The sequence below is a fragment of the Thamnophis sirtalis genome, unplaced genomic scaffold, assembly GCF_051295495.1.
Source record: "Thamnophis sirtalis isolate CommonGarterSnake01/CBP01778 unplaced genomic scaffold, rThaSir2_p1.2 scaffold_11, whole genome shotgun sequence".
NCBI lineage: Eukaryota > Metazoa > Chordata > Lepidosauria > Squamata > Natricidae > Thamnophis > Thamnophis sirtalis.
The window spans coordinates 3239771-3310852 of record NW_028261391.1 but is presented as its reverse complement, the minus strand read 5'-3'; the positions used below and the strand labels follow the sequence as shown (position 1 = coordinate 3310852).

General features: G+C 45.6%; 2 protein-coding genes and 2 non-coding genes across 4 annotated transcripts; 3 read left to right on the top strand and 1 right to left on the bottom strand.

Annotated features, from left to right (window-relative positions):
• Positions 1-33723: 33723 nt before the first annotated feature.
• Positions 33724-52995, top strand: LOC148043432 (nucleolin-like). Its single transcript, XM_087725067.1, is given in 16 exon segments — positions 33724-33866; positions 36213-36323; positions 37572-37821; positions 38832-38969; positions 40472-40663; positions 40914-40991; positions 42602-42731; positions 44777-44913; positions 45557-45680; positions 46895-47046; positions 48289-48415; positions 48524-48627; positions 48630-48659; positions 49726-49852; positions 51035-51261; positions 52499-52995. Coding segments are annotated over 16 exon segments (2028 nt in total). The 5' UTR covers positions 33724-33848; the 3' UTR covers positions 52582-52995.
• Positions 39340-39405, top strand: LOC148043434 (small nucleolar RNA SNORD82). Its single transcript, XR_015698109.1, has one exon. It is a non-coding gene; the product is annotated as a small nucleolar RNA SNORD82 (small nucleolar RNA).
• LOC148043433 (small nucleolar RNA SNORD20) lies at positions 40737-40819 on the top strand. Its single transcript, XR_015698111.1, has one exon. It is a non-coding gene; the product is annotated as a small nucleolar RNA SNORD20 (small nucleolar RNA).
• A 12891-nt stretch (positions 52996-65886) lies between the features above and the next one.
• On the bottom strand, positions 65887-67384 carry LOC148043431 (UDP-GlcNAc:betaGal beta-1,3-N-acetylglucosaminyltransferase 7-like). Its single transcript, XM_087725065.1, has one exon. It carries the CDS (start codon positions 67102-67104, stop codon positions 66052-66054), a length of 1053 nt encoding a protein of 350 aa, XP_087581191.1. The 5' UTR covers positions 67105-67384; the 3' UTR covers positions 65887-66051.
• Positions 67385-71082: the final 3698 nt, after the last annotated feature.

Genomic DNA, 71082 nt, shown 5'->3' with positions numbered 1-71082 from the left:
TGAAGCGTTAATACCACTTTATAAGGCCACACTTGGAATACGGCATCCAGTTTTGGTCACCACAATGTAGAAAAGATGTGGAGACTCTAGAAAGAGTGCAGAGAAGAGCAACAAAGAGGATTAGGGGACTGGAGGATAAAACACATGAAGAACGGTTGCAGGAACTGGGTATGTCTAGTTGAATGAAAAGAAGGACCAGGGGAGACATGATAGCAGTCTTCCAATATCTCAGGGGTTGCCACAAAGAAGAGGGAGTCAAGCTATTCCCCAAGGCACCTGAGGGTAGGACAAGGAGCAATGGGTGGAAACTAATCAAGGGGGGAAGCAACTTAAAAATGAGGAGAAATTTCCTGACAGTTAGAACAATTAATCAGTGGAACAGAAATTGCCTCCAGAAGTTGTGAATGCTCCAACACTGGAAGTCTTTAAGAAGATGCTGGATAGCCATTTGTCTATCCAGAATGCGGCCGCGCGAGTGATAGTGGGCGCACCTCGGTTCGCCCACATAACACCTATCCTCCGCGAGCTGCACTGGCTACCTGTTGATCTCCGGGTGCGCTTCAAGGTGCTACTTACCATCCATAAAGCCCTCCATGGTAGTGGATCTGAGTACTTGAGAGACCGCCTTCTGCCGATTACCTCCCTTCGTCCCATCAGATCGCACAGAGTGGGCCTCCTCCGAGTTCCATCCGCCAGTCAGTGCCGACTGGCGACTACACGGAGGAGAGCCTTTTCAGTAGCAGCTCCGACCCTTTGGAACGATCTCCCCGTAGAGATTCGCACCCTCACCACCGTCCAGACCTTCCGCACAGCCCTTAAGATCTGGCTATCCCGGCAGGCCTGGGGATAAGATTTTCATCCGCCCCACCCGAATGCTGAATGAATGTTGTGTTTTATCGTTTTATTTTTATTCACATATTATTTCATGTTCTGTCTTGCACTCCCTTCCCACGAAGTGTAAGCCGCCCTGAGTCCCCTTAGGGAAAAGGGCGGCCTATAAATGACAATAAAATCAAATCAAAAATCAAATGTCTGAAACGGTATAGGTTTTCCTGCCTAGGCAGTGGGTTGGACTAGAAGACCTCCAAGGTCCCTTCCAACTCTGCTATTGTATTGTATTGTACATAGGTTTCGAACATTTGGAAATAGAATGTATATAAGGTATACACACAAATATTGATTCTAGTTGTATGAATAATGCCACAGATCTGTTAAATGTGTGATAGAGAACTTGCAAAGAAAAAAAAAGTGCAATAAAAATAAATATTAAAAAACAAACAAAGAAAGAAGGGTAAAGAACATGTTAAACTCAACTCCCGGAGAAAACCCTCCAAAATGAGAAATATATTTCTCACAGAGGCTTCAGTTCAAATGCAAATTTTGGGCAACATGAAAAAAAATAAAAAATAAAGGCGTTACGTCAGTTGGAAAAGGCCCCAGAACTGATGACAGTTTCCTGGCTGGTTGGTTGGGGAAGGGTCATTCATCTTGAATTGAATTGAATTGAATTGAATTTATTAAAATTTATAGGCCGCCCTTTTCCCTGAGGGGACTCAGGGCGGCTCACAATCACAAGGGAGGGAAGTGCAACATCAAAAACAAAACAAAATGTGAACAAAGAAAAAATAGTAAAACACAACTTTCGTTCAACAATCAAACACTCGGGCGGGTGAATTAGGAACCTATCCCCAGGCCTGCTGGGAGAGCCAGATCTTGAGGGCTGCGCGGAAGGTCTGGACGGTGGTGAGGGTACGGATCTCAGCGGGGAGATCGTTCCACAGGGTCGGAGCTGCAACAGAAAAGGCTCTCCTCCGTGTGGTCGCCAGTCGGCATTGACTGGCAGATGGGATTCGGAGGAGGCCCAGTCTGTGCGATCGAATTGGTCGAAGGGAGGTAATCGGCAGGAGGCGGTCTCTCAAGTACCCAGATCCACTACCATGGAGTGCTTTAAAGGTGGTCATCAGTACCCTGAAGCGCACCCGGAGACCAACAGGTAGCCAGTGCAGCTCGCGGAGGACAGGTGTAACGTGGGCGAACCGCGGTGCGCCCACTATCACTCGCGCGGCTGCATTCTGGACTAACTGTAGTCGCCGGATGCACTTCAAGGGCAACCCCATGTAGAGCCCATTGCAGTATTCCAGCCTAGAGATCACAAGGGCTCGAGTGACTGTTGTGAGAGCCTCCCGGTCTAGGTAGGGCCGCAACTGGCGGACCAGGCGAACCTGGGCAAATGCCCCCCTGGTCACAGCTGACAGCTGGTGGTCAAAAGTCAGCTGTGGGTCCAGGAGGACTCCTAAGTTGCGGACCCTATCTGAGGGGTGTAAAATTTGACCCCCCAGCCTAAGTGTTGGTACATTCGCCAAATTATTGGGAGGGAAGCACAACAGCCACTCGGTCTTGTCCGGGTTGAGTACCAGTTTGTTAGCGCTCATCCAGTTCCTAACGGCCTCTAGACCCTGGTTCATCACGTCCACCGCTTCATTGAGTTGGCACGGGGCGGACAGATACAGTTGCGTATCGTCCGCATATTGATGGTATTTTATCCCGTGCCTCCGAATGATCTCGCCCAGCGGTTTCATGTAAATGTTAAATAGTAGGGGGGATAAGACCGAACCCTGTGGCACCCCACATGTTAGGGGCCTCAGGGACGATCTCTGCCCCCCGACCAACACCGACTGCGACCTGTCCGAGAGGTAGGAGGAGAACCACTGTAAAACAGTGCCTCCCACTCCCACCTCCCGCAGTCGTCGCAGAAGGATACCATGGTCAAGCCCCCGTCCAATCTTCACAAGCCCCCGTCCAACTCTCTCCATCTTCTCCGCTTGAATTTCGCCAACCAATTTTGGACACTCCTAAGGTCTTGGCCCAAGTTGGAGACCTCAACTTGACGTTCTCGGGACATTGTTTTTCCAAGCGGATTAAAAATGGAGACGTTTCTTCATCCCTTGTAAGGTCCTGTTTTGGATCTTTCCTTTTTTATTTTTTTTTTCCTTGCAGTTAGTGTTTTCCCTACTATACATTTCTAATTTTCCTTCATAATCTCCTTATTCGTTATCCATTTTTATCTACATTTCTTTATTTATTTAAACTTAGCTACTTATGACCAGATATTATTTACCTATATTGTGCTTTATATTTTTACTGTCATTTATTCTCTTACATACAGATTATAGATATACATTCACATAATTATTCTTTTTGCCATTCTTATATTATTATTATTCAATTTGGAAGGTTATAAGGTATAGTTTGGAATGCTTTGTTTACCATCCTTCGCACCTGCTAAGACACCACCTCGTTTTCTCTTTCTTTTCTTTTCTCCCTCCCTTCCTTCTCTACTTCCTTCCTTCCTCGTCTCCGTCCCCTTCTTCCTTCCCTTACCTCTTCCCTACTCCTACCCCTTTTCTTCTCCTTCCTACCTTCTCTCCTTCTCTTTCTTTCTCTTCCTCCCTCCTCTTCTTCTTTTTCTCCCCCTTCTACCCACCTTCCCTTACCTCTTTCTTCTTCCCTTACCTCTCCTCCACATTTCTTCTTCCACTCCTACTTTCTCTCCTTCTCTTCCTCTCTCTTCTACCCTCCACTCCTTTCCTTTCCTTCGTCCCTCCATTCTCTACTTCCTTCCTCCCCTCCTTTCCTTCCTTCTTCCCTTCCTTTCTTTTTCTATTGTTATAGGTGTCTCTTTCAGATCCCAGTTCATGTTTTCTTGGGGATGGTATTTCCACACACCCAACTTTGTTTCATATATTTTTTTTTCCTTTTCTTTCACGCTGGAGAGCAACATGTGGTGATTCCACTCCATGGATGACATCAATGCAAAATTGGACTCCAACTGACATTGCTTCTCGTTGGGACATTCGAAGATGGATTGGTTTTATCCTATGCAGCAAGAAGCTGTTGAGATAAATGGTCATGCCTTGGGGTATTTTTCACTCTGTGAAGAGAAAATCCAGAGGTTGAGAGAGGTTGTATGGTAGTGTTGGAAGAAATATCCTTCTGGGTTCAGCTCCAAGTGGGGGGGAAAACACTGGAAACAGACTTATGAGCCAGGAAAACTCCCTAGTTTGGTTCCTTTATCCATGGGGCCTGATATTCCTGTGTAACAATTTATTCTATGTTTTCAAGAATGTGCCTTTATACCTTGTATTGGTTCTGGGAAGTCAGGTGGGGAGGAAGGTTGGGGAGAGTTAGGGGTGGAGGGTGGGAGGGAGCAGAGTTTACTAAGTTGGAGGAGGGGTGTTGGACTTTAAGGTATTATGATTGTACATGTATACTGCTATTTTTTCTTTTTTATGTATATTGAAATGGAATTATAAATACCATCAACACAAAAGGGAGTTTGCTCAGAAGCGGAAATACACCAATGAGTGGAAGAGTGGGAAGCAGAGGAGAGAAGAAAGATAGGAAGAGAGGGACAGGAGAGAGGGTGAAGGGGGAAGATGAGGTGTACAAGGAGGAGTGGTAAGGGGAGAGAGGAGAAGGAGAGAAAGGAAGGGGAAGTAGAGTAGAAAATGATGGAGGGAAGACAGGATGTAGAAAGGGGGAGGAGAGAGGGGGAAGAAAGTGTCATATAAGGTATAAATATGATGTATGGAGAGCAGAAGAGCCAATAACTGTTTTTTTTTCCTTTGGTAGTTGATGGTAAGATGAATTGATGTAATTACTTAATAATACAACATGATATTGACTATGTAATAGTATACATGTGATTATATGCTATGAAAATGGAAAATAAGCAAATTTTCTATCCGGGAAAAAAAAAAAGAATGTGCCTAGCTTTGAAGCCAAGAATGGAAGCGAGACGCAGCACTGAGATAACATTTGCAGTAACGCCATCCAGTATTAAGGTAGAAAACCACCAATTTCTGACAGTGTATGCAATAATATCAGCAGAAACCAATAACAAAGCTTCATTCTTAATACATGATTTCTAGCAGGATATCATATCAGAAGCCAACAGCAAATGTTGGTTTAATCAGTAACAATTATACAGTAACATTAGCAATTCATAACAAAAGCAAATCGCCAATATTGACTCATGTTGGTTCATATACTCCTTCAACAAGGAGTGCCCGAAATATAACACGTACAAACGAACCGAAATTCATCCCAGCCCAAAGGAAAAACAGCAACATGTTTCTATCCCTCTGCATTTCATAATACGTGGATAGGGCCCACAGGTAGCGCAACTATCATGCTGCCAGGAACAGAAACCCTGCAAATCAGCTAATTGCCACATGTTGCTTTGAATGACCAAATCTTTGCAATTATTAAACAGGGCACGCTGCGCATGGAGACCGAGCCAGCTCAGGGCGCCGTGCCCCAGTAAAATATGCAAGAGAGAAATAATTCCAAATGCACCATATATGTTACTGGCAGCCCAATTCTCCCGACACAATTCTCCAGCAGCTGCTCCATCCATCCCCAAAAGTCTTTTGTAAATAATTTCTCGGCCCAGTGTGGATATTTCTGACGGTTAAAAAAACCTCCATGGAGGGAATCAGCCTCTATCTTCCTTTCCCAAAAAACTTGCTCTCAGTCAGGGTTTACACCAACTCGGGTGTAAAACAAAGATGATTAGGGGACTGGAGGCCAAAACATAGAAAGAACGGTTGCTGGAACTGGGTATGTCTAGTGTAACGAAAAAGTAGAAAAAACTAAATGAAAAAATAGGAAACTAGTTGTAAATGCTCCAACCCTCTTGATGAAAGAAATGTCCTTCTGGGTTCAGCTCCAAGTGGGGAAAAAAGACACTGGAGACATGGAGGCTGCTTGGAAAGATGGTTTATTGTTGGACAGGGCCACATGGCTTGAGTCCTGAACAGAAAAGGTGATCACATGCTTCAATGTAGGTGGAGAAGAAGAGAAGGGCCGAGAGAGGGGCTTGCTAGGCTTTTTATAACCTGTTCAGCCCCACCTCTCTGTTTCCTGTTCCTGTGTAAGCAATGTGTTCTGATTGGTTGTCAGACTCCCATGGGGCCATGCAGGGGAAACTCTCTAGGCTGCATTTTGGATCCAGGTTTGGTTGAGTTCTCAGATGCCATGTGGTCAGTTGGGGCCAATATTATCATGCTTTCCTGTAGCTGAAGTGGAGAAGTCTTTATTATGTAAAGTGGACTAGCTTGGTCTTCTTAATGGCCCATTAACAAAGTGGGGATGGGGCAGGAAGATACAGGCTGTCTGTATTCTGTCTTTTAAAACATGTTTCTTTCTTTTCACATCCAGAGAAATATTCTGCCTTTTCAATATTTCCTAGGATATTTCATTTTTCTGGGAGAGGGCTGGGGTGATAACTTCCTACACTGTGTTGGAAGAAACGTCCTTCTGGGTTTAGTTCCAAGCGGGGGGGAAAAGACCCTGGAAACACGGAGGATGCTTGGAAATATGGTTTAATGGTGGGCAGGACCACACGGCTTGAGCTCCTGAACAGAAAAGGGGGGATCCCCTGCTTCCAGATGTTGGGTGAAGAAGAAAAAAGAGAAAAGAAGGGGCTTGGTGGGGTTTTTAATACTCTGTTCGGCCCCACCTCTCTGTTTCCTGTTCCTGTGGAAGAAATGTATTCTGATTGGTTGTCAGACACCCATGGGGCCATGCAGGGGCAATTCTCTAGGCTGTGTTTTGAGTCCCAAGTTTGGTTGAGTTCCCAGATGCCATGCGGTGGGTTTCTGTAGAAGGCTAATCCCACCTTTATTATGTAAAGTAGACACGCTCAGGCTTTAATGGCTCCTTGACAAGGGGGGTGGGGGGGGCGGGGGGGGCGGGGGGGGCGGGGGGCGGGGGGTGGGGGGGCGGAAGCTGCAGGGAGCTACTTTGTCTTTAAAAAACATGTTTCTCCCTTTTCATATCCAGGGAAATATCATATTCTGCCTTCTTAATATTTCCCAGGATATTTCAGTTTTCTAGCAGAGGGGTGGGTTTTAACTTCCTACAACTGGAAGCTTTTAAGAAAGAGATTGGATATCCATTTGTCTGAAGTGGTGTAGGGTTTCCTGCCTAAGCAGGGGGTTGGACTAGAGGACCTCCAAGGTCCCTTCCAGCTCTATTCTGAATCGAAATACATTAGACAATGACACGGGGTGATTGACTTATTAACAACAGATCCCACCATCTCCCCTCGCATCGTATTCCCTCGCCCACCCCTCTTTTTGGCTAGGTTGATTTTATAGTATTTATAGTATTGTATTTATCTATGTATATACGCTGGTCTTGTTGTATTCGGGTCTTTTCCCATGTAAGATTGAGATTGTCTTGGCAACGTTTCGGTGAGGTCTCACTCGCCGTCTTCAGGCTGGGTTTTGGGCTTAAAACGTGGTCAGAGCTGCCGTCTTTCTATAAATCTTGGTGGTGGGGGGGTGGAGCGCTGGCTTTGTTTCAGTAGGTGGAATGATTGGTTGTGTGGTTGTATCATGATTGGTAGATTGGTGCTGGCTGTGCATCCGTTGTTGTTTCGTGTTGTAACAGCCTGGGTGGTGGGTGGGGCTCCTTTGTTGACTAGGGCTGGTTTCCAGATATCTGGTAGGTGGAAGGTATTGTCACGTTTATTCATGTTGTGGGGGTGTTTCTCTATTTCGATGGCTTCCATAATTATTCTCGTGTTGAAGTGTTCTGTTTTGGAGATTAATTTGGTTCCTTCAAAATCAACTTCATGTCCTGTGGCTTTAAGATGCCGGAAAAGGGAGGAAGTTTTTTTCTTTATTTCTGACTGCGTTCTTGTGTTCTGCGATGCGTGCATTTATTCTCCTGTTCGTTTGTCCTATGTATGTGGCAGGGAAGATTTTGCATGGTGTTTCGTAGACTCCTTGGTTTTCTAGCTGGATTTTGTCTTTGGGGTTTCTTAAGATGTGGGGTATTTTTTGGTCAGTGTTGAAGGCTGTCTTGATATTGTGTTTGTGGAGAATGTATGAATGTATATATATCTATATCAGTGGTGGGTTTCAAAATTTTTGGGAACCCACTCTGTGGGTGTGGCCTCCCTTGTGGGAGTGGCTTGCTGCCCGTGTGACCAGATGGGAGTGGCTTGCCAGCCATGTGTTTTCCTTCTCTCTCTCTCTCTCTCTCTCTCTCTCTCTCTCTCTCTCTTTCCTTCCTTTTGTCTCTCTGTCGCTTTTTTCTTTTTTTCTTTCATCTCTCTCACCCTTTTTCTTTCTTTTTTCTTTCTTTCTTTCTTTCTTTCTTTCTTTCTTCCTTTCTTTCTCTTTCTCTCCCTCTCTGTGTCAGTCTGTGTGTGTGTGTGTGTGTGTTTGTGTGTGTGTGTGTGTCAGTGGTGGGTTTCAAAAATTTTTGGAACCTCTTCTGTAGGTGTGGCCTGCTTTCCGGGTCCACTGGTGGAACCTCTTCTAACCAGTTCAGATTTGATGAACCGGTTCTACCGAATAGGTGCAAACTGGTAGGAATAGCAATAGCAATAGCAGTTAGACTTATATACATCTTCATAGGGCTTTCAGCCCTCTCTAAGCGGTTTACAGAGTCAGTATATCGCCCCCACAGTCTGGGTCCTCATTTCACCCACCTCGGAAGGATGGAAGGCTGAGTCAACCCTGAGCCGGTGAGATTTGAACCGCTGAACTGCAGATAACAGTCAGCTGAAGTGGCCTGCAGTACTGCACCCTAACCACTGCGCCACCTTGGCTCCCACCTCTGATCTATATATAAATGGTTCTGTGTGTGTGTGTGTGTGTGTGTGTGTGCGTGTGCGTGTGTGTGCGTGCTCCAGCATAACTCTGGAACGCCTTGAGCAATTTCAACCAAACTTGGTATACAGATGACTTACTCTCTGTGGGGGTAAGACACCCCTAAAGCCCCTCGGGGTGTGGGTTCTGTTAAGATACAGCCTGTTGTGCCTTCAAATAGCTTCTACCGTACTGCCATCAAATGGCTTCTACAGTACAGCGCGGTGGAGTTGCCATGATAACAGTTGCCATGATAACAGTACTCCACAAGGGGGCTCCCTCTGGTTAGAGGGAAAATCCAACCTTAGAAATTACATTTGGTCCGGACATTTCCCCCCCTATAAATAAATAAACGGGCAATGCCAGGTTATCAGCTAATATTATTATAAATTACAGGCAGTCTTTGACTTACAACAGTTTGTTTAGTGGCCATTCAAAATTACAACGGCACTGAAAAAAAGTGACTTATGGTGGGTTTTCACACTTATGACCAATGCAGCATCTCATGATCACGTGATGAAAATGCACGTGCTTGGCTCTTATTTATGACGGTTTCCCGGTGTCCCAGGGTCATTCGATCCCCTTTTGCGACCCTCCTGACAACCAGGGAGCAAAACACGGCAACGCCCAGGCTGACATCTGTAGGCACAGCGTGAATGTTTGCAAAGGGTTTGATCCCAACCAGGAACATTAATATCCCTGCCGCTCGGAGCCTAACAAGGGCCAGAAAAGTCTGCTTGGCTACTAGCCTGCTTGCCGTTGTGATAAATCACTTTTGAAACACCTTCGTACATTATTGGCCGCGTTTGTTTCCACCGCCAGAGCTCACAATCTCTTCCGTAAATAATAGGAACCTGAAGGTGAATCAATATGAATCCATCTTGGCTATTTGCTTTTATTATGAATTGCTTTTGTTCCTATATAATTGTTACCGGTTAAACCAACATTTGCTGTTTGCTTCTGATATGATATCCTGCCAGAAAGCATTTATTTATTAAGAAATAAATAAAAGAAACCGATTCGGAACTGCGGTATGATATACGATGGAACTTATTGTTCCCATGTTGTTTTTAAGTTATGTGTTTGTTTCTGTTGACGTGTTTATGTGTATAAAATAAAAATTAAAAAAAAAAAGCATTTATTAAGAATGAAGCTTTGAGATTGGCGTCTGCTTATATTATTGCAATAAATACTGTCAGTAATCGGTTGTTTTCTAGCCTAGCAAATTGTAACCTTAATATTGGACCGCAGATGTTAATCTCACCGCTGCGCCCCGCTTCCATTCTTGGCTTCAAAACTAGGCACTTTCTTGAAAACATAGAAGAAATTGTTACACGGGAATATCAGGTCCCATGGATAAAGGGGAACCAAACTAGGGAGTTTTCCTGGCTCATAACTCCTTAAAGCATTCTGCCGAAAAACAACTTGGCAAAGGGGGGGGCAGCCACCCCCTAACACAAAGCTATATAGGGATACTCCACAGATAAGATAGAAAACAAAAGAACGTTTTAAAGACCACGTTGGCAACGAATCTTTTTTCTCTGATTGGATAAACTTTGTTTCTATCTGCCTAAAAGGTATATAATGCTCTGAGCCCCTCTTGCAGGGGGCGGCTATTCCTTACATGCCTTGGATATAGTTTTGTTACCCAGCTTTTGCTGCGGCCATAAATAAAAAGCTGATATTTCTTTGCAAACTTTGTCTGGAGTCTCACTCTCTTTAACATTTCGGTGGCTCGGGGAAACTGCTGGAACTTTACAAATCAATATTTAATCACAGATTTCAGGGCTCTGATAAAAAAAGGGGGGGAACCTGGTCCTTTGGGGGCCATTTTAATTGTCGTTTGTGCTCCCACTGCAGAGGTAACAACCCATCAATTCACTTTTCCACGGGAGTTCTTTATTCTCCCCGTCCCTTTATTTTCTTTGCTTTCTCCAGTTTATGCCAGGGAATATTTTTTTTCCTGCTCTTATTAATTATGTCCCAGGAGATTATTAAAAAGAACAAGGCAAAAGAAGGCAATAACTAAGAACAGGGGAGTGGAATGCTGTGCACGAAAAAAGCTGTGTGCAAACATTTCCATTTTTACCTCTTCTGGAGAAGTATGAATTTTAAAGTCTGTCTGGTAAGAGGGAGTGTTTTTTTTAAAAAAAGGATGTATCAGAATGTTTTAATTTGATTTTTTTTTCCTAAAGAAAAGCTTACTGTTTTAAAACGGGCGAGGGAAAAAATATTGTTCTCTTTCAGGTTAAAGCACCTGAAAGGATAGGGTGTATGTTGTTAATACAATCTTGGTGATTAGTCCAAAGTCGCCCAGCCGGTTCTCATGCCTAAAGTGGGACTAGAACTCACCGTCTCCTGGTGATCGACCCAAAGTCACCCAGTTCTTTCTTCATGGCGCTCAAATAGGGCACTGATGAAATACAAAGATCAGCATGGCTACGAGCCATTGTTGTTGTTGTTTTTTTTAAAAAGCCCTGTACAATGAAAGACAGTGTAGTGCATGTGGGAATGTGTCTGAATGTCTATGTTGTGGTATCTGGGAAGGACCTTGAGAGAGGGAGGAAGAGATGCAGTCAAGGGAATGGACTGATAAGGGGCCGCTGAGCCCTCGGAAGGAATTTGGATGGGACATACATCTCAGCAGGGACCCTCCCTAGGGAGTTGGCGGTAGCAAGTTGGCCACAGTGAGTTGGCCATGGCGAGTTAACCATGGTGAGTTGGCCATGACAAGTTGGCCATGACATTGGCCACGGCGAGTTGGCCATGGTGAGTTGGCCATGACGTTGGCCATGGCGAGTTGGCCATGGTGAGTTAGCCTTGATGAGTTGGCCATGACATTGGCCATGGTGAATTGGCCATGGCAAGTTGGCCATGACGAATTGGCCATAACATTGGCCATGACGAGTTGGCCATGACATTGGCCATGGTGAGTTGGCTATGATGAGTTGGCCATGGCGAGTTGGCCATGATGTTAGCCACGGCGAGTTGGCCATGGTGAGTTGGCCTTGGTGAGTTGGCCATGACATTGGCCATGGTGAATTGGCCATGGCGAGTTGGCCATGGCAAGTTGGCCATGGCGAATTGGCTATGGAGAGTTGGCCATGACATTGGCCATGGTGAGTTGGCTATGGTGAGTTGGCCATGGCGAGTTGGCCATGACGAGTTGGCCATGATGAGTTGGCCATCATGTTGTCCATGGTGAGTTGGCCGTGGGGAGTCGGCAATGGTGAATTGTCTGCAGCAACTCATCCGCAGCAAATTGGCCACAGCCAATTGGCCATGGCGAATTGTCATAGACCCACACATGGGGTGAACCGAACTCTGCCCGTACAACTAAAACATTGATGGCTCCATGAAACCCAGTCAGGTGCTGATGTTTCTGACGTTATTCGCACCCTGAAAAATAAAATATAATTCCTTATGAGCTTCAATTTCAGGACTGAATAAACCCAAGCAGATAAGTGGAGCAGCTGACAGATTTCCGGCCCCAATGAGGATTTGCAGACTTATCAGAAAATTGCAATCTATGGCAGGTGGGCCAGAACGCTGGTGGAGTGATGGTTTCACGCAACGGTGCCATTTTCGGAGTCAGTATGGCTTGTTAGAGATGTGGACTTTAACCCCCAAACTTCCCCAGCCAGCATTAGCTTTAATGTACAGTTACTCCCTGACTTACAACAATTCAGACAGAACAATTGTAAGAATTTCAACCAAAAGAATTCCACTTTTAATGTGGGCCAGTGCGCGGGCAAAAACAAAATGACAATCAAAGCAATAGCAATAGCAATAGCAGTAGACTTATATACCGCTTCATAGGCCTTTCAGGCCTCTCTAAGCGGTTTACAGAGAGTCAGCATATTGCCCCCAACAATCTGGGTCCTCATTTTACTCACCTCGGAAGGATGGAAGGCTGAGTCAACCCTGAGCCGGTGAGATTTGAACCGCTGACCTGCTGATCTAGCAGTAGCCTGCAGTGCTGCATTTAACCACTGCGCCACCTTGGCTCAAAGTTCTCCTCTCCTCTCCTCTATTTGTATTTATGTATTGAAGGAGTGGTGTGGTGGCTTAGAGGTGAAGCCCTTGCCCCACAATCAGGAGGTTGTGAGTTCGATCCCAGGTAGAGGCAAATATTTCTCTCTCTGGGCACGATGAGAATGCATCTGCCGAACAAAACTCCGCATTGGCAACAGGAAGGGCATCTGGCCAGGAAACCCACAGCTCCATTCATTTGCCCAGACTCCACCCCGATGCAAGGCATGATGGGGTCATTAAAAGGAGATGATGATGATGATGATGATGATGATGATGATGATGATGTTGTTGTTGTTGTTGTTGTTGTTGTTGTACTGTGTATTGGAGGTGGTGATCCTTTGAGAGCAATTATGCAACAAAATTTCATTTTCACCTATGCCGATGCGTGTACATTCAAAGTGACAATAAAGTTGTTCTAAGTTCTAAGTCTAAAAACGGTCATCCCGTTTGAATGAGATCAATTCTTCTGACAAGCTTCCCCCCATACCACCACCCCTGTTTCATCAATCCCGGGAGTTACACAACACATATTGTGGATTTCCACTCTCGGCAGGGCCGTCTTTCCACCTCAGGAGGTGTGAAAGCCAAGCTGTCAGCCCTGCAGCCATATTTTGGATATTAGGCCTGCCATACTTTCTATTATTCTGCTATGCATTTTCTATGGTGGGAAAATGGGAGGAGGGGATTGTACGGAGTTAGATGTGATGTAGCCATAACAACATTCTTTCTAGAAAACCAAGGTCATCCTTTGTCTCTGCACCTGGCCGGAACTGGATGGGTGGAAATGCCAGCGTGGCAGTGGGAGATTGGACCATGAGATGGACTTGTGGGTATGGGGGCAAGATTTTGAACTTTCAACTGGGTGAGGAAAACCGGGAAGCTTTCAGATTTGGGTTTTCCCAGCTGTGCCAACATGTCTCTCTTCATCAATTGGAACTTTGAGGAATCCTTTGCCTCGGACTCTGATTTAATTTTGGATGCTCTTTGGAACCCTGACCCAACCAAGAAGTCAATTCAGAAAGAAAAATGGAGATGCAGGTGAGAATGTCTCCTAACTCACCAAGAGCAGCGGCGCTAATGAGAAAAGTTATCTTGTTTTTATGCACGCCAGGCCAGCTGTTGGCAGGAGATGCATCTCTGCCGCACAATTACTTCTGATGAGCAACTGAGAATCGCAGCGGGGACCGCCGCGAACCGGTTGAAACCCACCCCTGATCTGTGTCCTCAGGGTCACCTGAGTGTTGCAAATGGGTGTGGAGCTTTCTGGGAACTACCGAAAGGACTGTGTTGTAAACTGGAGAAAGATAGATAGCCAATGTACAGCTCTGCACTGCATTCAACACACTGCATTCTGCTGCGCTAGCCAGGTTTTCTGCCTTGGCTCTCCGTCCTCCAAACTGTCCCCCTCTTAGATCCAGATCGAGATCCCCGTGGGATTATTTCCTCACACACAACACACACACACACACTTCAATCCAAATTGGACGGCAATTATTAAGGGGGACTATCCTTGGCTGAGATTCCGTCAAGCCAATTTCAGAGCCTGCCCAGCACGACTTCCTTAAGCGAGGCTGCGGGATTAAACACATTTAAGAAGGCCAAAAAAAAAAAAAAAAAACCCAAGGTGTTTTCACAAAAGCCGAGGGATGTGCGCCCCCTCCGGTCGCACTTCCTCGCTTTTCCTTTCCGGCTTTCAATTAGGATAAGCCGCTTTCTGCTCAGAAAGGTTTTTCTCTGCTGCTCTCTTTATCCCGGGCCCTCAAACTATTGCAATCCTTTTCGGAGCTGAGAACGGGAGCGTGAAATTGACCGGGAAAAACGGAGACTGCGTCATGGACTGGAAGGTGCATACCGTATTTTTCGGAGTATAAGACGCACCTTTTTCCCTCAAAAAAGAGGCTGGTTAATCTGGGTGTGTCTTATACGCTGAATATAGCATTTTTTGCCTCCAGAAACCTCACTCTCTTCAACAAAATGGCTGTGCATAGCCTTTAGGAGTGTGGGAAGTTATCATCCAGCCCTCTCCAAGAAAAATGAAATATCCTAGGAAATATTGAAAAAGGCAGAATATTTCTCTGGATGTAAAAAGAAAGAAACATGCTTTAAAAGACAGAATAGTTGCCTGTAGCTTCCTGCCCATCCCCACTTTGTCAATAGGCCATTGAGAAGGCCAGGCTAGCCCACTTTACATAATAAAGACTTCTCCACTCCAGCCCCAGGGGGTTGGAACTTTACTCAACTGACCACAAAGCATCTGAGAACTCATCACAGCCTAGAGAGTAGCCCCCTGCATGGCACCATGGGAGTCTGACAACCAATCAGAATACATTTCTTACACAGGAACAGGAAACAGAGAGGTGGGACTAAACAGGGTATAAAAAGCCTAGCAAGCCCCTTCCTCAGCCCTTCTCTCTTCTTCTCCACCAACATTGAAACATGTGGTCACCTTTTCTGTTCAGGACTCAAGCCATGTCCAACAATAAACCATCTTTCCAAGCAGCCTCCATGTCTCCAGTGTCTTCTTCCCCACTTGGAGCTGAACCCAGAAGGACATTTCTTTCAACAGGAGGCTTTCAGAGTGCTCCTGGGGGCTGGGGAGGGCAGAAATGAGCAAAAAATGGGCCATTTTTTGTTCAATCCCCCCCCCCCCCAGCAGCACTCTATAAGCTTCCTAATGCTCTTTTTTGGGACAAAAAAATGGCCCATTTTCGCGACAAACGGGCCATTTTTTGCTCATTTTTGGGGCCTCCCCCCACCTCAGGAACACTCTACAAGTTTCCTAAGGGCTATTCATGCCCTTTTTTGGGGGGGTGGAATGGGCCCGTTTTCACGAAAAACAGGCCGTTTTTGGGAGGTTTGCAGAGTGCAAATTTTTTTTTTAAATTTGCCTCTTGAAAACCTTGGTGCGTCTTATACTCCGGTGCGTCTGATACTCCGAAAAATACGGTAATTTGAAGGGAAGGACTCGGTGTCTTCGGAAGTGTTACGTAGTGTACAGAGTGTACGGTTGTCAGTTGAAGTTCTCATTCTGGTCCTCAGTTGGAGCGGGAAAATGCTCTCTCCTGATTGGTTGTTTGGCTGAACAGTTTCCTATAAAAGGAGCTGGGCCAGCCATGGAGTTCAGTTGCCTCACAGGCAGCAAATTAAAACATGAGCCTCGAGCCAAGCTTCAAAAGAAATCCAGTCGTTTATTAGGAGCTTCATGTCGGCACATTCCCAAGTGAAGCCAGCTCTGACTCCACGTCATTTACCGCCCCAATCATGACTCTGTTTTCCCCTTCTCCCCAGGGTGTATCATCAATCACATTAGCCAACGGGGCAATTTCACAGGTTTTAGAGATCACTCCCCTCCGGCTGCTGTAAGTAACCCTGGGATACAGCCTTGAGAGAGATAAGTCTGGTATGTGCATCTGTCTTTGGCTGCCATGCCGCTTCATGGTTTCCCATCCCCCCCTTTCCTCTGGCAACTCGAGACCAGGGATACTTTGCGAGTTGAGAAAAGAGCTGTTAGAAATCACTCTGGCCTCACCTCCATTCTTCGTCCAGAACTTAACAGAAAGCTACAGATAAAAGTGCCAATTTTCAAGATCTCTGTTTTCCGGGATGTTTTCAGGATGTTTTCCAGGGAAACTTTCAGGCTGTTTTCCGGGACGTTTTCTGGCTGTTTTCCGGGACGTTTTCTGGCTGTTTTCCGGGATGTTTTCTGGCTGTTTTCCAGGGAAACTTTCAGGCTGTTTTCCGGGACGTTTTCTGGCTGTTTTCCGGGCAACTTTCAGACTGTTTTCTGGGCCATTTTCAGGCTGTTTTCCGGGATGCTTTCAGGCTGTTTTCCAGGGAAACTTTCAGGCTGTTTTCCGGGCCGTTTTCAGGCTGTTTTCCGGGACGTTTTCTGGCTGTTTTCCAGGCAACTTTCAGGCTGTTTTCCGGGCCATTTTCAGGCTATTTTCCGGGATGTTTTCTGGCTGTTTTCCAGGGAAACTTTCAGGCTGTTTTCCGGGACGTTATCCGGCTGTTTTCCGGGCCGTTTTCAGGCTGTTTTCCGGGACGTTTTCCGGCTGTTTTCTGGGCAACTTTCAGGCTGTTTTCCGGGATGTTTTCTGGCTGTTTTCTGGGCAACTTTCAGGCTGTAACAGCCTGAAAATGGCCCGGAAAACAGCCTGAAAGTTGCCCGGAAAACAGCCGGAAAACGGCCCGAAAACCTGGTTTGGGGGCATTTTTTGCTTTGTTTTCAGGCTGTTTTCTGGCGCTCCAGCGTCCGCGAAGACCAGCTGTCGATGGAGAGCATGCCCACAGAGAGGGCTCTGCGTGCCACCTCTGCCATGCGTGTCATAGGTTCGCCGTCATGGCTATAGGGTCTCCTGCTTGAGCAGGGGGTTGGACTAGATGACCTACAGGTTCCTTTCCAACTCTGTTATTCTATTCTATTACGCTGTTTGGAGCTGAGATGGAGCTAAATTGGTGCCTCGATGTGAATTTACCCAGGTTCTGGCTGTCTTAACGAAGGCCCGTCGGCCGCCCGTGTGTCACCAAGGCTGCCCCTTTGAGGTGGTGAGGTCCAGAGTTCACCAGCGCTCTTGTTTGGCCGCCAACTCTGCTTCGGGGCCAGGTGCAATTACAGGGAAGAGAAAGTTAGCAAAAGTTTCAGGTTGTGCAGAAAGCAGAGGGAAGCCACTAATGACGCCTTGGAGCTGCTAAGGTGAAAAAAAGTACATTTTCATCGGTAGCTGATGCATTCAGAGACCAAAGGAGCCGTTTTAGGTCAGTTTGCTCACTGCAAAAGCAGACAAAACGCAAAATTAGCATTAAGCAATGCTGTAATGAGCAGAAGTTGCGACTTTATACACAGAGGCTTCGGTGCGGGGGTCAAAAAAATAATCAGACTGGCCCCTAGGACCTCAAAATTTAATTGACGTTTGGCGCCAGTTCGGTGTAGACTGGTTAAGGCGCCGAGCTCAAAAGCGGGAGACGTGAGCTCGGTTCCACCACAAATCCGCGGTAGACTAAAGCGCGCTCGACGAAAGCGCATACGTGACGTCATCACAGCGTGACGAAAACGGCACGCTGTGAGCGGTAAAGTTAAAATTAACGTGAAAACCTTACCCTAACCCCCCCCAAACCTAACCCTAAACCTAACCCTAAGCCTAACCCTTAACCTAACCCTTAACCTAACCCTAAACCTAATCCTAAAGCTAACCTTAAACCTAACCCTAACCCTTAACCTAACCCTAAACCTAACCCTAAACCTAACCCTAAACCTAACCCTAAGCCTAACCCTAAACCTAACCCTAAGCCTAACCCTTAACCTAACCCTTAACCTAACCCTTAACCTAACGCTAAACCTAACGCTAACCCTTAACCTAACCCTAACCCTAACGCTTAATGTAACCCTAAACCTAACCCTAATCCTAAACCTAACCCTTACCTTTATGTGAATCGGCTTGCTTTAATTTTATTTTAATTTAATTTTAATTTATTTTTAATTTTATTTGTCGCGCTGCTGATGACGTCACGTACGCGCTTTGATCGGGCGCGCTTTAGTGGACCGCGTTTTTGACGGGTCACGGTGAGCTCTAGTCCCACCTGAGCCTTGAACGCCAACTAGGTGACTTTGGGCCCATCACCAGGAGACGGTGAGTTGTAGTCTGGCCTTAGGCATGACGAGGTAGGTTTTGCAGCCTCGGCATAACTTTGAATGGCCACGAAATGAAAAGTTGTAAGCTGAGGGCTACCTGTACTGAATAGCGGTGGAAATCCTAAATTATGATTATCCGCAAAATTGTTCCTTCCCCTCTTTCAAAAAAAGATGCTGAGAGTGGAGTAAGTGTAGAGAAGAGCAACTAAGAGGATCAAAGGCCTGGAGGCTAAAACATACAGTATGAAGAACGATTGTACACCGATTGTAGCCCCACCCACCCACCAGCCCTCATTCTTTGGCCTCTATGCCCAGCAATTTACCTTCGGGAGGCTTCAATGATCCTATAGCAGTGTTTCTCAACCTTGGCTACTTGAAGATGTCTGGACTTCAACTCCCAGAATTCCCCTGGCTGGGGAATTTTGGGAGTTGAAGTCCAGACATCTTCAAGTTGCCAAGGTTGAGAAACACTGAGCTATGGCAATCCTTGCAGCCTCCACAGCTGATGATCTGGAGAAAGTGAAAGTGAAAGTGAAAGTGAAACTAGCCATGGCGAAGATTGTTTTTTTCTTGTGCTAATCAGGCTGTTTGCTGCAAGGAGGTTAAGTCAACAACTATAAATGCCTATAGAATGTTCAAATTATTAGACTTACTTTTTAAAGACTGATTTATTATTGTTCTAGGCAACTTAACAAAACGAAGAGGCTTTTTTTTAAAAAAAAAATGCTTGATCTGAAGAGGCCCAGTGCTATTATTTTTAAAAAGTCCTATTCTTTTGATGAAAGAAGTGTCCTTCTGGGTTCGGCTCCAAGTGGGGAAAAAAGACACATGGAGACATGGAGGCTGCTTGGAAAGATGGTTTTAATGGTGGACAGGACCACATGGCTTGAGTTCCTAAACAGAAAAGGGGATCACATGCTTCAATGTTGGTGGAGAAGAAGAGAAGGAAGGGCTGAGATGCTGAAAGTCCCTGTTTTTATGCCCTTTCTGGCCTTTGATCTTGAGCTTGTATTCTGATTGGTTGTCAGACTCCCATAGGGCCATACAGGGGCAACTCTCTGGCTGAGTTTTGAATCCAGGTTCGGTTGAGTTCTCAGATGCCATGTGGCGAGTTGGGTAAAGGGCCAATATTATCATGCCTCAATCCCATCACTCTGGACCTGAAGGGGAGAACTCTTTGTTATGTAAAGTGGACTAGCTCAGCCTTTAATGGCTCATTGACAAAGCGGGATGGGCAGGAAGCTGCAGGCAGCTATTCTGTCTTTTAAAACATGTTTCTTCCTTTTCACATCCAGAGAAATATTCTGCCTTTTCAATATTTCCTAGGACATTTCATTTTTCTGGGAGAGGGCTGGATGATAACTTCCCATACTTTTAAATAGCAGAGAATAACGTATGCTTCCAGAAAGCACATTTTAACAGCGTCTGTACAAGAATAGTCTGAAATATAACACTACAAACAGTGTATATTGTCTGTATTGTTTGTTGCAAGGAGGCAAATTGCTGGGAGGCAGAGGAAGATATTTTTCCCTTGTTTTCCTCCCCAAAATCTAGGTGCGTCTTATACATTGGAGCCTTATACTCTGAAAAATACGGTACTTTAGCTTGAATCGACTGCTGGATTAACAGGATTTTAAAGGTTTTTGGCGAATAAATCTCTGTCACTGCCCACAGTAGCACATTTTCAATTTCATTTTAATTCCAACGGAAAACAGAAGTTAAAATCTATCCACAGAGGTATAATTGAAAAGCAGGGAAAATCTAATTCCCCATGCTCACTGCAGAGGAAGCGAAAAACATCACCACCCAAATGTTATCGTTAGCTCGCCTTCTCGTTTAAAATCTCTAAAGGAATTAATGCAAATCTCTCAAAATATATATGGCAATCATGGATTTTTATTGACTTGTATTTTCTCGCTGTAGCCTTCTGGATGTTTTCAGCTGTTTAGCGATGCCAGGTCATTTAAAACACTTTTTATCCATTAATAGAGATGCTGCATGTCACGAGAAAAAAAATTATTCCAGATATTTTAGAAAATTCACGTTGTAAACTTGAACATTGTTTGAAAATTCTGTTACAGGCAGTCCGCGACTTACAACAGTTCATTTAGTGACTGTTTGCAGTTACGACATCCCGGGGGGGGGGGAAATGACTTATTAACTTTTTCCCCACTTACGCCCATTGTAGCATCCCCAGAACCACATGATTTACATTTAGGTGCTTGATAATTGACTCAATTTATGACGGTTGCAGTCACGTGATCCCCTTTTGTGACTGCCTAACAAACAATGTCCATGTTGTTGTTATGAGTTGTGAAGTCGTGTCCGACCCATTGCAACCCCATGGACAACGTTCCTCCAGGCCTTCCCGTCCTCTCCCATCCTCTGGAGTCCATTGAAGCTCACGCCGACTGCTTCGGTGACTCCATCCAGCCACCTCCTTCTCTGTCGTCCCCTTCCCCACATCTTTTCTACATCGTGGTGACCAAAACTGGATGCAAATATTCCAAGTGTGGCTTTACCAAGGCCTTATAAAGTGGTATTAAGACTTCAGGTGATCTTGATTCCATCCCTATTAATATACCTAAAAGAGGTGAGAATGTTTGTCCTATTCTGCACCACAGGATTCAGCCTGCCTGTTGTGCCATTAAAAAAAAAAGCTTTTATGCTGATTCGATTAATTTTTGCTGCCTGGTTTAAAACACGCCTCTCTCTCTCTCTCTCTCTCTCTCTCTCTCTCTCCCTCCCTCCCTCCCTCCCTCCCTCCCTCCCTCCCTCCCTCCCTCTCTCTCTCTCTCTCTCTCTCCCTCTCCCTCTCCCTCTCCCTCTCCCTCTCCCTCTCCCTCCCTCCCTCCCTCCCTCCCAATTATTTTAACTGCTTTTCATCCTCAGTTTCCTCCAAATCTCAGTTTTTTTTATTAAATAAAAAAAGGAATAGAAGCTAAGAATGGCTTTGGGCTGCCCCCTAGTGGAAGCCACGCACCTAAAGGCTCAGTTGAGTTTGCTCAGTGAGTGAACCAAAAAATCAGAATAAACTTTTTCAGTTTTTCAGAGCTTGGTGCTCTTGGAGCTGGTTCAGTGTTGGGTTCTTACCAGTTCAGGCCGGTTCGACTGAACCAGTAGCGGCTTGGCAGCCTGGGTCGCTGGAACCTGCAGCGGCCCACGCCTGCCACGCCCCCGAGCCCATTCTCCCGGTGGTGCTGCAGGCTCTGTCATTTCCCTTTCCACTTCTGCGCCTGCACAGAACAATTTTTATTGCACTCTGTGCATGCCCATGCGGCACGCATCAAGCGCGCACATGAGCCAACCTGCATTAGTGCCTGGCGGAATCCACCCCTGAACTGGTTGGCTTTCTGGCAGACGTTTCATGACCCAACTTGGTAACATCATCAGTGCTAGAAGGGAAAGGGGTTTGCTCTTTGTTTATATACAAAAATTTTGATCATGGAATGTGCCGAAATGAGTAAGCTTACATTTGAAATGAGAGAACAAGAGGATGAGCAATATTATAAAGTATGGGACTTCTTTTACCAATGGTTAGATAAAAAAAACCTGGGAATGAAACTGTTTACTTATGTTGTAATAGTTTATTTCTTTTTTTTTTCTTTTCTGGTTATGATATAGAGTACTACTTACATGATATATAAAGGACAATCATGATTTTAATGCATAAGAGTGAGATGATTTGAATACTTTGGTATAAATGTATGTAGTGCCCATTTTATATCAGAAAGATCTTTGTACATTAAAAGGATCAGTGATGATGTAAGGAACAATTGATATATACATGAATTGAAATACTTAACCACTATATGGATTAATAATTAATAATGGGAAACTATTCTTGGAATTCTGGATGATTGGTGACATTATGGTCAATTGAAAATATGAATGTATATTATAAATTAATGGGAATTCTTTGCTCTAATCTTCGCTTTTTCTCCTTAGAGATAAGTGATACTATAATACTTTAAAGACTCATTGTTATTTGATAGGTAATTATGAATTTAAGGAAATAAGGATTGTTACAAATGAAAGAATATTAATGGTAATCTGAACACATAATGCTCAATGACAGCGAAATATTCAGTTATGTTTAATGCAAAACCAGGGATGTTAATCCTAAATTTAAGAATTGATGCACAAAAACCTGTAACCAAACGACATGCTTGATGAAATGGAGGAAAGTTGTTCTTTTTTCTTCTCTTTCTTTGTTTTGTATGTGTTGTTTTGTTTAAAAAAAATAAAAATATATTTTTTAACAGAGCCAAGGTGGCGCAGTGGTTAAATGCAGCACTGCAGGCTACTTCAGGTGACTGCAGTTCTGCAGTTCGGCTGTTCAAATCTCACCGGCTCAGAGTTGACTCAGCCTTCCATCCTTCCGAGGTGGGTAAAATGAGGACCCGGATTGTTGTTGGGGGCAATATGCTGACTCTGTAAACCGCTTAGAGAGGGCTGAAAGCCCTATGAAGCGGTATATAAGTCTAACTGCTATTGCTATTGCTATTGCTATTTTTTTTAATTGATCATGTGACCATGGGGTTGCTGTGACAGTCAAAAGTGTGAGGACCAGTGACCAAGTCACTTTTTTTCATTGCTGTGGTAACTTTGAACAGTCACTAAAAAATGTTGTAGATCGAGGACTACCGTTATACAGATCGATCAAAGAAGGAGAGAGAGAGAGAGGGAGGGAGGGAGAGAAGAGAGAGACTGATTTATGTAGGAGTTCAAGGATGCAAAACTTTCTCCCCCTCTCTTTCTCTGTCTCTCTATAATTTAGTGTATTAAAAGTTTTACAAAGAATGCAAAATGTTCTTAAAAAGAGGATAAAGTTTACCCCTCAGTTATTCCTGTTAGGTATAACTACTGATTGTACTGTCATAGAGATTGATTTGATTTTGAACCTAACAACGGCAGCAAGACTGTTGGTGGCGCAATACTGGAAGAAGGAAGATTTGCCTACTGTTCAAGAATGGACGTTAAAAGTAACAAGCTTATCAGAGATGGCTAAAATATCAGCATATCTCAAGGACCACTCAAAAGAGAAATATAAGCTGGAGTGGAGAAGATGGATTGATTATATTCAAAATAAATATGGTACTAAGAAACTCCAGATAGCTTATGACTGAAGAAGCAAGGAATGATATAATCTGTTTAGAGTTAGCCTAACAAAAGAGGAGTTAAAGCTCAAATGAAAGATGATTACTAACTTTCTTTAAGTTTATTTTAGAACATCTTTGTTACAGATTTATACCCTGTATTTGTTCTGGGAAGTCGAGGAGGGGGGAAGGTTGGGGGGGGTTGGGTTCGGGTGGGGAGGGTGTGGGAGGGGAGGTAAATATTTGTAAAAGCTTTTTTTAAATTTTCAATAAAAAAAAGTTCTACAAAGAACAGGAAATCTAGCAAAAACTGGGAAGGAGGAAAAGACAGGAAGGGAGGGAGGGAGGGGAAGACAAATGAAGGGAGGGAGGGAAAAAATAGAAAATAAAAGTCAGGGAGAGAGGAAGAAAGGAGGGGAAAAGGCAAATGAAAGGAGGGAGGGGGGAGGGAGGAAAGAAAGAAAGAAAAAGCAAAGAGAAGAAGGAGAGAAAAAGACAAATGAAGAGAGGGAGGGAGAGAGAGAAGGAGGGAGGGAGGAAAAAATGGAGAGAGGGAAAGAGGGAGGGAGGAAAAGATGAAGGTAAGGAGGAAGGAAGGAAATGGGAATGAGAAGAATGAAAGGAAGGAAGGAGGAAGCAAGGAAGGAAGTAGGGGAAAAGACAAATGGAGGGAAGGAGGGAGGGAGGAAGGAAGAAAGGAAATTTCGTTTTCGTTTTACTGAGTTTGTATGCCGCCCTATTCCCGAGAGACTCAGGGCGGCTAACAATAAAAAGAGAAGGGATACAAAAAATAAAATAAAAACAACAATTTAAAATTCTACAACAGCCGTAACCTCGAATGGGGCTGGATAATTCAACAGCCCCAGGCCTGCCGGAACAGCCAGGTCTTAACTGCTTTGCGGAAGTCCGGAAGAGTGGTAAGGGTCCGGATCTCCACGGGGAGCTCGTTCCAGAGGGCCGGAGCAGCCACAGAGAAGGCCCTCCCCTGAGGAGTCGCCAGCCGACATTGGTCGGCAGATGGTATCCGGAGGAGGCCTAATCTGTGGGATCTTATAGGTCTTTGGGAGGTGACTGGCAGGAGGCGGTATCTCAAGTACCCAGGTCCAATACCATGTAGGGCTTTAAAAGTAACGACTAGCACCTTGAAGCGTGTCTGGAGACCAATGGGCAGCCAGTGCAGCTCGCGGAGGATAGGTGTAACGTGGGTGTACCGAAGTGCACCCACAATCGCTCGTGCGGCTGCGTTCTGGACAAGCTGAAGTCTCCGAATGCTCTTGAAGGGCTGCCCCATGTAGAGCGCGTTACAGTAGTCCAGTCTTGAGGTCACGAGAGCGTGAGTGACTATTCGGAGGTCCTCCCGGTCCAGGTAGGGTCGCAATTGGTGCACCAGGCGAACCTGGGCAAAGGTCCCCCTGGTCACAGCCGACAAATGGTGTTCTAAAGTCAGCTGCGGATCCAGGAGGACTCCCAAATTGCGAACCCTGTGTGAGGGGCGTATAGTTTCACCCCCCAGGCTGAGAGATGGAGTAAGTAGCCAATCTTTGGGAGGGAGCATCAATAGCCACTCGGTCTTGTTGGGATTGAGAGCAAGCTTGTTCGCTCCCATCCAGACCCTAATAGCCTCCAGGCACTGGAAGGAAGCAACTAATCTCAATCTCTCTCTCTCTCTCTCTCTCTCTCTCTCTCTCTCTCTCTCTCTCTCTCTCTCTCTCTCTCTCTCTCTCTCTCTCTCTCTGTGTGTGTGTGTGTCTCTCTGTGTGTGTGTCTCTCTATGTCTGTCTCTCTCTGTCTCTGTCTCTCTGTCTGTCTGTCTGTCTGTCTGTCTGTCTCTGTCTCTCTCTCTCTCTCTGTAATTTTAACGAGAAGTCTGCTTCTTTCGGCTTCTGGCCCAGTTGATCGAAGATACCACGATTTTATTTTATTTCCACTATGGTCTCATTCCTCCAGGGGCTACCCAGCTCCATTAGACAGCTTGCAATATTAAAACCCTGAAAAGATTCTCTCTTCCATTCTGGGAGGACATTTAATCAGGCAAAACTCCACCCGGGTCTTATCTCTTGGCCTGAGCAAAACAATTAGATTCTCAAGGACTTTCTGAATATTATCCGAGTTAAATTGCAGGTGCTAGCCACAGAGAAGGGCCCCTCTCCCTGCCTCCTTTTGCAATCATTTGATTAAGGGTTCTCTGGAACAAAATAAAACAACAGCTGCGAAAATGCAGAGAAAAAGAGAAAAGGTATTTTTAAAGTGCAGAAAAGAAAAGAAAAGAAAAGAAAGAAAGAAAGAAAGAAAGAAAGAAAGAAAGAAAGAGAGAGAGAGAGAGAAAATATATCAAAAGACACGCCACCCTTCATTCCCAGCAAGTATATACTACATTAACACATCATTCTCTTTTAAACTACAACCGAAGACCTCTTCTTAAGGGACGTGGTGGCTCAGTGGCTAAGGCGCTGAGCTTGTCAATCAGAAAGATCAGCAGTTCAGTGGTTCGAATCCCTAGCGCCGCGTAATGGAGTGAGCTCCCATGACTTGTCCCAGCTTCTGCCAACCTAGCAGTTCGAAAGCAGGTAAAAAATGCAAGTAGAAAAATAGGAGCCACCTTTGGTGGGAAGGGAACAGCGTTCCATGCGCCTTCGGCGTTGAGTCATGCCGGCCACATGACCACGGAGACGTCTTCGGACAGCGCTGGCTCTTAGGCTTTGAAACGGAGATGAGCACCGCCCCCTAGAGTCGGGAACGACTAGCACAGATGTGAGAGGGGAACCTCTTCATTTCAAGCCTCACTTCATTTTCTACAAACACAACTCTAAAAATTCCTCAGCTTGCCTTGTTAACTAGCAAAGGTGAGGTAATTTGAATAAATTATATAATTAATTATATTTTATTACACTCATTTATATTTACGAAATGTAGTGTGGATAGGCTTAATGTACCACTATTAATTATACAATAATGTATAATTGTATTGGATATAATATTTATAATTAAATTGATTGATTAGCAAAGATTGAATAGCAAAGGAGAATACAGTGATTAAAGCACCAGGTTAGGCACTAGCAAGATGGTGAGTTCTAGTCCCGCCTTAGGCATGTCAGTCAGCTGGGTGACACTGGGCCAATCACTAGGAGACGGTGAGTTCTAGTCCCGCCTTAGGCATGTCGGTCAGCTGGGTGACTTTGGGCCAATCACTAGGAGACGGTGAGTTCTAGTCCCGCCTTAGGCATGTCGGTCAGCTGGGTGACACTGGGCCAATCACTAGGAGACGGTGAGTTCTAGTCCCGCCTTAGGCATGTCAGTCAGCTGGGTGACTTTGGGCCAATCACTAGGAGACGGTGAGTTCTAGTCCCGCCTTAGGCATGTCAGTCAGCTGGGTGACTTTGGGCCAATCACTAAGAGACAGTGAGTTCTAGTCCCCGTTTAGGCATGTCAGTCAGCTAGGTGACTTTGGGCCAATCACTAGGAGACAGTGAGTTCTAGTCCCACCTTAGGCATGACAGTCAACTGGGTGACTTTGGGCCAATCACTGGGAGAGGGTGAGTTCTAGTCCCACCTTAGGCATGTCAGTCAGCTGGGTGACTTTGGGCCAATCACTAGGAGATGGTGAGTTCTAGTCCTGCCTTAGACTTATAATAATACAATAGCAGAGTTGGAAGGGACCTTGGAGGTCTTCTAGTCCAACCCCCTGCCTAGGAAGGAAACCTTATACCATTTCAGACAAATGGCTATCCAACATCTTCTTAAAGACTTCCAGTGTTGGGGCATTCACAACTTCTGGAGGCAACTTCTGTTCCATTGTTTAATTGTTCTAACTGTCAGGAAATTCCTCCTCAGTTCTAAGTTGCTTCTCTCCTTGATTAATTTCCACCCATTGCTGCTTCTTCTACCCTCAGGTGCCTTGGAGAATAGTATTAGTATTTAATAAATTTATAGGCCGCCCAATCCCAAAGGACTCCGGGCGGCTTACAGAAAATAAAATTTAAAAAATAAAGAATTAAATAGTTTGACTCCCTCTTCTTTGTGGCAACCCCTGAGATATTGGAAGATACTATCATGTCTCCCCTAGTCCTTCTTTCTATTTACTATTTATTATTTACTATTTTCCTTCTTTTTATGTTCTGTCTACTTGACAGTCACCTGGGTGACTTTGGGCCAATCACTAGGAGACCGTGAGTTCTAGTTCTGCCTTAGACCTGAGAGTCAGCTGGGTGACTTTGGGCCAATTTTTGAGATTGGGGTTAATGTCAGGGTTCCAAGTAACACCCCCAACCAAAGAGCCAAGGTGGCGCAGTGGTTAGGGTGCAGTACTGCAGGCCACTTCAGCTGACTGTTATCTGCAGTTCAGCGGTTCTAATCTCACTGGCTCAGGGTTGACTCAGCCTTCCATCCTTCCGAGGTGGGTGAAATGAGGACCCAGACTGTGGGGGCAATATATTCTGACTCTGTAAACCGCTTAGAGAGGGCTGAAAGCCCTATGAAGCGGTATATAAGACTAACTGCTAACTGCTAACTAACTGTTAAAACTCCAAGGCAAAGTTCCATTTTATGAGAGATGTCACATTGGCACATCTGGGAAAACCCGAATCTGAAAGCGCCCAGGATTTCCCCACCCAAACGAAAGTCCAAATCCCTTCCCCGGGAACCCTCGTGTCCATCCCACGGCCCAATCAAAACTGGAAATGCCTCCCAGTCGCCTCCTCACAGCTGCAGTCAAGTTGTCCTTGACTCTCCGGAGTAGAGATTGGCCACCAAACTTTCAAGAGTCAAGGTGGCGCAGTGGTTAAATGCAGCACTGCAGGCTGACTGCTAGATCAGCAGTTCAGCGGTTCAAATCTCACCGGCTCAGGGTTGACTTAGCCTTCCATCCTTCCGAGGTGGGTGAAATGAGGACCCGGATTGTTGTTGGGGGCAAATATGCTGACTCTGTAAACCGCTTAGAGAGGGCTGAAAGGCCTATGAAGCGGTATATAAGTCTACTGTTATTGCTATTATTATTGCTAAGAGTCGTGTCCAATTCGTAAAAATAAGAAACATAAAAACTTTTTAACGTGCCATCCTCCTTGCCTTCGCTGAAGCTCAATCCATCCCGGTCAAAACGAACAAGTAAAAATTAGCAGCCTTAAATATTTTTTTTTTTTTAAAAATAGTTTTTATTAAGCATTATTACCTTTAAAAACAGAAAGAAAAACACAACAACATAAGAAAAGACAACACATACATAACAATATAAAGTAAATATACAGCCTTTTGTATCGGCATTCATTAGTTATACATTTTTTAAAGAGTAAAACATACAAATACAAATACAATTTTAAACATACAACACCACCCACCCACCCCCGCGATGACAGTCATTCACAGCCCAACTTTTTTTTTTCTTTCCTTCCTCATTGTTAGGTCTCTAAGCCACATCTTCTCATTACAAAATTCAGGGATCTATTACAATACCCATGTTCACTTTTAACTTTCCCCATTTTAAGTCCCTGCTGTTCTCCTTGTCGCCCACATATACCATAAGTTCCAGCTAAGATAAGGTTCCGTTTCTCCGTTGTCCCTCAGCCAACCCGTCATTCTGTCCATTTCTGCACATTCGTAGATCTTTTTAATTATAGCATCTTCCGACGGTATGGTAGTGGATTTCCAAAATTGTGCATAAGTTATTCTTGCGGCCACAATTATATGTAGACTCAAATGCCATATTGAACTGCTTATGTTTTCTGGTTTAATGCTTAGTAGAAGCCTTAAATTTGATTTAATTGCATCTCCATTCAATTTGATTGCACACACACACACACACACACACACCTGCGATTCCTCTCCGTATTTAAACTTTGTTTTCCTTCTGCAACGTAATGAGAGCTTCCGGAAGTCTCTGGAAGCCTCAGGCTAAACACCTCTGGCAGATTCCCAGAAATTGCAAAAGAGAGGTTTGAAGAGGCTGGAGCCTCGTTATTGTTCTTATTATTTTTCCAAAGCACCTGAAGGCAGGACAGGAAACAATGGACGGGGACTCAACAAGGAGAGAAGCAACCGGGGCTTGAGGGGAAACTTTCTAACAGGGAGGACAATTAACCAGTGGAACGACTTGCCACCAGAAGTTGTGGGTGCTTCATCCCTGGAAGTTTTCAAGAAGAGACTGGACGGTAACTAGTCAGAAATTGTCTAGGGTCTCCTGCTCGAGCTGGGGGTTGGACTAGAAAACCTCCAAGATCCCTTTCAGATAATATTCTATTCTATTCTATTCTATTATACCCTACCCCACCCACCCTACCTTACCCTACTCTATTCCATTCTACTCTACTCTAATCTCTATTCTATTCTCTACTCTACTCTAAATTCTACTCTATTCTATTCTCTATTCTATTCTCTATTCTATTCTCTATTCTATTCTCTATTCTATTCTCTATTCTATTCTCCATTCTATTCTATTCTCTACTCTATTCTCTATTCCACTCTACTCCATTCCATTCCATTCTACTCTAATCTACTTACTCTTTCTTCTTTATTCTCTTCTTCTCTCCTCTATAATCTATTTTATTCTATTTTCTATTCTTTTCTACTCTACTCTCTATTCTTTATTCTCTATTTGCTTCTCTTCTCTTCTACTCCATTCCATTCTACTCTACTCTAATCTCTATTCTATTCTCTACTCTCTACTCTATCCTATTCTCTATTCTATTCCACTCCATTCTATTCTACTCTACTCTAATCTCTATTCTACTCTGTTCTACTTACTCTTTCTTCTTTATTCTCTATTCTCCTCTCCTCTATAATCTATTTTATTCTGTTCTCTATTCTATTCTACTCTACTCTCTATTCTTTATTCTCTATTTGCTTCTCTTCTCTTCTACTCCATTCCATTCTACTCTACTCTAATCTCTATTCTATTCTCTACTCTCTACTCTATCCTATTCTCTATTCTATTCCACTCCATTATATTCTACTCTACTCTAATCTCTATTCTACTCTGCTCTACTTACTCTTTCTTCTTTATTCTCTATTCTCTATTCTCCTCTCCTCTATAATCTATTTTATTCTGTTCTCTATTCTATTCTACTCTCTATTCTTTATTCTCTATTTGCTTCTCTTCTCTTCTACTCCATTCCATTCTACTCTACTCTAATCTCTATTCTATTCTCTACTCTCTACTCTATCCTATTCTCTATTCTATTCCACTCCATTCTATTCTACTCTACTCTGATCTCTATTCTACTCTGTTCTACTTACTCTTTCTTCTTTATTCTCTATTCTCTATTCTCCTCTCCTCTATAATCTATTTTATTCTGTTCTCTATTCTATTCTACTCTACTCTCTATTCTTTATTCTCTATTTGCTTCTCTTCTCTTCTACTCCATTCCATTCTACTCTACTCTAATCTCTATTCTATTCTCTACTCTCTACTCTATCCTATTCTCTATTCTATTCCACTCCATTCTATTCTACTCTACTCTAATCTCTATTCTACTCTGCTCTATTTACTCTTTCTTCTTTCTTCTCTATTCTCTTCTCCTCTCCTCTATAGTCTATTTTATTGTATTCTCTATTCTATTCTATTCTATTCTATTCTACTCTCTATTCTTTATTCTCTATTCGCTTCTCCTCTCCTCTATAGTCTATTTTATTCTATTCTCTATTCTAGTCTACTCTCTATTCTTTACTCTCTATTCTCTTCTCCTCTCCTCTATAGTCTATTTTATTCTATTCTGTATTCTACTCTACTCTCTATTCTTTATTCTCTATTCGCTTCTCTTCTACTCTACTGACCGGAGACTGGACAGTCACTGGTCTGAAATGCTACAGAATCTCCTGCTTGAGCAGGGGGTTGGACTAGAAGACCTCCAAGGTCCCTTCCTCCCAGTGCTCTTCTATTCTGTCTTAGTGTCCATGTAGCTCTTGCCACAGCTAACCCCTACATAACAACTGTGAAATAAGACCAGACAAACCAAAAGGATATCATGGCCGGGTTATCTCCCTTAGCCACAAATCCACCGTAGCCAACAAATGCAGGAAATTCCTTAAGTTCATTCAGGAAACCATCCAAGGTCCCTTTCTAAGTCTGGAATCGACCAATTCTCCATCCTCGCAGAAGCCACCAATTTAACATCATGTTTAATGTCACTAAGGAGGATGTGATAACTTCTTCCAGGACTTGAGGGGCTTGAGAGAAGAGGGGGAGGGCAGCCTATTTTCCAAAGCACCAGAAGGCAGGACAAGAAGCAATGGGTGGAAACTAATCCAGGAGAGAAGCAACTTGGAACTAAGGAGAAATTTGTCTGTCTGTCTCTCTGTCTCCCTCCCCCCTCTCTCTGTCTGTCTGTCTCTCTTTCTCTGTCTGTCTCTCCCTGCCTCCCCTGATTCTGTCTGTCTGTCTCTGTCTCTCTTCCTCTCTACCTCTCTGTCTCCCTCCCTCGCTCCCTCTGTCTATCTCTCTTTCTCTGTCTGTCTGCCTCCCTGTCTCCCCTGATTTCTGTCTGTCTGTCTCTGTCTCTCTTCCTCTCTCTCTCTGTCTGTCTGTCTGCCTCTCTCTTTCTCTGTCTGTCTGCCTCCCTGTCTCCCCTGATTCTGTCTGTCTGTCTCTGTTTCCTTCCGTCCCTCTCTCTGTCTCTCTTTCTCTCTGTCTGTCTCTCTGTCTCCCTCCCCCCCGTCTCTCTTTCTCTCTCTCCCTGCCTTCCCTGATTCTGTCTGTCTGTCTGTGTCTCTCTCCCTCTCTCCCTGTCTCTGTCTCCCTCCCTCCCTCCCTCTGTCTATCTGTCTGTCTGTCTCTCTCTCTCTTTCTCTGTCTGTCTGCCTCCCTGTCTCCCCTGATTCTGTCTGTCTGTCTCTGTCTCCTTCCGTCCCTCTCTCTGTCTGTCTCTCTTTCTCTCTCTCTGTCTGTCTGTCTCCCTCCCTCTCTCTCTCTCTGTCTGTCTCTCCCTGCCTCTCCTGATTCTGTCTGTCTGTCTCTGTCTCTCTTCCTCTCTCCCTCTGTCTGTCTCTGTCTCCCTCCCTCCCTCTCTCTGTCTATCTCTGTCTGTCTGTCTCTTTCTCTGTCTGTCTGCCTCCCTGTCTCCCCTCCCTCTGTCTGTCTCTGTCTCCCTTTGTCTGTCTCTCCCCCCTCTCACTGTCTCCCTCCCTACCGCTGTCTGTCTGTCATCTGTCTCCCTGCCTCCCCGATTCTGTCTGTCTCTGTCTCTCTCTCTCTCTCTCTCACACACACACACACACACACACACCAGCTAGTGGAAACCTTCTACCTTTGAATAAAAATGTGTCAGTCAGAAAATATTCTACCCAGATACCTCCTGATTTCCCCCTCTCCCCCGGGACTTTAGGATGCATGAGGATCATAATAAATATCACCTCAACCTAAAATCGCTTTTTTTTTTTAAAAAAAAAAATCTGCATAGTAACTTCCTCTCCGAGAAGCACATATGCGTGGGGGAAGGGGAAACTTCTAATTTGCCCGAAAAGAGGATTGGTATTTTTACAATCACTCATTTGGGGATTTCTGCTTGTTTCCTTTCTGGCATTTATGGTGCCACAGCAAATGTGCGCATGTTATGCCTTGGGCTATCTCAGTTCGTATGCAAAGATGTAGAGACGCCCAAGGGACCAAGAAGGAAGCGGCTGAATTAAAGAGAGATTTGGCTTCTCTTGATCTTGGAGCAAAGGTCTCCAAACTTGGCAAATTTGTGGACTCCAGCTCCCAGAATTCTATGCTGGCTGGGGAATTCTGGGAGTTGAAGTCCAGACATCTTCAAGTGGCCAAGGTTGAGAAACACTGGACTAGATGACCTATAAGGTCCCTTCCACTTATTCTGTTATTCACGCCAGATCCATCAGCCACAGAAGAAACTTATTTCGGGACATAAAGAAACTGAAACGAGAAATTCACGCCAAGAAATAATGGAGGACTCGACATGCGAGTTGTCTTTGGGCATCGGCTGCCTTCACACGATCTCCTCCCCAATTTAGCCAACCACGTTTTGGCGATGCTGATCAGCGCATGGAACGGCACAGAACCCAGCGCCACGTGCAGCCTCACTTCCTCCACCCCGCCGCTTCCGCCCAAGGAGAGCGCACCAATCGGGGAGCCTCGCCTCGCCAACTCGGGCTCTCCATTGGCTAACGTTTCTTCCGCCCGCCTCCGAAAGAGGCGCGGCTTCTGATAGGATGAGGCGGGGACGGCGCTCATTGGCCCCCCGTGCCCTGTCCGCGAGAGCTCGAACGGCGGGCCGTCCATCCTACCGAGGGGGCGGGGCCTGAGGCTGCGCGGATCCCGGATTGGCCAGAGCAGGCCAGCGGGGGCGGGGAAAAGAGCGAAGAGCTCCCTCAGCCTCCCTCTTTTCGGCTCAGGCGGAGACTCGAGCCAGGCGCTGGGAGCGTGAGGTGGTTTTTTTTCGCGCTGCAGCTGAACATCCGGACAACTCCGCCGCCATTATGGTGAAGCTCGCTAAGGTGAGACGCGCGGCCTAGCCTGAGAGGGTGATGGCGGCGGCGGCCTTAAAACAGCCAGGCTATTGAAGGGGCGGGAGGGGGGGTTGACGAGGGCGGGCAACTCCCGCGGCCTTTCGCGCGCGCGCGTGGCGGTTTCTAGGCCTCCCCCGCGCTCAATCCGTGAAAGAAAGCCAAGCGGGGACGAGGATAATTAGAAACGGTTTAAGCCCCCCCCTCTTTTTTTTTCTATTCCTTCCCTCGCGCTTTGAAGCGCCCACGCGCGCTCGGCGGTCGAACGTTCGCCGGTTTCTAGGCACCCCCCCATCGGACCGGCATTGAGAGAGAGAGAGAGAGAGAGAGTGAGCGCGCGCGCCTGCTTGCCGCGAACGGTTTCTAGGCGCCCAGCCTGCCTCGCGCCGCCCGACGTCGCTCCTACTGCGCGCGCGCGCGCAGAGGAAAAAAAAAAAGAAGAGACAGACGAGACCTCCCGTTCCCGGGCGCGCGGGTTTCCCCCACGCGCGCGCACCCGACCACGTGACAGCGACTCCTTTTCCCGAGAGCACGTGAAGGGGGGGGGGCGGGCGGAAAGCCGCGCTTCCTCGTGGATGGGTGGACAGAAGCGGGGTGGCGGGTTCCCACGTGGTGCCTCCGCGTTGCTTTAGCCCGGCTATGTGGATCTCCCCGCCCCACTTGGGGCTTCGGGGGCCCTCCCGATCTGGCCTTAGGCCCGGATGGCTGCCCACGAGGCCTCGAGTGGGAGATTTCTCCGGGCCCAGTTCTCCCCCCCCCTCCTTGGTGTCATAAACGGGCCTTCCAGTGGGGGGGGGGCGCTTATGCACACCCTAACCCAGTGGTTCCCAACTTTTTTTTTTGGCTATGCCCCACCTAAGCACCTCTAAAATTCTGATCTCCCCCCCCCCCCACACACACACTGATATACAATTCCTACTTTGCTCAAAAAGTGAACACTCAGGCGGAGGAAGCCTAAAAGGCCATTGGCTTGGTTTAAACAAGGTTCCAGTTTGCCCCCATTAAGAAATCAAATCCACCCCCCCCTTGTGGGACCTGGGAACCACTGGCCTAACCTTAAGTCAACTTAAAGGGGGGGGGAGTACCCTCGAGGGAGGCTGAATGGTAGGCTTGCCTCGAATTCTGCAATTGAAGCAGGCCCCGGAAAAGGATCCCCCTATCCCTGATCCCTAAAGACCTTTTTCTGAGGTGGTGTGTAAAGCATGTGGTCTGCCACATGTCAGGGTGATAGAATAACAGAGCTGTTGAAGGGGCCTTGGAGGTCTTCTAGTCCAGCCCCCTGTTCAAGCAGGTGATCTACACCACTTCAGCTAAATGATTGTGGTCAACTGCTTCTTAAAAGCCTCTAGGGGTGGAGCACCCACAACTTTTATTGATACTTATTGATCAGTTATACTGATTGATTGTTCTGTCAGGAAATTTCTTCTAAGTTGCTTCTCTCCTTGATTTTCATTGAATATTTTGAGCATTTTGGGATTTGTACTTTAAAACTGAGTGTCTCATGGAACCATTTTGAGATTAAACTTTTTCACACGTCTGCAGTGCATCGTTTTTGTTCTCAACTAAAATTCACAATCCAGTGATTTCTGATCTTTATTTCAGCAGGTTGATTGATACACATGCTGCCAAATAGACACCCAGCCATTTTTCACTAATACTATGAAGCACTTAGATGATTGAAAAAGAAAATAACTTCAGTGGTTTAGATTTTAAGGATGAGGCGGCCCAACAAATTCAAATCATGAAATATCTTTCAAGATAGTATAACAAATAAAACTACCTAATCATTGCACAGTGAAATGCTGATGGAAGACTCATTTATCAACAAATCCAAATACTTACAACTAATTATATGCAATAAATCTACAGGTAGTCTTATCCTGGGATAAACATATTTGCCTTGATTTGTGAAAATCAGTGATGCTGGCTGGAAGTTACAAACCATGGTTGCATATTACACTTAACAGCCATGGGTGATTCACTTTATGGCTGCTGCTGGAATTGACAGTAAGTGGGCCCAGTCACGTTTCGCTTAACTATCACATTGCTTAGCGATGGGAGTTTGCAGTCCCAATTACTCAGTAAGGACTGTAACATCTGGCTAACTGTAGATATTTTAGATCATGTGTGTCCAACCTTTTGGCTTGCTTGGGCCTCATTGAGTCAAGAATTGCCTTGTGCTACCTATAAAATATACACTATATGTATATAAAAATGTAAACTCTACCCAATTTTGTGTGCTTGCAGTTGTCCAGGGTTTCGTGTGGGCCGTGGGCTGGAACCGCCTATTCTAGATGGTGAGAAAAATTAAGACCCCGCGTATTTTTTGTTTCACAGAACGTTAAAAATCAGCCCAAACAAAAGAAAATGACTACCCTTCCCCCAAAGGAAATTGATGACAGTGAAGAAGAAGAGTCATCAGAAGAAGAGGAGAGCAGCGAGGAAGAGGTGAGAACCATTGTGGTGTGGTGTGGTGGTGAAGGTGATGCACTGGGAGCAGAGATCTGAGTTCTGTTTCAGCCTCAGCCATGGAAGTCATTTGGGAGACTCGCTGTGTCTCCCAATTCAATCTTCTGCTCAAGAGGCATTAATGTGACGATAATAAGACAGAGTGCTCTGAACACAACTTTGAGCTCCCAAACGATCTTTGCCTTAAATCACCCATTTCACGTTATATTCGAAACACAGTTGGAATGGAAAGCTGCTCCTGTTTTCATTGTGCCTCCTCCCCATGTAACTTGGAACATATGGAATCTGATAAAAGCACATAGGTAGTTCTCAGGGATCATAAGTGGGGTTGGAAGTCCAGGCATCCACATAGCCTGAAGTAATTTTCCGACTTTTTTTGTGATAGAATAGAATAGAATTTTATTATTTGTATGCCGCCCTTCTCCGGGAGGTCTCAGGGCGGCAAACAATTCAAAGGGGGGAAAAAAGGGGAACATAAAAGACAAAATACAAATAATAAAAGTAGGCAACAGTCGCACAACCATACATGTCGAGAGGGGAGGGAACTCATCACCCCCAGGCCTGCCGGCAAAGCCAGGTTTTGACGGCTTTTCGGAAGGCTTGGAGAGAGGTGAGGGTCCGAATCCCTGCGGGGAGTTCGTTCCAAAGGGCCGGAGCTGCCACAGAGAAGGCCCTCCCCCGGGTAATAGCCAGGTGGCATTGGCTGGTAGACGGAACCCGGAGGAGGCCGACCCTGTGCGATCTAACGGGTCTGTGGGAGGTAATTGGCAGCAGGCGGTCTCTCAAGTACCCAGATGGTCTCAGCCCATTTATTTGCTGGAAATCAGCAAAAGTGCCATAGCTGGCAAAAAGCAAACCAACATAAATCGTCATGTGACCACATGCTTCCACAATGGATAACGGTGGTGGTCACGTGGCGGGGGTGATAGGGGGCTTTCCTAGCCATAAACCCCCATTATGTGACCATTGTAAGTTCACACTGTTGCAAAATGGGGTGTTGTCACTCAAGAACTGCCTGTAAATAAAAATATTCAGTTTATATATGGGCGATGACTCTTCCCCAAATGGGATTATGGCTGCACAGTAGCCTTTTCCTGCTGGGATCTGCTTTTTGACTTAAAAACAACTACTGAAGCTATTTCCTTAGTGGGTTTTAATAGCGATTCCCCTTAACATTGGGGGCTGCTAGGTAGCTCTGCCTATCACAGTCGTGCGTTTCCCCTGCAGATGCTGGCTCCCAAGAAAGCTGCGACCCCAGCAAAAGCAGCTACTCCCAACAAGAAGGCAGCCACTCCCGCGAAGAAGGCGGTAGCCACTCCTGCCAAGAAAGCAGCTGCTCCTCCTCCTCCTGCCAAGAAGACACCAGTCCCTGCCAAAGGGGCCAAAAACGGGAAGAACGCAAAGAAGGAAGAAAGTGAGGAGGAAGAGGATGATGACGAGGAGGACGAGGACGAGGAGGAAGATGATAGTGAGGAAGGTAAATCGGACGGGGTAAACAAGGAGATTGTAAGTGTTGCATATTGCTGTAATAGCAATAGCAGTAGACTTATATACCGCTTCATAGGCCTATCAGGCCTCTCTAAGCGGTTTACAGAGAGTCAGCATATTGCCCCCAACAATCTGGGTCCTCATTTTACCCACCTCGGAAGGATGGAAGGCTGAGTCAACCCTGAGCCGGTGAGATTTGAACCGCTGACCTGCTGATCTAGCAGTAGCCTGCAGTGCTGCATTTAACCACTGCGCCACCTTGGCTCTTTTTATCCAGAGTCCCCTGCAGTTGAGTGGTCAATAGATCCATATACACATATTAAATAAATAAATGATGATACAGATAGTCCTCGACTTTCAACCACCAGGCCAGAATTTCCGTTGCTACGTCAAACATTTGTTAAGTGAGCGAATCCGGCTTTGCCCTTGGCTTTACATGTGGGAGGGTCGCAAAAGGGGATCACGTAACCCCCCAGGGACATGGCAATTGTCGTAAATATGAAACAGTTGAGTGTAAATCGCATGACCACGGTCATAAGTATAAACAAAGTCCCTTTTTCCAGGGCTGTTGTAACTTTGAACGGTCGCTAAACGAGCGGTTGTAAGCCGAGGACTACCTGTATCAATATTCCTTACATTTGGCACTCCCGGGCTACTTGGGCACGTAGAAAGGATCTTCCCCGCTGTACGACTGATCTCAGTAGCGCCCCCCCCCGCCCCCCCGTTTTTTCCTTACTCCCATCATTGCCCCCATCTCGAATGGTATGACTGTTGTGTGTTTTTAAATTATGTATTGTTATGTTTCGTTTTTTATTTTTTGTCTGTACCCCCCCTTCCCCGATTTGAATTGTGAGCCGCCCTGAGTCCCCTTCGGGGGAAAAGGGCGGCATATAAATATAAATGAATGAATGAATGAATTTTCCAAAAGGAGAGTCAATTTATTAAATGTAAGCTGATCGGTTGATTGACTTAAGAACTAATCTAAGTAAACTGCTACAGATGACTCTGAGGAGGAACCTGCTGTGCCGGTGAAGAAAAGGGGAGCCCAAGGACCTCAAAAGAAGCCCACTGCAGCCCCTGTCATCCTGAAGCAACTGGACGAGGACGAAGACGAAGAGGAGGATAGCGAAGATGAAGGTACATCTCCTCGAGGGAAGTGCAGCTTTTACTTAAAAGAGCGAGGTAGCGAAAGCGCAGGGTATAGATCAGAGGTGGGTCGCTCCCAGTTTGGCTCGGATCGGGCGAACCACTAGTGGCGGGAGGCTCCGCCCACCCACCCAGAGGCTTCTCCGCATGCGCCAGAAGCATCACCTGCGCACAAGCGAACCAGTAGTAAAAAAAAAAAAAATGGAAACCCACCACTGGTGTAGATGCCTCCACTCCTTGCAACAAACTCAAGTTCAACTGAGTTGGGTTTAACAAGGAGGAGGGAGAGCAGTTAAACTTAGGAAATTAGCAGAGAGGAAGCAGGCGGGGTTATTGTGAGGAGGGATGTTAGGAAAACATCAGCACAAATGATGAGTTTTGGGACTTAATACTGATCTGGTGATGTCTTCTGCAAGTTCTGATGTGTTGATTCCACTCCTAAGTCCAATTACAGGAGTAGCTCTTAAAAGAGCATTTCTTTTTAATGGTCTGAGTTGAGGGGGATTTTAGAATGGCAGATGACCCTACAGGTAGTCAGTCCTGTGTTGCTACCTTAACCACTCCCATTTTTGCTTCAGCACCTGTGGCAAGAAAGGTGGTACAAAGGGGCAAAACTCAACTTAGCAACAGAAATTGTGGGCTAAATTATGGCCGTAAGTTGAGGGCTTACCTGTACGTTGTTCTGTTTATGGAGATTCCCAGTCATCCACGTCATTGTCCCAAAGGCCTTTTTTTTTTTTCAAGAGGCAAACTGGACTTTTTCCATCGAAGACATTTCGCTTCTCATACAAGAAGCTTCTTCAGCTCTAACTGGATGGTAAGAAATAGAAGGATGTATATTCCTGTAAGCATGTATGGGACGCAGTGGCTAAGATGCTGAGCTTGTCAACCAGAAAGGTCGGCGGTTCAAATCCCCAGCGCCACGTAACAGAGTGAGCTCCCATTATGTGTCCCAGCTTCTGCCAACCTAGCAGTTCGAAAGCACATAAAATTGCAAGTAGAAAATAGGGACCACCTTTGGTGGGAAGGGAACAGTGTTCTGTGAGCCTTAGGCGTTGAGTCATGCTGGCCACATGACCACGGAGACGTCTTTGGCTGGCTCTTCGGCTTTGAAACGGAAATGCGCATCTCCCCCTAGAGTCAGGAACGACTAGCACATATGCGCAAGGGGAACCTTCACCTTTACTAAGTACAAAAAAGTATAAATCCTTCCATTCCCCACCATCCAATCAGAGTTGAAGAAGCTTGGATAAGAAGGAAAACATCTTCAATGGAGAACCCGAAAGTCCAGTTGCCTCTTGAAAAAAAACACCTTTGGGACTTGCCTCTTTACATTGATTAGGACTAGTAGAGCATTTTCAGTAGAGGAGGGGGGGAGGTTAGTCCGAAGATGCCAGGGAGATGAAGAGAAGGTGGTTCTTGGGAGTTTGTCTTGGGCCAACACCTTCGGACCGCGGGAGTGACTCAGGGTGGCTCTCCTGTTACGGCTTTAGAGTCCGAAGATGAGCCCATGGAAATCACTCCGGCAAAAGGAAAGAAAGCTGTTCCGGCTAAAGCAACCCCTGCCAAGGCAGCCGCAGCAAAGGAGGATTCGGAGGAAGAAGATGAAGACTCCGAGGAGGAGGAGGACGAGGAGGAGGAAGGGGATGAAGAGGAAGACGACGAGGATGACGACGAGGATGAAGGTGAGTTAACCTGTTCCGCTGCTCTTGCATTAGGCCCAAGGTGGGTTCACTTTTCACCGTAGGGTCCCAAAGCTGGAAATGATGACTTCTCGCTGAACTGATGTGGTGCAAAATCACACATGAGCAAATCCTCAAGATAGTCAAGTCCTGATCCAGCGTTAACTTTGGGGCACTCTTTTGTCTCGCAGTCTTTTTCCCCCCCTGTATATGCATATTTTTTTTAAAATCTGTTTCCCCTTTTACTCCCCAGACGCTCTTCCCGGAAAACGCAAGAAGGAATTAGCCAAGCAAAAAGGTGGCCCAGATGCCAAGAAGAAGAAAACGGAAGGTGAAGGCAAGGCCTCCCAACAAAATTGCTAATAATTACTTCTCTCGCCACGTCTCCTAACTTGGCTTCGAATAATTTAATCATCCAATACTGAAAATTTCAAATAGGTGATAAGATAGTTTAAGTTCAGGAACAGCGATTAGATTTTAGGCTTATATATACTGCCCCGTAGCCCTTTACAGCAGTGTTTCTCAACCTTGGCAACTTGAAGACATCCGGACTTCAACTCCCAGAATTCCCCAGCCAGCGAATGCTGGCTGGGGAATTCTGGGAGTTGAAGTCCGGACGTCTTCAAGTTGCCAAGGTTGAGAAACACTGCTTTACAGCACTCTCTGGGCAGCTTACAGTGGAAAAGCATCATTTGCTTATTGTCCCCAACAATCCTCATTCCACCGACCTCGGATGGTTGGAACCTTAAGCCCCATCAGGATCAAACTCCGGGCAGTGGGCAGAGTCAACCTGCAACACTGCACTATGACCCCTGCGCCATCAGGGCTCCTGTAAAGGTAGCAGGGCGAAGCCAATCATTAAGATCTCGTTAGTCTGCCCCCAGAATATGAATTACTATCTCTAACCTGTGAGCCACGGCCCATTACCAAGCCACAGCCTATTTGCAACTGGGCCACGTGAGTGATTGTTGCGTGCCCGCAGATCCCTACTCACATTGTGGGGACTCGGGGGTCCCACTTGTGCGAGCGTTGCGGGCACTCGCACAAAGCAACAGGGCCTCGCACACGTACTTGTCCTTTCCAGAAAACCATCCCCTCCCTCCCCCCTGCTCCGGCCACCAAGACCAGAAAGGTTGGGGAGTTCTGCCTTAAGAGGATAATCCAGGTAGTCCTTAAATTACTACAGTTCATTTGGTGACTGTTTGAAGTTATAACAACACTGGAAAAAGGGACTTATGGCCATTTTTCACATTTATGACCATAGCAGCATCCCCAGGGGACACGTGATTTGCATTCAGAGGCTTGGCAACTGACTCACACTTACGATGGTAGAGAGCCGAGGTGGCGCAGTGGTTAAATGCAGCACTGCAGGCTACTTCAGCTGACTGCAGTTCTGCAGTTCGGCTGTTCAAATCTCACCGGCTCAGGGTTGACTCAGCCTTCCATCCTTCCGAGGTGGGTAAAATGAGGACCCGGATTGTTGTTGGGGGCGATATGCTGACTCTGTAAACCGCTTAGAGAGGGCTGAAAGCCCTATGAAGCGGTATATAAGTCTTAACTGCTACTGTCTGGGGGGGTGGGGGGGTCATGTGCTCCCCTTTGGTGACCTTTTGACAAGCAGAAATAGTTGGGAAGCAGATTCACTTAACAACTGCAATGAATTCACTTAATAAATGTGGAAAGAAAAGTCGTAAAATGGGTCAAAATCACTCATTCTGGTCTCGGATACAGTGGTAAGTTGAGGACTACCAATAGTTCTGCATTACTATCCTACTTTTCCCAAAAATTGCAATTGAATGTATAAGAGAGGCCTAAGTAGCAAGGAACTGAGGGTTAGGTGGTTGTTGTTTTTTAACTTTCCGTGCATCTTTCCACCAGCACTTCCTGCTGATCCTGGGAATAATTTACCAGATGTCTTAAATCTCTCCTTTTCCTTTGCAGAGGCTGCCTTCTCTCTCTTTATGAGTAATCTCAATGCAAGCAAGAACTTCGAAGAGCTCAAGGCTGCCATCAGAGATTTCTTTGCCAAAAAGGACCTTCAAGTCCAAGAAGTCAGAATTGGCAATTCAAAGTAAGAACTTCACTAGGTTGGAAATATGAGGCGAGGGGGGAGGAAAGGGAGATTTTTCTTTCTAAAAAATATATATAAAAGAATTTAACTTTAAAGCTACTTTCCCAACCTCGTGGATCCTAGAAAGAGGGGATCGTACCTTGGGATTTGTAGACATTCAATTGCTGAATGAAAAATTGTTTATATATTTGTAAAAGCCACAAACTTTATGGGAGATGGCTAATCCAAGCCGAAAATAAGATGGCAGCTTACCAAAGAGTACAAAACTAATAAAAACGAGAAATGTGTTGGGACTGGGTTAGAGGTGAAAATGGACCTACAGTTATAGTTGATTGTAAACTGAACATGAGTGAATGGTACATTAATGGCTGCTTTCAAAGGCTAATACAGTTTAGGCTGTATCCATAAAACACACCTCCCAAATAATGAGAAATAATGATTTCATTATATTCTGCAGACGGCCAGAATCATAGAATCCTAAGGCTGGAAGGGATCCTGGAGGTCTTCTAGTCCAGCCCCTGCCCAAGGCGGGAGTCCTTATACCATCCTGGCCAAATGATCGCTCAGTCTTTTCTTGAAAACCTTCAGCAATGGAATGCCCAACAACTCTTGGGAGGCAAACTGTCCCATTCTCACTTGTTAGAAAATTCCTCTTTAGTTCCAGGTAGCATCTGATGAGTTTTCACCCATTGCTTCTTGACCTGCCCTTGGGTGCTTTGGAGAATAAATCAACCACTACTTCTCTGTGACAGCCATGCGAGCACTAGAAGAGAGCGATCATGTATTGTCCCCCCCTCCCTCATTCCTTGTTAGAGCAGACATATCTTCCTTAGCTGTTCATCACATGGTTTAGCCTCCAGATTCCTGATCATCTTTGTTTCATTTCTCTGTACTCTCCCTAGAGCTTCAGCATCTTTTTTGTATGGTACAGTCCTGGGGCCTCATTGCAAATTTGTCTTTCATAATTGGGATGTTTCTGTGTTTATACAGATGCTATGTCCCTTTTGAAAGTGTCTCGCTTGTTGATGGGGTAATCTGGGAATGGAGCTTTGAGTAAAGGAGCAGGCATTGAACAAATGAGTGGGCCAATGAGAGAGCCATCCTGTAGCCCCACCACCACCACTTGTGTACAAGAGACAATAAATGACGCTGCATGTTATGGCAAAGCTGCTAAGATAATCTTGGTTTGATTGCTCTCCCGAGTTTATGAATTAATGTGTGTACCTTACAGTCTCTTGAATCCTGCCAGCATTCAGATTTAGGAATACTGTTTTAAATGCTATGAGCTTCTATTAATGATAACAATAGCACTTAGACTTACATACTGCTTTACAGCCCTCTCTAAGCGGTTTACAGAGTCAGCCTCTCCCCCCCCCCCCCCCCCAACAATCTGGCTCCGCATTTTACCCACCTCAGAAGGACGGAAGGCTGAGGCAACCTTGTGCCTTGGTGAGATTTGACCGGCCAAAATTGCAGGCAGCCGGCAGTCAGCAGAAGTGGCCTGCAAGTACTGCACTCTAACCACTGCGCCACCACGGCTCATCATAGCATTCTGAAGGCTTCCTGATTTAGCAGTATGAATACATGAGTACATGTTTTGCCTCGACAAGCCTCAAGGACTTTTTCACAAAATTTCCGAGCTGATTGCTTTACTTGGTTTGAATGGCTGCTCAGGAATTGCATTTCGCTGCATTTCAGAAGGCAAAAAACAATTCCACTTGGATCTGCTTGGTTTAGTTTTGGTGGGTTCATGCTTGCATTCTGCCCAATCTCTTGTGTGCCCCTTTTGTGGAGATGGGGTACATTTAGAAGTGTATGGTCTGGTAAGATACAGTAGGTATGTGGGTATGTGTATATTGTGGGGTGTAGGTGCATATTGTGGCCTGGTGAAGATTTTTTGTGTCTTATCTCTTTAGCACTTCAAGTAATTAATAGACCATTTCAAACAACAAGAATGATGCAACTAAATAACAAAAGGGAGGGGGGGGAGTCATCTCAGTAAAGATCCAGCTATAAGACTGAAAATTTTTCCTCTTGTCATGCAGGAAGTTTGGCTATGTAGATTTCTCCTCTGAAGCCGAACTGGATAAAGCCCTCAAATTAAATGGGAAAAAACTGATGGGCCTGGAAACGAAACTAGAAAAAGCAAAGAGTAAAGAGAGCCTGTGGGAGAATAAAAAAGGTGAGTAATATTAGACTTCCACATGTTTTGTTTGGCAGCACTTTATATATACGCCATGTCCCTGACGCAGCAATTAAGGCTATAGTAATTAAGGCATCAGGTGAAAAACTGGGAGAAGGTGAGTTCTAGTCTTACCTTGGTCGCTGGATGACCTTAAAGCCAATCACATTCTAGGGGGGAGAGGAGGAGGAGGAGGGAGGCAAGGGCAACCACTTCTTACAAAATGTTGTCAAGGTAACTGCAGGGCCGTCCGGGCAGTTGCTAACAGGCAAACACCAAAGGTGTGTCTACAACTGAAAGACATACACGTAAGGCTAGTTAACTATTCAGTATTCCTCCAAAAGCTTTTTATGAAAGCAGGTCCTCCCCTCGTGTGCCAGATTAGAGCTGAAGTTCAACTCTTAAAAAGACCAGGAAAATATATTCACCAGGCCGGAAAATTTATCTTTCCAGCCCAGTGATGCCTATTCTGATAGCCACTAGGCCTTGAAGAACTCCATGGGTGTCCAGCTGAAGTCTCTGTATGGTTGTGGGGCCAGGTTTTTCCTCTTAATCAGTTGCGCTTTTGATTGGCTGGTTGGCCAGCAGTGTGCAAGTGAAATTGTGTAATACGTGGGTGTGTGTGTGTGTTTTTTTCTCCTAGAGAGAGAAGCCAGGACCATTTTCGTGAAGAACCTTGCTTACAGTGTCACCCAGGAGGAGCTGCATGCCGCATTTGAGGAAGCCGTCGAGGTCAGGCTGGTGTCCAAGGATGGGAATAGCAAAGGGTACGTTGCTCTGAAGAACCCCAGTAGAGTTTTTATCTCTTTGCAATAAGATTTGTGCCGCTTTCCCTTTTTAAAGGGATTCTGTCGTTGTAATCGCATCCCTGTAACAAAGAAAGTCTTTGTTTTTTAAAATCTCCCGTGTAGATGTCATTCTATTTTGAAGTCCTTGTGCCTATTCGGCTAAAGCAGTGTTTCTCAACCTTGGCAACTTGAAGATGTCTGGATTGCAACTCCCAGAATTCCCCAGCCAGCGAATGCTGGCTGGGGAATTCTGGGAGTTGAAGTCCAGACATCTTCAAGTTGCCAAGGTTGAGAAACACTGGGCTAAAGATTAACTCTGCAAAAAACAAGCTAGGAGAGAAACAGCACCACCGGCAAATTTAACTAGTCATGAATTTGTACCAAAATGAACATTTATTTATTTAGCATATGACATAGAGCACACATATAGCAGTAATAAAATTATATGGAACAATCAGATTATAATAAAGTACATTTATGATAGAAATATGTACCTCAGTGTTGTAAGGTTTGGAGAATTCAAGGAATTATATATTAGTTATACGTTACATTTTAAAATATGTTGATTTGTAAGTGTTCTATATATTCAGATCTAGGCCAAAATGAAAAAAAAAGTGCAGGGGAAACAACCCCCCCCCCCCAAAAAAAATATTACCCTATTGGTTGAATTAGTTAATAAAAGCCAAACCTGAAGGAATGGAGTGAATTAACAGCTTCTCTGGGAAGCTAGCTAGGAATACAGATAGTCCTTGACTTATAACAGTACGCTTAGTGACCAAGTTTTACAACGGCAGTGGGAAAAAGGGACTTTTTCATACTTGCAACCGCTGCAGCTTTCCCGTGACCGTGTGATCAAAATTCAGATGCTTGGCAACTCACTCATACCTATGACGGTTGCGGTGTCCCCTTTTGCGACCTTCCAAGAAGCAGTCAGTGGGGAAGCCGGATTCACTGAACGACCGTGTTACTAACTTGACAGTTGTGATGATTCACTTAACAACAGTGGCAAGGGAGGTCACGAAAGGAGGCAAAATTCCCTTAACGGATGTCTCACTTAGCTACAGGAATTTTTGGGCTCGGCTGTGGTCGCAAGCCGAGGACGAGCGGTATGAGAAGCCAAGCAGCCTGTCCGAACGGCTTCTCAAACAAACCTTGGGCAAAAGCCGTAACGTGGCTCCCTCCTTTCATTCCAGGATTGCCTACATCGAATTCAAAAGCGAGGCCGATGCGGAGAAAGCTCTGGAGAAGCAGGGGATGGAGATTGACGGCCGTCCCATTGTCCTTGACTACGTAGGTGAAAAGAGCCAGCAGGATAGCAGGAAACCCGGCAAGGGAGCCCCCTCAGGTAAGCTCCCAGGTGGATCCACTTGGGGTGACGAAAACCGTCTCTCTGCTGCAGAGAGGCCTCCAGAATTAACCAGGCATGGAGACGTTTTTGTTCTCATTAACACAAGGAGACCTCTTGGTTTAGCAACAGCACTTAAGACTTAAATTCCGTTTCATGGTGCTTTTACCGCCCTCTCTAAGTGGTTTACAGAGTCAGCCTCTTGCCCCCACAATCTGGGTCCTCGTTTTACCCACCTTCGGAAAGATGGAAGGCCCAGTCAACCTTGAGCCGGTCAGGATCGAACTGCTGGTAGTTGGCGGTCAGCAGATTAGCCTGCAGTACTGCATATCGATTCACTGTACAGTCAGTCCTCATTTAGCAACCGTTCACAGTTTCAACCACGATGGAAAAAAATCCATCCTTCCAGTTCTTGCATTTACCGTATTTTTCAAAGTATAAGACACACCAAGGTTTTGAAGAGGCAAATTTAAAAAAAAAAAGTTTTTGCACTCTGCAAACCTCCCAAAAATGGCCCGTTTTTCACAAAAACAGGCCCGTTTCCCCCCACAAAAAGACATAAATAGCCTTTAGGGGACTTGCAGAGTGCTCCCCCCAAAACGAGCAAAAACTGGCCCATTTTTTGTCAAAAAAAAATGCATGCATAGACTTTAGGAGGCTTTTAGAGCAAGGCTCGTTTTTCACTCATGTCTGCCCTCCCCAGCCCTCAGGAGCTCTCTGGAAGCCTCCTAAAGGCTCTGCATGGCCATTTTTGCGAAGGGGGTGGGGTTTCGGGAGGCAAAAAATGCTGTATTCAATGTATAAGACGCACCCAGATTTTCAGACTCTTTTTTTGAGGGAAAAAAGGTGCGTCTTATACTCCAAAGAATTCAGTAAACCTTTGCAAGTCTAATGCCAAAGTAAGATCAAAATGAGCCCCAGTAGTTAAGCTGCAGAACAGCAACCAAACTCAAGAGTTTGAGCCTGACCGGCTCAAGGTTGACTCAGCCTTCCATCCTTCTCAGGTCGGTAAACTGAGGACCCAGATTGTTGGGGGCAAGATGCAAAAAATGCTTCTGCGTTGTTTAACCTTAACCCAGAGAAATCTGTAAAGCGTACATAAGCCTGAGTGCTAGTGCTAAAAAAGCAGGGGTGGTTTCACTTAGTGACCACTTGAGGAACAACCGGGTCGCCATTGCAGTTGTGTCTGAAGCGAAGATTGCCTGTGTTCATTCTCAATTGGACGTGTGGGTTTTTGCACAGGGGGAGAATCCAAAACGCTGGTGGTGAACAATCTGTCTTACGATGCGACCGAGGAAAGCCTCCAGGAGGTCTTTGAGAAAGCTTCGGCCATCAGGATTCCCCAGAACAACCAGGGACGGCCCAAGGGGTGAGTAGGAGCCGAGATGAGCTGCCGCCCCCCCCAGGCGGAAGGGAGGGGCTGTCCATAGAGGGGAGGGGAGGTTCCTCTGGTGACCCCCTGCCTCTCTTGGGACAGGTATGCCTTCGTCGACTTCGCCACCGCTGAGGAGGCAAAGGAAGCCATGAACTCCTGCAACAACACAGAGATCGAAGGCCGCACAATCAGACTAGAATTCAGCAACTCAATACCAACGTTAAAGGAGGCTTCAGTCGTAAGTAAAACCCTGCTTAACCCACCTGGAGCATGAAAGGGGGGCCCTTCATTTCTCTCCGGGCCGGTGCTGATTATAGATGCACGCTGGCTTAAAAGAGACTGAAGAAGGTTGGTTCTCCCACAGTTCAAGTCCCACTGCCTGTCCTCCCCCCAGGTCTCTGGAGGCAGGTAGTTAACCGTCCGGTCGATCAAATGCCCCAGGGGTCTGGGACAGCATCGTCCTCAGCCCCTGGCCTTTCTAAACATTGATAACAGATTAACAGCGTTGGAAAGGACCTTGGAAGTTATCTAGTCCAACCCCCCACCCAAGCAGGAGACCCTACACCATTTCTGACCGATGGCAGCCCAGTCTCCTCTCAGAGCTTCCAGTGATGAAGCTCCCACGACTTCTGAAGGCAACTTTGGTTCCATTGGTGCCACAAAATGTCTCCTTATTTCCAGGTTGAATCTCTCCTTGATCAGTTTCCATTCATTCTTCCTTCTCTGGCCTTCAGGGGCTTTGGAGAATAGCCTGACGCCCTCCTCTCTGTGGCAGCCCCTCAGATATTGGAAGATGCTCACATGTCTCCCCTGGTCCTTCTCTTCACTAGATTAGCCATGTCTCTTTTCTTTTTTATTATTTTTTCCTTCCTTCCCTCCTCCTATCCTCCTTTCCTTCCATCCCTCCCTCCCTTCCACTTTCTTTTTCTTTCTATTTCTTGTCCTTTGGAGAATAGCTTGACCTCTTCCTCTCTGTGGCAGCCCCTCAAATGTTGGAAGATGCTCACATGTCTCCCCTGGTCCTTCTCTTCACTAGACTAGCCAGGCCCAGTTCCTGTACCCGTTCTTCGTATTTTTTAGCCTCCAGTCCCCTCATTGTCCTGGTTGCTCCTCTCTGCACTCCTTTTACAGAGTCTCAGCATCTTTTTGATAGTGTGACATGCCAGAGGAGACGTTCCATCCCCATCGGACATCCCCGCTCCCAGCCTCTCCTCTAAACTGGGCTCCGATGGGGCCTTGGCCCAGGGCTCCTTTTACCTTCCTTTCACCAGTACTGATTCCCGGCATTTCCTCCTGTCATTCAGAGCAAAGCAAAACCCTGTTTGTCAAAGGGCTGTCAGAGGAAACCACCGAAGAGACATTGAGAGAATCCTTCGACAGCTGCATCGGGGCCAGAATAGTGACCGACAGGGACACCGGCTCCTCCAAAGGGTAGGTGCAGCGGGACACGCGAGGCGGGCGGGGGACACGTGACGCCAACCGCTAGCTGCCCTCAACCAAGAGGCCTTCTCCATTCCGACTTAAAAGCCAGAAACGGCTTTTCCTTCTCAATGAGCTCCGTCCTGCCGTGCACTCAGTGGCAGGCCATGGATTCGCACGAGAAGAAGAGTAAAGCCCCCCAGCCCTGACACCCCCCCGAGTCTCTCCAACTCCTTTGGGTGAATTGACTGTCATGGCTGCGGGACAATGCACAGCTTGGCAGGAGGGAAACTCTTAGGGATTTTGGCCCACAATCCTGGGTCTGGCTGGGCCCCTGAGCTCCAATAAAGCTCCCACCTCCCCCCGTGATTCCTTTCTGGGGAGAACTCGGTTACAGGTAGTTCTCGACTTAATGGCCGCAATCGAGCCCAACCTTTATGTTGCCTTTAAGTGAGAAATTTGGCTTGACCCATTTTACGACTTTGCTTGCCCCGTTTTGTAAGTGAATCACTGCTGCGGTTGTTAAGTGAATAATACCGTTTGTTAAATGATTTCTGGTTGCCCCGTTGACTTTCCTTGTCAGAAGGTCTCAAAAAGGAATCATGTGACTCCCAAGGACACTGCGACGGTCAGAAATATGGACCCGTTGTCAAGTCCAGGACTTCCCCTACAGGAAATCCTCGACTTAACGTTTCATTTAGTGTCCATTCGAAGTTAACAATGGCACTGGAAAAAGTGACTTGTGACCATTTTTTCCACACTTAAGACCATTGCAACAACCCCAAGAACAGGTGATCAAAATTCGGATCCTTGGCCACCAACTCATTTATGACGGTTTCAATCTCCCGGCCTCACGTGGTCCCCTTTTGTGACCGTCCGACAAGCAGAATCAATGGGGAAGCCTTTCATAGCCATGTTACTAAAAGCCCTACGGGAAGAAAGGTCATAAAATGAGGGAAAACTCACTGAAATATTTCACAATAGAAATGCTGGGCTCAATTGTGGCCGTAAGACGAGGATTACCAGCAGTCGCATTGCTGTTCTAGTTGGTCTCCATGGGTTCCTGGCCTTCAGGACAACAATTGAAGAACAACAACAACTTGCCCTCTCAGGGGTGTGTGTGTGTGTGTGTGTGTCTGTTTCCTGCCCTGACTTGACCCTCCCTCTCTCTCTCTCTCTCTCTCTCTCTCTCAGCTTTGGCTTTGTGGACTTCAGCTCCACCGAAGATGCCAAAGCCGCCAAGGAAGCCATGGAGGACGGAGAGATCGATGGCAACAAAGTGACCCTCGATTTTGCCAAGCCCAAGGGGGCCACTCCCCGCGGGGGAGGCGGCGGAGGAGGAGGCTTCGGCCGGGGCAGCAGAGGCGGACGCGGTGGCAGAGGAGGCTTCGGGGGCCGGGGAGGAGGCAGAGGCTTCGGAGGTGAGTATCCTTCACTCTTGCGCGATTCAGTGATACGTAGCTACCCTCGACATGTATTCATTCATTCAGCGACCGTTTGAAGTTACAGCGGTCCCGAAAAGAACGACGGACAACCAGTCCTCGCACTTCCCCAACTGTCGCACCATCCCCGTGATCACATGAACAAAATTGGGTCGTTTGGCTGCCGGCCTGTGCTTACGACCGTTGCAGCATCCTGGGTTAGTGGCCACCATTTGCGACCTCCCCCAGCTGCCCTCCAACAAGCTCCACGGGGGAAGCTGTATTCACTTTAATAGACTTCATGGTTCACTTTAATAATTGCAGTGACCCACTTAACAACCGTGGCTGTTAGATTCAACGGATAGTTAGGACTGCAGAGGGGGGGGGAAACAATTGTGATCGCCTGCCTTCCACCGAGGACAAAAGGAGGACAGAGAAAATATCTACGGATCCCCTCGCACTCAGGACATAAAACTCTTTCAGCTCCTCCCCTCTGGACTCCTCCGCTGTACGCACCTCACACCACAACAACTAGACACAGGGAGAGTTTTTTTCCCTTGGAGCCGTCACTGCTGAACGCCTAATTCCCACAGCTCTTGCCTTACCCTCTCCCTTAGGATATCTACTCGTGTAGTAGAGCCGTGTTGTTATCCTTCTCATCTTTCCTATTAATTTTCTTCCTACTGGTCCCTTATGATTATATCACTTGTTTGTATCTACACTGAGAGCTTCTTCACTGGAGACAAATTCCTTGTGTGTCCAATCGAGGCCCATAAAGAATATTCAACATACTATTCTTTTCTATTTCTATTTTCTGTCCTTTGTGTTCTATGCTTTCGTTTCCATTCTTTCATTTCTCTTACGGTTTGTTCTGTTCTGTTTGTTCTTTTCTGGTTATCCTGTTCTATTCTTTCTATTTGTTCTGTTCTATGCTTTCTGTTCTGTTTCTCCTGTTCTTTCTATTTCTTTTCATTCTATTTATGCTTTCTGTTCTATTTCGCTTCTATTCTATTCATACTCTATGCTTTCTGTTCTTTCATTTCTATTATTTCTATTCTGTTCTTTCTGGTCTAATCTACATTCTAATGGGTCACAATTCTCTTTTAACACCCACTTTGCTCAGCAACAGAAATCTTGGTCCCAATCGTGGTCCTGATTCGAGCACCACCTGTAGCTTTGAAGGTTGTCCAAAATTTAACCCGCCCTCCTTTCTTCCTTCCTTCCTTCGTCCTTCCAGGCAGAGGCGGTGGCTTCAGGGGAGGCCGAGGAGGAGGCGGTGACCACAAACCACAAGGGAAAAAGATCAAGTTTGACGACTGAAGGCGGCGTGCGCGTTCCTTTGCATCCGAAAGGACTCTGGGTTTTAATTGGGTCACCTTGAAATGACAGAGCCTTCCGAGGACATTCCAAGAACACGCCACAGTCCCCGGGGGGCTCCTCCGGGGGCTCCCCTCCACGAAGAAAACAGCCAATCGACTGCCTGTGGCCGCCGCGCATAAGAACTTTTTAAAAAGCAACAAGAAATGTGGGAGTTGACCCTGTGTCCATGTATTTCCCCCCCCCTGAATTTATAACGTTTTACCCATGTACAAAAATTTAACTTCCTTATACATTTCTGTAGGCTTTTTCTTGGTTTTTTTCCCCCCCCTCCCTCCCTTGCTGTAAAAATGCAAAAATGTTTTATCATTTGTGTCTCGGCAAACTGTCTAGGACAGATTAAAGGGCCTAAATGGAGTCTGGTGTGTGTTTGTCTCCTGGGCTCAAGCATCTTGGGCAATTTTAAAGCCACTGGCGCGGTGCAATTGTGCTATGCCTACCTCGGATTTACTCAGACATTTGGCTCCAACAAAGGAAGAGAGTTGTAGCACAGGGTTGACAGGAGGGTGGGGGTGTCCTTGGTGCTCTCTGAGCTTGGTGGTTTTCTTGCAGACCTTTCATTACCCAACTAGGTAACGTCATCAGGGCTAGAAAGGATGGGGATTTGCAAAGAGGAGGAGGAGAGAGAACCTGGTGGGCTTGTGGCTTTTTTGCAGACGTTTCATTACCCAACTAGGTAACACGTTCATACTGGCGTGACATTACCTAGTTTGCGTAATGAAACACCTAGAACAGTGTTTCTCAACCTTGGCGACTTTAAGTCCTGTGGACTTAAGTCCTGAAGTCCACAGGACTTAAAGTCGCCAAGGTTGAGAAACACTGACCTAGAAAACTTCTCCATGGACATTTAACCAGGCCCTTTGGGATGAAGACCCTTGAACGGGGTGGGAATGTGAATGGATTTCTAGAGAAAAATTACAGACTAAAGGAACTATTAGCACTACTTGGGTGCCCCCCCCCCCCCCCCCCCCCCAGGACACAGATCAACCTCCAAGTGGCCTCAAGGGCCCTCTGGAAAGGATGCAAACGACCAGCTGCCTGCAAGGAGCATCCATCCTTCCGTTCCCTTCCAGCTGGCCAGAGCTGAAGAATCAAAACATCTTCAGAGGAAAAGCAGAAGCTCCAGTTGCTTCCTAAGAAAGGACAACCGAGACCTGATGGACCGAGATCCTCCTAAAAGTCCAAGGACCTCTTCAGATATATTCGTCTCGACCAGAGAATAACAGAAAAACAGCTTTCAAGATTGCGAGTACCTTATAATGCATCTGTGCATTATAAGTAGTCCTTGACTTCACAACAGTCCGTTAGCGACCGTTCAAAATTGCAATGGCACCCAAAGAAGCAACGTGGCCATTTTTCACACGACGGTTGCATTATCCCCCATAGTTGCGTGATCAAGATCCCGTCATTTTGGCAACTGGCTCATATTTTTGACTTGCAGTATCCTGACGAGCAAAAGTTGATGGGGAAGCCGGATTTTTCTTTTGACAACCGGGTTACTAACTGAACAACCACGATTCACTTAACAACAGTAGCATGAAAGGTGTAAAATGGGCAAAGTTCCCTTAACGAATGTTTCACTTGCCAGCAAAAAAAAATTGTCTTCCAATTGTCCTAAGTCAAGGATTACCCGTAGTTCTTGAGTTACGACCTGTAACTAGGGTCAAAGCAGCTATAAAATGGATCCATCCTATGACTGACTTGCTTTTATGACATTTCTGTGGTGGTTGAGGAAAGGCATGGTTTACTATGGCATGGTTTTGGTGAAAACTAGATAAAAACGCTGGTTTAGCATGTAGCTAAGCAACCAGTTGTAGCTAAGGTAGGTAAGCAAGAAGCTAAGAGAATCTAGAATAGAAATTAGAAGAGCAACAAAGAGGATTAGGGGAGTAAAACATATGAAGAACAGTTGCAGGAACTGGGTATATGTCTAGTTGGAATGAAAAGAAGGACCAGGGAGACAGGATAGCAGTCTTCCAATATCTCAGGGGTTGCCACAAAGAAGAGGGAGTCAAGCTATTCTCCAAGGCACCTGAGGGCAGAACAAGAAGCAATGGGTGGAAACTAATCAAGGAGAGAAGCAACTTAGAACTAAGGAGGAATTTCCTGAGTTAGAACAATTAGTGGAACAGAAGTTGCCTCCAGAAGTTGTGAATGTTCCAACACTGGAAGTCTTTAAGAAGATGTTGGATAGCCATTTGTCTGAAACAGTATAGGGTTTCCTGTCTAGGCAGGGGGTTGGACTAGAAGACCTCCAAGGTCCCTTCCAACTGTTACTCTATTAAATTCTATAGAATAGAATTAATAGAACAGAAATTAGAATACAATAGGTAGAGTAGAATAGAACAGATAGAAGAGAATTAATAGAATAGAAAATAAGAGAATTAATAGAATAGAAAATAAGAGAAATTAATAGAATAGAAAATAAGAAGAGAATTAATAGAATAGAAAATAAGAAGAGAATTAATAGGAATAGAAAATAAGAATTCATTTCATTTATTAGGTTTGTATGCTGCCCTATTCCCGAGAGGCTCAGGGCGGCTTACAATAAAAAGGGAGGGGATATAAAAATAAAATAAAACAAACAATTTAAACAAACATTTAAAATACTACAACAGCCGTAACCTTGAATGGGGCTGGATTGTTCAACAGCCCAGGCCTGCCGGAACAGCCAGGTCTTAACTGCCTTTGCGGAAGGCCGGGAAAGAAGAGAATTAATAGACTAGAATAGAAAATAAGAATAGAATTAATAGAATAGAAAATTTAGAATAGAATAACAGAGTTTGAAGGGACCCTGAGGTCTTTCTAGTCCAACCCCTGCTTAGGCAGGAAACCCTATACCGTTCCAGACAAATCTCTTAAAAACCTTCTGTGTTGAAGCATCCACAACTTCTGGAGGCAAGGACAGAGGTGGGTTTCTCCCTGTTTGGCCTGGATCAGGAGAACCAGTAGTGGTGCTGGCGGGAGGCTGAGTGCATATGCAGAAGCATCGCGGGCGCATGAGCGACCGGCAGTAAAAAAATGGAAACGCACCACTGGTCAAATTGTCCCACTGCTTAATTGTTCTAAACTCAGGAAATTTCTCCTTAATTCCAGGTTGCTCCTCTCCTTGGTTAGTTTTCCATCCGTTGCTTCTTGTCCTCCCTTCAGGTGCTTTGGAGGATAATATTTGCAGCTCAGGGTTGAAATGAGGGGTCCTTGGTGCTCTCTGAGCTTGGTGGTTTTCTTGCAGACGTTTCATTGCCCAACTACATAACATCATCAGTGTTAGAGGGAGTGGGGTGTATGGAGAGGAGAAAGGAGAAGAGGAGGAGAACTGAGGTCCTTGCTGCCTCTCTGAGCTTAATCCTTTTCTTTTAACATACAAAACTAGGAGGGGAAATATTAATCCAGATTAATATTTTAATTCTGTCCAGTTTGACCCGTGAGAAATCAGCCAATATTAAAAGCCGGCTGGCTGTGAAAGAAATGAGAAATGCATGCAGTGGTTTCTTCTCTGGTTCTGTCTCCAGAGGTTGGTGCCTCCATTCCTTCAGCAACTGGCTGGGAATCATGGCGGTTGTAGTTGAATTCTGGAGAGAGAGAGGGAAGGATTAACGAAAAGGCAGCCTTGTGTGCAGAAAAATGCTCTATTTGCCCACAAGGTGGCAGCAGAGCACTGAGGAAGAAATGGCCCTGAGCTGCAGCGCCTCCTGGCTGTAAGAGAATAACAGATTGGAGTCCACATTTATCTCGTTCACTATTTACAGAACGGAAGGGAGGAAGGAGGGAGGGAGGGAAGAGAAAGGAAGGAGGAGAGGAAGGAAGGAAGAAAAAATAAAAGGAGGTGAAGGAAGGTGGTTGTAAGTCGAGGGCCACCTGTAATATGACCTTATCTCTCAATATCTGTGCTCAGAATCTGTTCTTGCTCGCTCCAATATTTGCCTTGCTTTGCCTAATAGATTGAATCATAGATTACTCAGCGATAGGAGAATAGAATGAATGAGAGGGAAGGGTCTTCTAGTCCAGCCCCCTGCTCAAGCAGGGGATCCTATACCAATTCAGGTAAAGAATAGAATGGAATGGAATGGAATGGAAAATAGATTAGAAAATAGAATGAATAGAAAATAGAATAGAAAAGAATAGCAAATAAAATAGAATGGAATGGAATGGAATAGGAAATAGAGTAGGAAATAGAATAGGAAATAAAATCGGAAATTGAATCGGAAATAGAATAGATTGCAATAAGGAATGGAAATCGAATAGAAAATGGAATGGAATGGAGAATAGAATAGAATAGAAAATAGAATGGAATGGAATAGGAAACAGAATGGAATGGAATGGAATAGAAAAGAAAATAGAATAGAATAGGAAATAGAATGGAATTGGAAATAGAATGGGAAATAGAATCGGAAATAGAATGGAATGGATTGGAATAAAATGGAATGGAATGGAAAATAGAATAGAATAAGGAATGGAATGGAATACAATAGAAAATAGAATAGAATAACAGAGTGGGAAGAGACCTTAGAGGTCTTCTAGTCCAACCCCCTGCTTAAGCAGTAACCCCTAGGCAGAAAAGTGACTGCCTAGACTCTTCTTAAAACCTCCAGTGATGAAGCACCCACAACCTCTGGTGGCAAGCAGTTCCGCTGGTTAATTGTCCTGACTGTTAGCAAGTTTCTCCTTAATTCCAGGTTGCTTCTCTCCTTGATTTTCAAATCATGGCTACTTGTCCTACCCTCAGGTGCTTTGGAGACTAGCTTGGCCCCCTCTTCTTTGTGGCAGCAGATGCCAATAGCAACTGGGACACAAGAAAAAAACCCCACCTAATATAGCCAAACATGTGTGGAAATACAGCTGCATAATGCAGGAATTCTCCAGCCGTGATCATTTTAATATTCTCATCTTTCTTTCTTTCTTTCTTTCTTTCTTTCTTTCTTTCTTTCTTTCTTTCTTTCTTTCTTTCTTCCTTCCTTCCTTCCTTCCTTCCTTCCTTCCTTCCTTCCTTCCTCCTTGTGGATTGAAACAAGCAACTTCTTGTTTCTTTAAAGTAAAAGAAAGAAACGAGGTTTATCTAGCATGCTTATTCTGACTCTCTGGAGTTGCTCACCATAGAATCCCTTATGCCATCGGGCTCGAAATTTTGGGCCTGGACAATCTGGAATTGCATCGGCTGCGGTTGGACCTAAGCAGAGTACAGAGAATTATCTACTACAACGTCCCGTGACCCGACAAAAGCGCGAACATCATAAGTGCGCCGACAACACCGCGGTGCTAAAACTGCGATGTCAAAAGCGCGCCGACAACAGCGCGCCGACAATAGCGCGATTTAATTTAAGGTAAGATTTACGTTTAGGTTAGGGTTAGGTTTAGGGTTAGGTTTAGGGTTAGGTTTAGGGTTAGGTTTAGGGTTAGGTTTAGGGTTAGGTTTAGGGTTAGGTTTAGGGTTAGGTTTAGGTTTAGGGTTAGGTTTAGGGTTAGGTTTAGGGTTACGTTACCAGCGTGCTTCTGTCGGCGTGCTTTTGTCGGCGCGCTTTAGGGCTAATTTGTCGCTCATTCGTCGCACGGTTTTGTCACCGCGCTTTAGACAATAGCAGTAGACTTATATACCGCTTCATAGGGTTAGGGTTTTCTAAGCGGTTTACAGAGAGTCAGCCTCTTGCCCCCAACAATCCGGGTCCTCATTTTACCCACCTCGGAAGGATGGAAGGCTGAGTCAACCCTGAGCCGGTGAGATTTGACCGCTGACCTGCTGATCTAGCAGTAGCCTGCAGTGCTGCATTTAACCACTGCGCCACCTTGGCTCTTAGACACCTTGGCTCTTAGACACCACGGTTTAGTCAGGCACGCTTTTGTTGTGCGCACATTTGTGGTGGAACCATAACGTCCTACCTGTCAACGACTTCTGCAGCTTCAACCACAACAACAGGTGAGCACACAATAGACACAAACTCAAGGGAAACCGTTCTAAACTCGATTGCAGAAAATGCGACTTCAGCCACAGAGTGGTCAACGCCTGGAATGCTCTTCCTGACTCCGTTGTTACATCCTCAAACCCCCAGAGCTCCAACCTTAAACCGCCTAATGTGGACCTCACCCCATTCCTTAAATGGTCCGTAAAGGGGGCGTGCATAAGCGCACCAGCGTGCCTTCCGTCCCTGTCCTACTGTCCCCATTTATTCATACCCGTTTCCTTCGCTCGTGTCCGTGTTTATACTCATATCTGTTATCTCGTACATGTTGACAAACTAACTAACTAAAGTAAATCAAGACGTATTACTTCTCCGCAATACCCCTGATCTACTAAGGAAATGAATCAGAACAGTGGAGGGGAGGAAGTCTGGTAAAACCTGTTCTTGACAAATTCATAACGGCACCTGATCTTTAAATGTCATTGTGGAAAGGTTTACCCTCGTCTACCTCATCACCCGTCTTGCAATCTTTCCTGGTACTGACGTCAGATTTGTAATTTCTCCGTTGCTTTCTTCGTGGAGAAGGGGATATTTGTCTTACAAATTGTAAGCAGCTTTTCTCCAGATGAGGTGAGGCCTTTCTCAACCTTAGCCATTTTAAGAGTCCACATTTATCTCATTCGCTATTTAGAGAAGGAAAGGAAGGGAGGAAGGAAGGGAGGAAGGGAAGAAAAGAAAGGAAGAAAGAAAGAAGGAAAGAGGAAAGAAAAAAGAAAAATGGAAGGAAGGAAAAAAGATAGGAAGGAAGGGAGAGGGAGAGAGAATGAAAGAAAGAGAAAGAAGGAAGGAAGGAAGGAGGGAGGAAGAAGGGAATGGGGAAGGAAGAAAAGAAAGGAAGGAAGGAAGGAGGAAAAGAGGGAGAAAAGAAAGAAGAAAGAAAGAAGGAATGAAGGAAGGAAAGAAGATAGGAAGGAAGGAAGTGACAGAGAGAGAGAAAGAAAAGAAAGAAAGAAAAGAAATATTTTGCTTAATTTTTCCTCCAGTCAGGATTTCTTTACTGGGTGTATAAGTCAAAATTTCCATTGGCAAATTTTGATTTACAACAGCGTTTCTCAATCTTGAACGGCTTGAAGGCAGGTGGACTTCAATTCCCAGAATTCAATGCTGGCTGGGGAATTCTGGGAGTTGAAATCCACACACATTCAGCCCAGTGAAATACAGGTAGTCCTCGACAACTGACCACCCTGAATTCTGTTGCTAAGAGAGACATTTGTTAAGTAAGCTTTGCCCCGTTTTACAACCTTTCCTGCCACCGTTATTAAGTGAATCACTGCAATTTAGAATTAAATAGAATATAAATTAGAACAGAATAAAATAGAAATTAGAATGGAGTACAGTAGTGTGGAGTGAACAGAACAGAACAGGAATAGAAAGCAGAGTTGGAAGTGACCTTAGAGGTCTTCTAGTCCAACCCATTGCTTAGGAAAATGGTTATCCAACATCTTCTTAAAGACTTCCAGTGTTAGAGCATTCACAACTTCTGGTGACAAGTTGTTCTACTGATTAATCGTTCTGTCAGGAAATTCCTCCTTAGTTCTAGGTTGCTTCTCTCCTTGATTAGTTTCCATCCATTGCTTCTTGTCCTGCCCTCAGGGGCTTTGGAGAATAGCTGTTCAGTTAGTAACATGATTGTTAATCTGACTTCCCCCTTGACTTCGTTCCTCAGGACACAAAAGTTGACCACATGTCATAAATATGAGTCAGTGGCCAACTCTCTGATTTTCGATCACGAAACCCTGGGGATGCTGCAACGGTCATAAAGTGTGAAAAACTTTTTTGAGTGCCGTTGTAACTCCAAACGGTCACCAAACAAACTGTTGTAAGTCGAGGACTATCTGTACCAAGGGGCTATGTAACCATGGTGGGCGGGAAGGAGGGATTGGCATGTGGATTTTAAACATCAAGCATTCAGGCTGTGAGAACCAAGGTCACCTCAGCAAGGGTTTGCCAGATTTTCAAGAGATCTTCTCAAAACAAGGTTGCGGCAATTAATTGGACAATGTGACCTTCACTCATAGGAAGCAGGGAGGAGTCTACACTTTAATTATACTGAAGGGCGGGGAATTAGCCAGAGCTGGTTTTGCTTTCATGCTGTGCCGAAATGATGTACTCAATAAAGTTTAGCGCAAAGAGAGCCCGATCGTCTTCTCAGTGCTTGCCGAGTTCGGTTCGCCAATCGGATCCTCGACATAACGACATTAAGATTTCTTTTTTCCCCCTACTCTACTTCCCCTTCCTTTCTCCTTCTCTCTCTCTTCATTCCACTCCTCCTTATCCTCCTCATCTTCCCCCCTTACCCTCTCTCCTATCCCTCTCTTCCCATCTTTCTTCTCCCTTCTGTTTCCCACTCTTCCTCCCATTGGTGTATTTCTGCTTCTGAGCAAACTCCAATCTATGTTGATGGTATTTATGCTTCCATATCAATATACTTAACATATCTTAGTTTTAAAGAAAAATAATCCAAAAAGATAAAAACCCATTATTAGCTCTTCTGCTCTCCATACACCTCTTTCTTCTACCTCTCTCCTACCTCCTTTCTTCCCTCCATCATCCTTTTCTACTCTTCTTCCCCTTCCTTTCTCCTTCTCCTCTCTCTTCATTCCACTTCTCCTTATCCTCCTCATCTTCCCCCCTTACCCTCTCTCCTATCCCTCTCTTCCCATCTTTCTTCTCTCTTCTGTTTCCCACTCTTCCTCCCATTGGTGTATTTCCGCTTCTGAGCAAACTCCAATCTATGTTGATGGTATTTATGCTTCCATATCAATATACTTAACATATCCTTATCTTCTTGGCTCTTCTAGGGAAGGATGATGGAGGGAAGAAAGGAGGTAGGAGAGAGGTAGAAGAAAGAGGTGTATGGAGAGCAGAAGAGCTAGAATAGAATAGAATAGAATTTAGTATTTGTATGCCGCCCTTCTCCGGGAGGACTCAGGGCGGCGAACAATTCAAGGGGGGGAAAGGGGCTAATAATGGGTTTTTATCTTTTTGGGTGTTGATGACAAGAGGAACTGATGTAATTACTACTTAATACAATAGGATACTGGCTATGTAATAATATACATGTGATTGTATGTTATGAAAATGGGAAATAAAAAAAGTATTCGGGAAAAAAAAGACTTGTTTTTTTTTTAAACATCATTTTTTTTTATTAACCAAAAATATTAACAAATCCGGTTGTATTCGTATACGCATCTTCACCACGTCAAAGCAACACAGATCTTGTCACATACACACGGTACCTGCTATAAATAACATTCTCGTTAGTCGCAGGTAGCTGTCAATTTTAAAAATAATAATAATAATGGTGATGAAAGAACAAAGCAAATATGTTAATGTTTTCATAAATAGAGATCTCAGACCCGGTCAGATTAGCCTCTCAGACAAAATTGGGCCCTTCTGAAGAACGGAGTGAGAATTGGGGGGGGGGGGGTGAATCACAAATTAAAGTTTCACAGTTGTGCGTATCAATTGATCCAGAGAAAGTGGGTTTCTTTAAAGGTTCAGTTCTTGCAGTTGAGTCCTTTAAACCTGGGGTCTCCAACCTTAGCCATTTGAAGACTAGTGGACTTCAACTCCCAGAATTCCTCAGCCAGCAAAGCTGGCTGAGGAATTCTGGGAGTTGAAGTCCACAAGTCTTCAAGTAGCCAAGGTTGGAGACCCCTGATTTAAACCATTCATTCAGAGAAAAATATTGCATTCCATATTCATCACGCAGTGCAATACTGAAATCAGGTACTAAAAGTGGTGCCATCTCAGGGTTCGTTTGGTGTTTTTTGCACACAAAAGTGTGTAAGCACCAGTGGCTCTGCCACATTCGAGAGCCCCCGGTTCTTTTGCACACCATTCACAATCACACACGTGGAATCCACCTCTCCCCCCCCCCCCAATGGCCCGTAAGGTCAGCTTGCTGAGAGGCGGGGGGAGATCCAAGCATTGGCTCACTCATCCAAAGACCCCCAGTTCAAAAAAAAACTACCTGCAGAGTGAGGGCGTGTCTGTCTGTCTGTCTGAAATAAAGAAGTTGGGCTTTGCGGAACAAGGACTGAAATCATGAAGATTTCAACAATTGAAACAACTGAAATCAGCTAAGATTTCAAATGGCCTTAATTTTTAAAGCAAGGGGGTTCAAGGTGGCAACTTTGAAGATTTGTGGACTTCAACTCCCAGAATTCCCCAGCCAGCTTTTAACCTGATTCTTTTTTCTCTTACCACCTAAAGTGGGGAGCGATTGCAGAGGAAAGGATTGCAAGAGAGTAAGCAATGCTGGCTGGGGAATTCGGGCAGTTGAAGTCCACAGAGCTTATAGTTGCCAAAGATGGACCTCCCTGCTTTTAAAATTAAGGCCATTTGAAATCTATAACAGATACTCTTTAACACTGTTGTTAATTCTCCACCTGTCAAATGCGAATCTTCTTTTGGGGAACAAAACACCAAGAAATAACACATTTTCAGACCCATCTCGGATTGACACAAGAGAAAACGGTGCCAAGGTTGATTCTAGCAAAAGAAGATTGCAATTTGTGTCCTTTAATTGTGGAGATTCAGAATATTCTAATGGCTCAGGATACTGAGCCCAGCAGGATCGGAGAAAGAATCAGCTACGGAATTCAAACAACCGACAAACGGGCCTTCAACCGAGTCAGGACGTATACAATCAATCATTGGACCAGCTCAATTAGTCTTAGCCTTAATTCGTTTTGGGAGGCTAAAGGGGTGGGGTGGGGGTGGGGCTGGCCCCAATTTTTATATCAAGGAATACTATACTTATTTTTTTTGGGGGGGGGGAATATGCAAAACTGATCTGCTTCTATTCCCACCTCTCTAAGACACCTTTGGGGAGAATAAAATATGTGCAGTTTTTCTGAAGAAAAAGAGAAAGAAAAAAAGAAAGAAAAAACATAGGGAGGGAGAGAGAGAGAAAGAAAAAGAAGGAAAGAAGATAGATAGATAGATAAAAAGAAAGAAAGAAAGAAAGAAAGAAAGAAAGAAAAATTGTAGGCATTTCGCCTTTTCTCCAGATAAGGCAAGTTCTTTCTCAGCCTTAGCAATTTTAAGTCCACATTTATCTCATTCACTATTTAGAGAATGGAAGGAAAGAATAAAGGAGGGAGGGAGGGAGGGAGGGAGGGAGGGAGGAAGGAAGGAAGGAAGGAAGGAAGGAAGGAAGGAAGGAAGGAAGGAAGGAAGGAAAGATTTTGCTTAATTTTTCCTCCAGCCAGCCTTTCTTCTACTGGGTGTATAAGTCAAAATTTCCATTGGCAAATTTTGGTTTACAACAGCGTTTCTCAACCTTGAACGGCTTGAAGGTAGGTGGACTCCAACTCCCAGAATTCCATGCTGGCTGGGGAATTCTGGGAGTTGAAATCCACGGGCTGCCTTCAGACAGCAGCAAAGTGACCATTAACATCAACAGAAAGGCTGGCCTTCTTGGGGACTCTATGGGCCCGGGGGGGGGCAGGGAGGGTGGAATTAAAGATTGCAAAGAGATTAAGAGGCCCCCAAGGGTTAGCCCCTTCCCCATTTTCAACCTTGAAACCCCCCCTCCCCACCAATCCCACAACTGCACCCCGGGGGTGTGTGTTGTTTTGCCGCCAGTTTCCCAGCAATATGACTCCCAAGAATTTTTTTAGAAAGAGGGGAGGGGGAGGGAGGTCACTTGGTCTTTGCGGGCAGCCCCCTCCCCACCCATTTTTGCAATTCCAGAAATCAAAGCCCCTCCCCACCCATTTCTGCAATGCCTCCAAGGTGACTCCTCTGAGACACACACACAACACACAACACACACCATCCATCTCCTGGCCAGCAGCCTGTCCCCATCGGCTGCGTTCAGAAAGTCCTTTCGCCAGATTGGTAAACGCCCCGGCCTTTCGGACACACCTCAACCATGAAACTCGGCTTTGTAACTCCATCAATAATGTCCCTCTTTGTGCCCGGACTTCTCCGTCAGCCAGCCTGGCCCCCTTCGCAGGAGGAGGCCAGGAAGAGGAAGCATTTATCAGCTTGCGCCCATCAATCAGCGGCTGCCTTAAAGGGAGCTAAGGTTTATTTGCAGGAGGTGTGGCGGTGAAAGGGGGACAGAACACTCCAAACTCTTTGTCCTGAAAACGGGGCAGGCCCGTTTGCGTCTGCGGGCCTCTTAACCACGTCGTTCTGGACCAAGCAGGGATCGGGGCCCCACCTGAGAAGCAGTCCAGTCACAGGTCCCAGAGTTTCACTCAACGACCAATGCAGCCATTTCTGAATTCGACATAGCTGGGGATTCCACCAGAGCAACAGCTCTCGTTTCCACACTATCCCCGTGTCTAACAAATTTGTGGGAAAACTCCGGCCAAGAAGAGGAAAGATCTGTTAAATCTTTGGCCATAACTGATTCTCAGAAAGAGACAGACTAGAGTTAGGGGAAAATAGGGGCCTACGGCAGAATAATCTAGAACAGGGGTGTTTAAATATCAAAAGGACCGCAACTTGGTGCCTCTGCCAGTCAAAACGGGCCATGGGGGAGGTCATGGAAGCCGAAAACAAGGCATGGAGAAACCTCGTTTTGGCCAGCAGGGTGTTGCAAGAGGTGTCTGTCCTCTCTCCCACCCACCGGCCCGTGAAGGAGAACTACAATTTTGATCCGGCCCTCGAAGAAATCCAGTTTGACACCCCTGACCGAGAATTTTTTACCAACGGAAGAGATTTAGTTACTGTACCTTATTTTTTGTCAACAAAATAAATGTAGCAAAGCATACAGACTGGGGGGGGTCCTCAATCTATTGGGCCACAACCTGTATGGACCCGGGATGTTCAAGCGTCAGACAAGCATGTTTCTGATTGCTCAAATGGAGCTGCTCACACGGAACCACACCCTTTCCCTCCTCGCCCACAGATTTTTTTACATCAGCTTTGGAAACACACACATACATCTTCTCTCTCTCTCTCTCTCTTTCTCTTTCTTTCTCTCTCTCTCTCTCTCTCTCTCTCTCTCTCTCTCTCCTCCCTCCCCCCTCTCTTTCTCACTCACCCACACCCACACAGAGCTAGAAATAAATGTCTTAGCTTTAGGACCAGCCTCTAGCTGTAAAGCACATCACAAAAAAAGGGCACAAATAAAGAAAGGTGTGATTTTGCTCAACTGCCCAATGTGGGGTAGTCATCCTTCATCTCTCCCGGAATAGTCAATTCCCTTTCTGGCCATCAGCTCCCCATCTCTTTGAGTTTTTTTTCCCCCTACATCCTTCAAAAGTCCCACAGGGGAACAAATAAAATATGGAAAAAAAAAGACCTCCCCCCCCTCCCGCCACTTTTCCAATTATTTCAACAAACCCCTCCCCTCCCCTTCCAACACCATCGGTCATTGTCGTCCTGCTTTCTTTTCAACTTCATTAGAAAAGGGAGGTGGGGAAATTGGATATTTTTTTCTCTCAGGATCTTTGGGGCTCCCGGGGATCTTCCTCTTTGGCGAAAATCAGGTTAGCTAAAGGATCTTGGCTTTCTGGGAGCAGGACAAATGTTTATGGACCAAATCCCACATGCTGAGCAGGTCAGCTGGTTGAAGTTTATGGACCACCAACATGCTTCTGTAGAAGCAAGGTTCGCGGTTCATTTTGCTGTTCTTGTTTTTCACCAGGCCAAAGGTTTTGAAGCCGGTGTGAGCCATGGGCTTCACGTTGAGGTCCTCCAGACACATCCCCAAGTAGACATCGTCGATGGGGTACAGCTCCCGGTTCTCGGAGGCTTTGTGGAGACGCTTGGCCAAGGGGCCGTCCATCACGAAGCCCCCTCCGCCCGCGTAGGGTGGGTAGTAGGTCTTGCTGTACAGAGAGTTGGGGATGTAGTATTTGTTTTCCTTCCTGCGAATGGGCCTCGCTTTGACCAGCACGTCACCCACAAAGAGGTCCCCTTCTTCCTGATCCTGGAGAAACTCCAAGATGTTCTCAGGACTCATGAAGACATCATCGTCGCCCTTGAAGATGTACCGGACCTGGTCACAGTAGATGTTGAACCACTTGAGGAAATGGACTTCCTTCAAGGTGAGGTTGAAAAAGGTATCCAAGAAGTCCCACTGCAGGATGTCCCCGTAGATCCGATCCTCGTACTCCAAGAGCTTTTGGTAGTTGGACCTCTCTTCTTCTTTGGAGGCAATGCCCAGGAGGAAGAGGGTCTTGATTTTTTTCCCCTGCAACACACGCTCTTCGCCCCACGTCCTCCGGATGGCCTCTCGGCGGTCGTGTTGAGTGATGACCGACTTCACCACAATCAGCAGGTCGATCTCGCCGCGGCATTTCTCCGGGTGGTTGATGATGATGGGGAAGTAGCGACAGTGTCGGTAAAAGAGAAACTGTTGGAAGTGGGGCTCCAGGTTTCTGAACCACTCCTCCTTCGTGAAGTTCAGGTTGGCTGTGCAGTTGGTGGCGGTGACGTCCCAGGACGTCACCTCCTTCTCGGTGGCTACGACGGGCGGAGGAACCTCGCCCCCCTTTTTCCAGAAGTTGTTGGCGAGGGGCAGCACGTCGTTCCTCTTCTGCATTTTGAGCGGCTCTTGGGAGAGGACGGACTTCTGCGGCTGGTTCTGGAAGAATTGGTTGGGAACGCTGCCCTTTTGCAAGAGCGTCACGGTTACGATCAGGGCGAAGGAGAGAAAGACGCTCTTGTAGACGGTCTTCTTCCTGGAGGACAAACCGAGAGAAAAGAATCAAGGGAAAGGTCTACCCAAAACGTCACTGCAAACGCAGGATCCGAGGGATGGAAGGGAGCTCAGAGGTCATCTAGTCCAACCCCCTGCTCAAGGCAGAAGACCATATTATAAGACCTCCCCCACCCCGCACGTGGGGGTGGGGCACATGCGTGCGCATGCACGGGGGCATGAATTCGATTTTGGGGCTTCACACAGCGCCCCCGACTGGAACGAGGCCCTCCGGCTCTTTGCCACTAGCGGCACTTCCCTCCAGCCTTCGCCCAAAGCCTCCCACCAGGAGACCGAAGCAGACGCCAAGTGGGAATTTCTGCCCCCCTCCGACCCCCACAAAAAGACCCCAAAGGGGGAGACTCTCTGCAGCAACACAAGCGTTCATTGCATGTATCCAACCCAGTTTGAGGACCCCTGATTGAGTGCAATGCAAAAAAGGGAAGGAAGGAGGGAAGGAAGGAGAGAAGGAGAGAAGAAAGGAGGGAAGGAAGGAGGGAATGTAGGAGAGAAGGAAGGGGGGAAGGAAGGAGGAAAGGAAGGGGGAAAGGAAGGAGAGAAGGAGAGAAGAAAGGAGGGAAGGAAGGAAGGAAGGAAGGAGGGAAGGAAGGAGAGAAGGAGAGAAGGAGGAAGGAGGGAGGGAAGGAAGGAGGGAAGGAAGGAGAGTAGGAGAGAAGAAACGAGGGAAGGAAAGAGGGAGGGAGGGAAGAAGAAGTAGGACCGTTGTAAGATAAGATGGATCTATGGGATGGTAAGAAAGCAAACTTCAAGTATATTGTCAACTGTAGGGAAAAAATTGTTATAAATACATATTATTAATAACAGTTATGAGATTAAAAAAAAAGCAGCAAAAAATGCAATTAATTTTTCTGCGGACCACCGCAATTTTCTCACGGACCACCAGGTGGCAACCGCTGGACTATTCAATTTATTAAGTTTGTATGCCGCCCTATTCCCGAGAGACTCAGGGAGGCTAGAAGACCTCCAAGGTCCCTTCGCATTCTGCCATTCTGTTACACCGATAAATGAAATGCAGCGTGGCAGGAGAAACCGACAGGCTACAAGGCCAACATCCCTGCTTTGCAAGCCCTGGCAGAATCTGTCTTCGGCTGCTGTGATTTATGCCCTTCACCCAGCTGGCATCTTGCCCGAGCCGGTCCAATTTCCTCCCCGATTCCAACTCACTCCGCCATCAATTGCAAAGGGGTTGAAAAACAGTCAGGTTTCTGTTTGCAGACTGGGGCCTTTCCGCAAATAGAAGAGGGCCTGTTTCCAAGCAGGCAGCCCCCACCCCTCGCCACCCTCACCGTGCCCGGCAACAGGAAGGGGGAGGGGGGGAAACACACAGGGAAAGGGGTTTCCAGGCGCCCAACCAGATTGTGTAGGGAAGATTAGCAGGGGGAAGCCAACGCAGCAAAGAGCATTTTCGCCTTTCATTCAGGAACACAGAATCGTAGGCCTGGAAGGGTCTCTGGAGGTCTTCTAGTCCAACCCCCTGCTCAAGCAGAAGGCCCTAGACCAGGGGTGTCCAAACTTGGGAACTTTAAGACTAGTGGACTACAACTCCCAGAACTCCCCAGCTGGGGAATTCTGGGCATTGTAGTCTACAAGTCTTGTCAGTTCAAAAATTTATTTCTTTTAACACAAACATTTCATCATTCCTCAATCAGTAAGACATCGAAGTACAATTTTTTGTGTATCAAAATAGTTCTAGTTTACCACCAAATTCTTGTCTAGCCTATTGTATACTCCTCCTTCCCCCCCCCGACTTCCCAGAACCCGTACACGGTATGGATTTTTAACTAACACAGTCTAAAATCTGTTGAGAAAAAAGAAATAAAGAAATTAATGACATTCGACATTGACCTTAGCTTCTTCTTGCTGAGCTAACTTTAAACAATTTAAATCATTTCTGATCTTAAGCATATGTCCACAAGTCTTAAAGTTCCCAAGTTTGGACACCCGTGCCCTACCATTATGCTATTTTTAAATAATGTTTTCCCCCCCAAATTTTATCTCCAAAGTTAAAATACCAAATCCAAAAAGAGAAAGAAACACGAAACAATGCAAAGCCAGGAAAAAAATGCGTAGAGAGACCAAGTAACAAATAGAGATCTAGATTATCCCTCCAAGCTGAATATTGATAAATAGGCGGTATTTCAACACTACTGTTGAACCGTTATACAGGTAGTCCTCGACTTACAACAGTTCACTTTTAGTGACCACTAACTGATAACCCGACGCTGCATGGGTATTTATTTATAGGGGGAAAATGCCCGGACTGTACATAGTTTCTAATGTTGGATTTTCCCCCTTAGCAGAGGGAGCCGCCTTGTGGAGTAGCGTGAAGCCGTTACCGTATCAACTGCACTGTGCTGTATAGTAGAAGCCATTTTACGGCAGTACAGTCGAATTCATTTGAAGGCACAACAGGCTGTATCTTAACAGAACACCCACAGCGAGGGGTTTTAGGGATGTCTTAACCCCCACAGTATTTGTTTCCGGAAGGTAAGTCATCTGTGTACCAAGTTTGGTTGAAATTGCTCGAGGCGTTCCAGAGTTATGTTGTAACAGACACACACACACACACACACACACACACACACACAAATACGTTTAGATAGACAGATAGATTCGAAGTTACTGAAAAAAGCGACAGGATAGTTTTTTGCAGTTATGACCACATGATGACGTGGGCAAAATTCAGATGCTTGGAAACTGGTTCATACTTATGACTACCCAACTAGGTAACATCGCCTGATGTTCATCATGCTAGGATGGTGTTACTTAGTTTGGGTAATGAAACATCTGCCGGAAGACATCTCCATAGACTTTTAGCTATCCAATTTGGGATGGGCACCCTTCGAATGGTGTGGGATAGGAATGGATTTCCAGGAAAATTGCAGACTACTTGAACCATTTGCACCACTCGGGTGACCCTGAGGACACAGAGAAACCTCCAAGCGGCCTCAAGGACCCTCTAAAAGGATGCAAACGACCTGCCTTCCTGCCTTCCTTTTTACTATTCACTGTCTGCATTACTATTCCTATCAGTCTCCTCATCGTTCCTATCCCCCATCTCCTCCCACTTATGACTGCAGGACTGTCACTTTGTGGCTTGTATCCTTACGATCTATATTGATATTGATCGTTTCCTGATTGCTTATTTGTACCCCATGACTATCATTAAGTGCTGTACCTTATGATTCATGACTAATGTATCTTGTCTTTTTATGTCCACTGAGAGCATCTGCACCAAAGACAAATTCCTTGTGTCTCCAATCACACGGCCAATAAATAATTCTATATTCTATATTCTATATTCTGTATTCTGTATTCTATATTCTATTCTACTCTATTCTATTCCTTATTCTATTCTATTCTTCTAATTCTTTTCCTAATCCTATTCCTGATTCTATTCTATTTTCTTTCTATATTCTATTCTATTCCTTATTTTATTCTATTCCTTATTCTAGTCTATTCTTCTAATTCTATCCTATTCTATTTTCTTTCTATATTCTATTCTATTCCTTATTCTATTCTATTCTTCTAATTCTATCCTATTCTATTTTCTTTCTATATTCTATTCTATTCTTCTAATTCTATTCCTATTCCTTATTCTATTCTATTCTATTCTATTTTCTATATTCTATTCCACTCTATTCTATTCCTTATTCTATTCTATTCTATTCTTCTAATTCTTTTCCTAATCCTATTCCTGATTCTATTCTATTTTCTTTCTATATTCTATTCTATTCCTTATTTTATTCTATTCCTTATTCTAGTCTATTCTTCTAATTCTATTCCTATTCTATTTTCTTT

Excerpts from the sequence above, each read along its gene's own strand:
- LOC148043431 (XM_087725065.1), bottom strand. The coding sequence starts at position 67,104 with ATGCAGAAGAGGAACGACGTGCTGCCCCTCGCCAACAACTTCTGGAAA.